This window comes from Oryza sativa, chromosome 1 (genome assembly GCF_034140825.1).
Source record: "Oryza sativa Japonica Group chromosome 1, ASM3414082v1".
In the NCBI taxonomy this organism is placed as follows: domain Eukaryota; kingdom Viridiplantae; phylum Streptophyta; class Magnoliopsida; order Poales; family Poaceae; genus Oryza; species Oryza sativa.
This window is the reverse complement of record NC_089035.1, coordinates 21,024,551-21,082,027: the sequence shown is the minus strand read 5'-3', so window position 1 is coordinate 21,082,027 and position 57,477 is coordinate 21,024,551. Positions and strand designations below refer to the sequence as shown.

Here is a 57,477-nt window from a genome sequence, read left to right as displayed (position 1 = left end):
AAGGCTCTTATACTTAAGTAGATCTAGTGCATCACTACTTCCTTACCAGCTTACCGCCACAAATCGAGATGGTGGGCCACTAAGCTTAAAAAAATATCTATAGCTACATATAAATATTAATCTTTTTTTTGGAAAACTGACTAGATCCATTCCAAGTTTGGATCTATAGCCATGTTTTGAGCCTTTAAATATTGCTTTGTTGATGTTGGACTGATGGTTTCATACCTCAATCCATTCCCCTTGTTGACATTCACTTAGGTTGTAATTAAATATGACTTACCTATTTTCATCTTGCAAGATTGCTCATAATAATGGGGATAAAGTCATGAATAATCTAGACAACTACTTAGGCACCATGTGGTCAAGGAAGAGACATATATACCTAGGGTTATGTTGTTGGGCTAGATGGGCTGGGTTGGGCTGGTTCATCTCTTAATTTATGCACACCATTTGTTTGTTTTTATTTACTTTCATGTTTTTTTTGCGGGGAAGATTTACTTTCATGTTTATGTTTTAATACTTTTACACAGTTGTCCTTTTGTAAAATTACCGCAGTTGCCTTTAGTGCTTTGTCATTTCATAGGGAAAAATAGAGGTTGTAGTGCAAATTTGACTATTATAGTATTTGTATATCTGGGTCATTGAATAACAACCAACAAACACTAGACATATTTCTCAACATGTTATTTTAGCTATCCATGACACATGTCCAACGACCTTATTTCTTAACCCTAATCACTGTATTTTTTGTGAGTGAATTTCTTGCAGATAAAGTCCATTTTACTCCCCTTTCTATTTAATTGGAACATTTAACACTCTAAAATAGTTTTTAGCTCTTTTTTTCCCCATTGAACTAATAAAATGACTCACTTTGGTCCCTAATAACTTTTTTTTATTTTCTTTTCATATAGGTCATGTTTTAAGTTGAAAACTTATTGTTGCGCCACATAAGATGACATAACCCATGGTACAAATATTTTAATTTTTTTACAAGTTTGCATGCAGTGCTAAACCTTGATATAAATTAGTCTTGCCACACTTTTGCTTGGTAGTAAAGTGAGACATTTCAATAATTTAGCGTTTGTGTGTTAAAATGAAAAAAGTTTAGAGGGTTGAATGCTCGAAATGGCATATACAATTTTTTCCATGCTTGCATGCTCATCTATATTTAAAGGAAGCGACAACGATGGGATATATTTTTACAATTTATTAGTGGTGAAAAATGAATAATATGCAACTGAGAAGTGGAGAGACAGGAACAATGGCATATAAGGGAAGAGAAAGAGGGTAGGGTACTAGGGTGTGAGGGATTTTGCACTTACTATTTTTTTTTAATTGATATTGCCAATTGTTTTTTTATTTTGTGCAACACCACATATGGACCGCTGCGTAAGAAGTAAACTTTTCAAACCACCACATTTTTTTTTGAAAGGAACATAGAAATTTACCACATATTATGGTCCAAGTTGTAAAAAAACATAGAAGTTTTTGCATGTAGTGTGTAACCCAATATATGTAGTCCTAGAATTTCGGGGAACCGCACAATTAACCAACCTTAGCCAGTACTATAGCAATTTTTTTAAAAAAAAACTAATTGAAATGGGCACGACCCTTATATGGTAAATTAAGGAGGTTTTTGGCAAGGCTCTACATCCTAAATCCTCATTGAGAGTAGCTAGAGTCCAACCAAATGCCATTATATATGAAAATATATGGAGCGGAGCAACCCTAGCCAAAATAGTTTATAAATATGTGATATTATCTTAAAACAAAGGTCACAATATACTTGGTTTTGTTAGGATCTAAAATCATAATATACTTGGTTTATGTGTCACTTGCTAACACCATAGTGTTTTTGTGCAATGTAAAATGTACTACTATTTAATGAATGTTCGGAAAGCTTAAAAGGGATGGGATTTTTGTCGTGTTCTTATCCATTGATGACACCTCTAATGAAAAGATTGTATAATTATGATTCACTTGACCTACCACCATCCATGCCACCGGATGAGGACATTTCCGTTGCGAAACCGGCGACCCAAGAAGGCCTTTCCAGGTTACTCAATAAATGGGCCCATCACTAAATATGGAAACCATCCATGGTTTTGGCTATAGATAGAGTGGTGAAGGAGAGGATGAAACGATGATTGAGAATATTGCCCTCCACTATCTTGTGTCCTCACTTTTCTAGAAATTATTCAATCCCTCTTGAACTATTGTGTAGTAGGAGGGGTTGCATAATAATTTCTACCATGGGCACAACTACGCCTATCTCAATTAGACCATTAGCTGAACTTGTGATACAAGGACCAATCGCTTGAGCTTTACACGCTAGCTTAATTATTTGGTGACTATGTTCTTAGATTGGCAAAAAGATGAATCTATAAAATCTAGTGTTGTTTAATGCTTGTGATGATTAATGAGGTAGTGACACTCAAGTGGAAAAGTGGGCCCACTATGACAAGTGGACCACCGCCTACAGGCGGGTCCACATCACGTGGACAAAGTGGTGCCCACATTGACTCGTGGATCAATATGCCCTCATTATGAGGTGGGCCCCAAGACACAAAGATGGACATAGTGGGGCCCACTAAGACATGTGCACCAACACGCCTATCACTAATAGGCAGGCCCCACAACACATGGACAATGTGGGTTCAGTTAGCTTGGGTCGTACATGTGTGCTAGTTGGACCCAAGGTGTTATGTGGATTCCTATTCCTTCCTGAGAGATGGGGCATGGGACATGTGGGTCACCCACGTGGACAAGGTGGGATGCCTGCTAACATGTGGATCAATGGACCAACACGAGTAGGTGGGATACATAACATTCATGATAGAAATTAATCATGTTTTATGACAAAATGAGTAAGTTTGTCACAAATCTTTAGGGCCTTGTTGGAATTTGATATGGTCACATATAAATCCGCAAGCGCACAATTATCGTTGTAGCACTTCACCTTAGAGTATTCCAAGTGTGTCGAATCACAAGGAACATGTGTATATATCTAGGAACATAATTCTATTCAAGGACACAACTAATGTATGGTTAACGCCAAAATTTGGTAAGACCCGAAGTCATCATCGGCTTAGAGTCACTATCGGCTTCAGTGTCTTGGAACCGGCCGATGGGCACTATCAGCCACCAGTAGTCGGATTCTTGATGGGTTCAGTTAAGGAAATTAATTAATTAAAGGAAGTTTATCCAGAAGAGACCGAGTTCAAGGAGGATGCAGCATAGCAGTTTATCTATTAATTAGGAAGAGTCTATTAGTTTCATTTTATCTTTAGGAAAGTGTATTTAGTGTCCGATAAGGACTTTATGTTTTCCTTTTATCTTTAGGAAAGTTCCTTTCCTATCCAAGAAGGACTAGTATCTACCCATGGGATAAATATGTACACCCGGGGTCATTGTAAACTATCTCTCGATCAATAAAACTACTCTCGGTACATCGCCGCCCTCTTTTTTGAGGTTTTTACTTATCACCGGCGGAACTTGGCACCTAACGCGGGGCTGCATCGGCTTTCTATCTCCAGCGAAGGGGTAAGTCCTATGTTCCGCCTGCCCTGGCAATTATATTGGCTACATTGGTGTTGTTTAAGGCTGCATCGCTTCGACCTCTTGGATCGCTCTGGTTCGGTTGATATATCTACCTACCTATCATATATCTTAGTTAATCTAGTTTGGTTGCTCGATTTACTTGTATCGGCTGGGATCTGCTTTAGGGTTTTTGCCAGTATCGACAAAATCACTTTGCCAGATTAGATTAGCTAAGGTATTCACCACTCTTAAAATCAATCAAAGGCTTGATTATTTAGACTTTATGTTTCTTTGCATACTTCGAGTTGCATCGACCTTAGTCGTGCACTCGTGCTTAGAACCATAAAAACTAACCTTCCTTTGATTGCCAATAAGTGTTTTATCGGGGTTTCAGCCGATGAGTTATATGGATGTTGTATCAGTTTATAAGGATTACATACAAGTTGGATTTAGCCGATGACAATAAAGGTTTCATTGTTTATCTAATCATTTGGATTTAATGACATCGGACCACCAGCAGATATATGCTTTAACCATCGAATCACTTATTCTATCATATCATTGTTAGCCGATTGGTTTCTACTGGATTATATTGTTGTTTTATTATCACCAGCTGATTGTCTCTATATCGTTATCTATATTGGACATATAACCGATTGCTCAAAACCTATTGACATTGGCTAGTATTGGCATCGGCTGGTATCGGCATTGGCTGGAAGTACTCCATCGGCTTGTTAGCCGATTTAGCTATTTGATCTGTGGTTTTCATGTCTTGTCAGTTACATGATCAAACAGACTAGTACGCCCGCATCTCATCAATTTTTGACCTGCACTAGAGCTAAGCAGATTTCTTAGGCCGTTACTGTTGTCGACTTAGTTCGCGCCAACACAATTTCAGCACTATCGGCTGAGCGCATATTTTTCATCAACAGTAGGCTAAGGCTAAAGAGGATTCTTATGGGTTAATTTACTAGACTTGAGTTAAAGGTAAAACCCTATCGATTTCTTTGGGCACCAGCTCTCCCCTAGTCTGCCAAGCTGAGTTCGGCCTACGGCTCTATGATATACTTGGATGTGGAGGGATACAAAGGACGGACAAGGCTGTTACCACCTGCCGCCTACCTCACTTTCCGTGGGGATCACATCAAACGAAGGTAACCGCTAACCTAAACACCATGCCTAATTTATTGATTACTACTCTAGCCTAACGCATGAACTTCCTTCTTTATCCAGAATCCTAGTACTAGAGCACTTAATAATTCAACTAAGCGACGAACCCGCAATGATGGGAATATGTCTCACTCAATCAAATAAATTAAATACCATTAGGAGATCTCGAATACTTACTTTATTAAAAAGAAGCATCCGCCGAGATACAAGTGAGAGAAGAAGGCCGACAACCCCAGCGCTTCTTGTTGGTATTTCTTAACAACATTACTAGAAATATAATTCCTAGCAATGACGCATAAATACTCCTGGTATATTATGGTTACAGAGTTCATCTGCAAGCGCATGGATATACTATTGTAGCATTTCACCCGAGAGTATTCCAAGGGTATTGTATTTATTTAATCCCGTGGGAAGATCATAGTAGAGATAACCGTACTAATAATTTATATGTTACTTGTAATAATCATAGTCTAAGCAGGGGCTAAGATAAATCAAAGGGTAGAGTGACGCATAAGCATGGAGCTACTCATTCTCATACTAAAATATCTAAGTTAAGTGGAAAGAAAATAGAAAGAGAATCTATTCCTATACTTCTAGTATACATAGTATACATACATTCTAGTTATATGATTAACTAACTAATACCCTCTATCCGATGCCCTCCTGGTACTTCGAGAAGCCACCCCTGACTGCCGAGTTCCTTACGACAGACCATCATGACCATACAACCGGGGCTAAATACGGAGGAGTACCCTCCCCAGGAAATTAACTTAGACTATATACACGCGCGGAGGAATACCCGTACTGAGCTGCCACCATCAGCGGCCCACCTCTCATCCGCAGCATATAACCCCAAATAATGATATCTCGTAATCTAGACACCACGCCTAAACTACCAAATACTACTCTAATATCATCGTCATGACATAGAGTAATTGCATAAGCAAACATTATACCCGTACCGATGCATCTCCCAGATAAGCTAGCAGTATAATCAGTATAACATGAACATAATATAAAGTTTGCATTCATATACTCGGAAAGTATTTCTATACCAGAAATGTATAAAGAAGAGTATTCTAAATAAAGTACAATGAAGTGCACTAGGGTTCCCGATCTTCCAAAAGGTTCTGATAAACTACGATTTGGGCGGAGTCGCGACACAAATCGATCCGGCTTCTTGAACGCGCACGCTCTTGAGCCCCGCAATCGCAGCACCACGTCTCCTCTGGTTATCACCCGTGTCGAAACGTGGATGACCTCGCCGAGAAGGCTAATCCCTGTTTGCCAATCGAAGAACACAAACAAGAACGAGATAGAATACAACCAAAATTGCAGATGAATGATTAAGCTCACAAGTTGGGGTCTTACAAACCGATCTAGCGGCAAAACTGTTCTCGACAGAATAATCTAAGCAAAACCCAAACCCTAAAGGTGACGGCGGCTACTGACATATAGAGTTTAGGGTCGTGCAACCCCCTCTTGACGCAACCCTAATGGGTTCCAACACGATACAGGGCCCAAAGGCCCAAATACGGTGACGCAGCACCGGGACAGATTCTGGATGTCAACTTGTTCGGTCGATTCCCATTGACTCGGAAAGAATTTGGACATGGGACTAAAACCATTGGAAAGGTATCTTATTAGCTTTCCATCCATATAAAGAATGCCTCAATCCGAGCATGTATGCGACCTATGCGCCCGTTTTAGTGCAGACTGGTCCTGGACTCCGAGTTGCACTCGAGGTCGACTTGGTTTGGGCCTCCACCTTGACTTGGACATCCTCGATGATCCTCCATGACTCTAAGTCCTTCTCCAAGTTTCTCCTTGTCCTCTACATTGTTCTTAATCACAATATAATCATTAGGTAGCAATCTATTCTCAAATTCGTACAAAGAAGAACATAGGAACAAGCTCACCTCTAAATTCAATTGTCGCGCGCGAGCTCTTGTTATCGGTCCTTGAATGACCGTTAGAGGATTTTTGTGTGTATCTGAAGGAGTGATGTCCGCATCATACAAAGCTTACAAAAGAGGAAAGGAGAGCTACTAGAGCCATACTCAAACTCTTTCGAAGGTTTCTGGACTCCGATTTCTATTCTATTCCTACTCCACTAGCTTAAGAGCACTAAACTAAACTTGAGAGAATATGAGAGAGCTTTGCTTGGAGTGTGTGTTGAAATGGAGAGAGTGAGGGGTTTATATAGCCTCCCAATGACGGTTGGAATGGTCGGAAATACCCTCGAACCGTCATTGGGGGCCAATCTATACCGTCCAGGAGAAACCCTGCATCCAACAGCGATGAGGGGGGTTCGGCCAAACCAGGTGCCGGCCCAACCAGCCCATAATTTGGATGGTGGCCTCCTGGACTTCTCCCCTCCGTAGGCTTTTGAACTTTGGCCCAATTAGTTGTGTCATTTATGAGTTCTTGGCCCGTTCATTGATAAGTTTGATTCTCGACATCGTTCGATTGATTGATCGTCTGATTTGATGTCGATTCTCCTCCATTTTGTGTTAATTCTCTGCAAGAGGTTAGTAAACCTAATACTAGTAGAATATTATTATTCTAACACAAATATGCACTGCAAGTATAACTAGTTCTCCTCTATTTTGGTAATATTGACGGTCAAAACTAATCGCTAACGACCGTCAACACTTCTCCGGAACTCCAGTGGAAGAATGTCGACAAACCCGATACTCTTCCCGAACTTCCCGGAGAAAACTCCGATATTTGAGATTCCGGAGCTTTCCCTCACTCTCTACCTAATTCCACTTAATGAAGTGATGCCTAAAATATGAAAGTGAGTTGTACTCCACTTGAGTTGTGTGTTTTTGGAAGTGAGTTGAGCTCCTCCTTTATAGCCTCCATACGACGGTTGCAATGATAGTTGTGGAGGTCGGTGCACCTACAACCGCCATCCCCAACCAATAGGGGTCGCCACGTGCAAGGAGGTGGCTGGGGGTGCCAGGCGTGGTTCAGTCGAACCAGGCACACCGCCTTTGGCTACTGACATTCTCCAGTGTATCATATGTGGGCCTCTATAGCGGTTGATAGTGGATTAGCTTAAATTCAGTTAGTTTTGACTGACATGTGGGTCCTTTGATCCTTGTGCTTGCGCATGATTGGTTGGAGGTACATTTAGTCGCATGGCGAGTATGTTTTCCTTCAGAAATCACCTGCATATCAATATGTACCAAGACTAGTGAAAATTGTTAGTAATAAACCCCTACCACTAAGTTTGATATTATATTTTGTATTCTTTTATGTAGGAGTTGACAGGGAAAGTTTGCACTTAACGACCGTTACCAGTCCTTGACTCGACAATCTTACATGTATGACGGTCCTATAATTTTGTCACCGTTGAACATCGACCATGACAATAAATAGTAATGTCAACATGAAAGCATCATGGATCAACAAATTTCTAGTAGTGTGATGTTGTTTTATTTAGGAATGAACATATTCACATAAGCAAAAGATAGAACCGGTTAATTAGCTGGGTTAGAGGAGTAGAAAAACCCAACTTGTGGACTTAAAGATTAAATGCCACCACTTATGTCAGCATACCATTGAGATCATCGCATATGTCATCATCAGTGATGATGTTAGCGCTTACATCAGCACTACAAAAGAACAAGTTGCTTTTAATTATACTTGTTGCTTGTCAACTACTTTATTTTTTCATAAAAATAAATAACTTTTAAGTACTACTACTCCGAGCCAACCACCCCTAATTTATCCCACCTAACCTTATCCCCAACTACCCTCCCACCTCTTATTTAATAAGGATAACCATAGTTTTTTTTTACTCTTTAGTATTCATGCTTAAAAATCTCAAAAGCCATGATATTTGAGATATAGATATATATATATATATATCCTATATAGTTGTTCGAGTATACCACATCATCCATCATTATGTAGTTATTACTCTTTATCGTTAGTTACTATACAACTAAGCATTCAACGATTCACTTAATGTAACATATTCTTTCTATACAATTGGTACCCACTAAGAGACATTAACTTAAGATATGCATAAAACCGCATCATTGTCATTTTTTTGTCATTATATCACATTAGTATAAAAATAGCGACTGTTAGATCAAGAAGTTACTTATTATCCATCTAATCCAATCATTAGTTATCTATCTTTTCACTTTTCCACTCCTAGCAACATAGCACATATTCGTGTGCCTAAATATGTATTACCTTTCCAGCATATATATAACCATTCTTCATATTAATTCTCAAGTACTAACTGTAATTTATCTTATATATTTTGCATAGCATCTCTAAGTTTATTAGCATGGAGTGACGATTGCCAATCCCTTTCTTTTCAATTGACCCGACTGAAACGAAACAAGCAACTAAAGATGCATCATTACATCTAAAATTGATCTTCTCAAATGACCAAAGTCCAAAACTACTTTTCACACCCACCAGCCTGGAAGCAAGTGTACGTGAAAAATGAAAATTTCTCAGGTGGCTGGCTGATCCACACATGAAAATATATTTTCATAGACCGCTTATGAAATTATTTTTTACAGGTGAAGAGACTTGCTTTGTGTGGATTAACACGATTGGATAGCATTGTGCAACCACGCAAAGAACTTTTGGCGAATATTGATTAGATTCACAAAATTAAGCCTCTAATCGAATCTAGTAGCCGCTAGTGAGATTCTCAATTACATAAACTCCAAATCCACAATCTCGAATTCCACAATACAATTAAAAATTCACAAGTTATAATTTCTATCACATTCAAATTCACAAATCGATAAAATGCAACAGTAGGAGAGAGGGATGTTCTCATAGGCGCTATCGGCAGGAGGCCTGGCGTCGATCTGCAGCCTCCCGAGGACCATGATCACCCGATCCACCGCTCCTTGAACCCACGGCCAACGGATCTACCTCTTCTACCCTCAGTGGGGGAGGGGGAGGGAGGGGAGCCGTCAACCTTCATCGCCACTGCAGATCTTCTCTTTTAACTCCGTCGAATTCACCTCCATAGCCGCCGCCGCTCCACCACCTTGTGCGGACATGAGAAAGAGAGGTGAGGAGAAGAAATAAAGAGTGAGGCCGGGGTGAAGGCCACGTGCGTATCGACATGCCTATTTATTCTGGCTTCGTCTTTTCCCATGCACAACGTTTACGTTTTTCTTTTGATGGTTTTAATATATGTTATTATTTTTATCCTATCTTCTCTTCAAAATTATTTTTATCCTATCGAAATTATACCATCTTGTAAAAAAGATCTGAGACACCCCGGATAGCATCGGCACCACCTTCGCAGAGCGCTGGAGCAGGAACAAATAGATCTCTTCTCTTCCTCTTTCCCAGAGCTGCAAGCCTGCACCACAACACAATTTTTTTTGCTCGGCCCCCATAATTTCTAGCGCGTGGGGGGCGAATTTTCGGTGTTTGGAGCGCCAACCGGAAAAAGGCTAAAAGGCCAAAAAAAGCTCGGCGCACGGCACAAATCAGCGTGCACACACGATGGATGACACGACGCACGCCGGCACGCGAATCGAACTTGCCAACGCACCCAAAACTTAACGCTTCCCAGTTCCGTTTCCCACACTAGACTTAGAGAGAGAGGTAGCCCTAACAAACACAAACACCCGCTTCCCCCTTCGCCGGCGATGCGGTCCACCGCCGCCGCCGCCGATGTGATCGATCTCTCCAGCGACGACGACGACGAGGTGCCCGTCCCCAGCACCAGCGCCGCCGCAGCCGCAGCCGCGCGCCGCGTCGCGCCCTCCACGTCCCCTCGCGACGTCACGCCGTACGCGCTCGTCGATGTGAAGCCCGCGCTGCTGTACCCGCTCCAGCCACCGGGCGTCGTCGTCGGTGGCAGCGGCGCGCTCGTGCCCGTGAAGGAGGAGCTCCCGGTGCTGACGCCGGTGCCCCTGCTGGCCGCGGGCTATTCCCCGTCCACCCCCTCCACCAAGGTCGCCCTCCCGGCGCCGCGCCTCTGCCGCCAGTTCTGGAAGTCGGGCGACTACGTCGTCGCCCAGCGCAACCCCGACGCCGATGCACCCGGTAAGCTAAGGCTAGCTAAGCACCTAGGGTTCTCCCATTTCGCTTCGCTTCTTAGCTTTCCGTTTGGATTTTGGTGGAGGCAAGTTTGACGGTTTGAAGAGGCTGACTGATATGGGGTTGCGATTCGGTGCTGGTGTATGTGCAGGTGGGCGGAACCGACTTCGGATTAATCCCAGGTTCCTGCACTCGAATGCTACTTCCCACAAGTGGGCTTTTGGTGGTATGAGAATTGACAAATCTTATTAGTGGAAACAACTCCATTTTAGGCAATGACTTGATTCTAATACCTTTAATTCGTTCATTCGTTCGCATAATTGCAACCAAGTTTCTACTAACGGTATTTCCTTTAGTAAGAAGTTGTGATGTGTAGTGTGTATTTAGTTGCATTGGATCATATTTCTTGTTTGCCGAACAGCACCAATCAATTTCTAGTTGTAAACATGTAATTTGGCTAAAGTAAATAAAACTTTTACTTCTTAAGGAAGTATTAACTTCAGTATAAACAAATTGAATATTGTACATGTTTTGATTATTTTTGAGGATTTAAAATCGTCTTTGCCATGTAAAACGCTGTGAAGCCCGTCTTTGCTGGCACGGCTCTACTTTTTGAGCTCAGGATCTGGTACCATAACAAACAAGTGGACTACTCTATATGCGGCCGTTATATACCTACTTATATTATTGTGTATCTATAAAAATGTGTTAGCGTTTTTATAACCTAACCCGTCATGCAGGTATTTGCGGTTCCATTATATTATTCTCTTAAAGTAATCAATCATATTAGGACATTGCATTGCATTATATGGCACTATTTTCCCACTGATTTATGTTCAGTATTATGCTTATCATTTTTTCAGCCATTGCCGAGCTTCTTGATAATGCAATTGACGAGGTAATTAACAAGCGCACCCAGTTCCAAACTTCCAATGGCTAAAATATATTGATATTATGTATGATTTATTATCCCACTATCTCTATCAGGTTAACACTGGGGCAACATTTGTTCGTGTTAATGAATTTACAAACCCACGAGATGGGAGTTCCTCATTGTTAATTCAAGGTTGGCAGATTCAGTAATATAAATATATGCAGATCCTCTAAGTTCATAGAAAATCTTAATTGGATAAGTGAGAAAGACCTGTGTTTTTTTCACATGTGCTAGATGATGGAGGGGGAATGGATCCAGAGGCACTGAGACGCTGCATGAGCTTTGGATTTTCAGATAAGCAGTCCGATGCTTTAATCGGGCAATGTATAGCCTTGTGTACTTTTTCTGCAGTTCTTTGGAAAATTGATATCTAGAACCCTTCTTTTGGATTTACTGCTGTTTGTTGTATCAGATGGAAATGGATTCAAAACTAGCACAATGAGGCTTGGAGCAGATGTGATTGTTTTTACACAAAACCAAAATAACTGGTATACCTCCTTTTCTAATTCTGGAAGTTTGGTTGTTCAATGTTACACCAGAAAAAGCATTCTGTGATGTCACCATGGTATTTTGTAATGTAATAAACTCTGAGGGACTACCTGGAAATCTAACAACACAGCTTAGGGATAGAAGAGAAGCAAAATCAAACAGCAGTTATGACTTATAAGTGCTTAAACATTATGTCAAAAGAAATAAGTGGCCATACAACCTTTTGCAACGTTTTCATTCTGTGGGTTCTAGAAGAAATTGTTTGCATACAGTTGCTTTAACTTTTCTTATTGTGTATCTGGAAACAACTGTAAGTGAAAACTAATAGGAGAATTATGCATTTTATATGTTACTTTCTGCATGCTGCTGGCCAGTCAAACATTTATCATCCGATCCCACTAAGCCTTTTTGCCCAGTCTGGTTTATTATGTAAAATTTCTGTCCACCCTGGTTCATATATCTATTTAATTATCTTTTTTGTGTCTGTAGGGTGCCAACAAGAAGTATCGGTCTTCTTTCATACACATTTTTGATGGAAACTGGCTGCGATGATGTTTTGGTTCCAACAGTAGGTTCACAAATGCTTTGACATTTTAAAAATGAGTGATCATTGGTCAATATGTGTAGTTTTATTTCACCCTTGTGACACCCTCTTTCTCATGCAGGTTGATTATCAGTATGATATATCAACAGCTTCGTATACTCAGATGCTGCGTCATGATCAGAAGCTCTTCTCTTCAAATTTAGCGATCCTCTTGAAATGGTCCCCTTTTGCTAGTGAAGCTGAGTTGCTCAAACAAGTATGTTACTAAAGTTTCATTACTTTGTTACATAATGTCATATACTGATATTTATATAAATAACGTGTTGAAGAAGTTATGGAAGGAGAGAATTCCTTGTATTCCCTTGAAATTACAGCCAATTCCTTCCATACCCCTGAGTTTTGGTCATTTCATTATATACCCCTGAATATTGGTTTTGATCCCTCCCATATCCATTCTGTCAATTGACCATTAGTTGTCCATTTAATGGCAGTGGAAAAGCCCGTTTTACGCTTGGACACAGAAAGAATGTAGAAATTTTGTGAAGTGTATTTTGGAAATATAGAAGTTTGTTGTGTGACTATAATATCATAACTTTGCTGTATGTTGCTGTGTTTCACAAATTTATTTCAATATATATATATATATATATATATATATATATAGTTTTTAAAAATATGTGTAGCATTTTTTTTTTAAAATGTACAAAACAGTGATACTGGTCTTGCATTTCTTGTACATAATGTCAATAATAGACGCTAAATCTATTATATATAGCATAAAAATTAGCTGTACATATACTCTTTTTAGAAAGACAAATATTAAATTTTCTTAGTCGTTATCTAAAAAGTAAACTTTGCTGTGAATAATAGTTCTCACAACAAACTTATAGTTTTGTACATCAAACTCCAACACTTCGAACAATATGCTCCACGAATTTATACATTTCTTCTTTCCTAAGGGCAAAATGGACTTCTTCATAGCTATTAATCGGTCAACTGATGTAATGGGTATGGAAGGGATCAAAATCAAAATTCAGAGGTATAGAAGAGAGTGAGAAAGGGCATGGAAGGAAAGGGCTGGAATTTCAGGGGCACGCAAAAAATTCTCTTATGGAAGATACATCGATACATCAGGCTGATACAAAAGAGGATGTATATTTTAGTGCATGCAGGAAACTCCATATGTTGAGTTTCCTGTATAGTAGTCTTTAGCCCCTAAATGACTTATAAAAAAGATTTTGCTAATTCTTTAAGTCATTGGAAGTTTTGGTAAATAAAATATTGAAATGGTTGAAGATCATTTTTTCAATGCAATATACATACACCAGAACTGAAACACGGTATGAATTTATGTTATGCTGAAAATTATGACTATTATTTGTGGCAAAAGATTTATTGATGCATTACGGGTCATTTCTTTAAAATTGAACCAAACACTTCTCTTTGTTCATATCAATTCCTTTTCCCCTTCTATAGCATATATTATATATATTTTGGTAGATTTCCATTGTTTAAAACAATCTTATCATCCTACTTGAGATTTTTTTTCTAGTTTGTTCAAGTGATTTTTACTTGATACAGTTTGATGATATCGGAGAGCATGGAACAAAAATAATTGTATTCAACCTCTGGTTCAATGATGATGGGGATATGGAGCTTGATTTCAACTCCGATAAGAAGGTAAGTAATGCTGGCATATTTTAGGGCTCTATTGGGCGCTGTCCAATGATATGTGTTTAGGAGCTTCTATGCTTCAGTATGTGGGAATTTGAAAAGTTGTAATGCACAAATAAATGGTGAGTTCCACTCATTGCGTGTTTCAAGTCGTGCAAAACTTATCGAAGGGGGTGAAGTATGGAAGCACTTCCCCAACCCCCACCCCACCCCCACCAAATCACATGGCACATTTGTGGGCACGTTTCAGATACACCATCCTCCTTCCAACTTTCTCATATAGTTATATGACTGGTTTATACATAAGCTGTATGTATTACGCTAAGTTGTAATTGATCAATTCGTATTTAATATTTTAGGATATCCTCATTACTGGGGCACACAGGAAGGTGAATACCAACAAGGCAGATAAGGTCGCAACACAGAACTACGTTTCAACTCGACTCCGTTATTCTCTTAGAGTTAAGTATTGATCCCCATTTACTAGTTTGCTAAAATCAGTTTTACTATTTCATTGTGCTGATATGTTTATTTTTGTTTCTATCTGAATTTGAACAGGCATACACATCTGTCTTGTACCTTCACATTCCTGATAATTTCAGAATAGTCTTGCGTGGACATGATGTGGAATCACATAATGTAATAAATGATTTGATGTATCCTGAATGCGTGTTGTATAAACCACAAATTGCTGGGCTTGCAGAGGTACGTGCAACTCACATTTGTGAAGCAATACTATGCATTTTCACCCATTTTGATCAATGGGATACCATCTTACAGGCTTGTTTTTCTGAACTTGTTTCATCTCATTAACTACTTTCTGGCTGGTCAATTGTTTTTTTGACTTAAGTATGGTCAACTGTTTAATTAGCTCTATGTTGTTGACTGGCTGCTCTTATGACTAAGCATCATGGTCTATTTTAGTTGGTGACTTGTACTATTGACTTCCTGTTGGCGTCCTTGTTTTACGATACTTGCATTTGACAACTGATAGCAAATTATTGCTTCAAAAAAGATAGCAAATTAAGGGTACTTGATCTTGATAGACTTGTGGTTTATCTAGTTCTTCGCTGATCAGTCATATCCAAAAAGTGTGAAATATAATATTCTTTTGAAGTGTGGGCTAGGCAGGCTGTGTCTTTTCTTTTTTTAGCTTTTGAATAGTGTTTACAGTTTATTTTTACACATCTCTAGGAAGTGGGAGGTATTTCTTGTAGCTACCTTGCTTGGGATTATAGTAGATTTAAGAATTGGACATGGTCATGCATCATAATTCATGAGGAAATCCCACCATAACTCTCGCTTTACGCCTACTCTAAAATGCTTGTCACACATTTCTAGTTTAGCCTGAATGCTTGTCCTAAAGGGCCTAGTTTAGCTCTATGTTTTGCAAGTTTTTTTAACACAATCTTTTTAGCTGCTAGGTAAAACAAGATTTTGATTATTTGATATATTTATACCTGACATGCTACCTTCTGGATAAGGCTATAGCATGGACCAACCAAATCCTTAAGCAGTTCTTGTGTTTTTACTCAACCAAAAGGAACCTTTTTTTTTTCCTCTTGATGTACTACACAATGCTCTACTTTGGCAATATCTTCAATGTACTGAATGTTTTTATTTTCCTTACCAGAAAATGTTTGAATTTGCCATGATTCTTCTGTGATTAACTTCCTCATATTGTTTGTATTAGCTATCTGCAATAACCACCATTGGATTTGTCAAAGGCGCCCCAGAAATTGATGTACAAGGCTTTAATGTGTACCACAAGAATCGTTTAATAGCGGTGAGGACTTTCTTCTTTGCATGACTCATGATAGATACTGTTTAATTTGCTTTTCTTTCTATTGCTCTCCCAGCATGTCACTAAGAGTTCATGTGCTATTTTTCCATTTGAAAGGATGAAATGAGTGAGTGCAACAAATTGTTTCCATTAAAAAAATGCTTCCATGGCTGAAATACGAAAATATTGCCTTGAATTCCATATAGTTCAACAAATGTCATGTTGATATGCAAAGGATTGCTAAGTATATTCTCTCTGTAATTTCTGGTATTATTGCCTTAATGATTGAGAAGCGCTTGCCTTAAGTCAAATATCAGCAGATGTCCATCCTAAGCAATATGTAATGGCATGTCTAATTGTCTGTCATGCAGCAAAGTGCTTTTTCTTTTTGCCTGAAAGCTTGTGCATTCATGGCGCACTTAACTGTTATGTTACACCAATATACATGAAGTGTAGTGGTAGATCCGTCACTACCTTGACAATTACCGCCATTTGGAACAGTGGTATTCATCAGTATATGGACTTTATCTTAATTCCTGATATAACTATTAGATGAAATTGCAGGGGATTCAACGAATTGAACCCTGCCAAAATTGATCCATTTAATATCGACGATTTCCCTTCAGTTGGTTGATAACTCTAGGCTATGTTCTACTGATTGCATTTTTAAATCAATGGATGCTCATTTTCCTCATTGCCTACATCTTTAGTGTTCTTAGTTCTTACCACCTGTGGTTCCACCCTATTTTCTTATGCTCTATTTTAAGTAAAATGTGATGTCCTGATTACCTTGTGTTTTTATTTCTTCTGACATTGCCTTCTCTCCAATTGTATAATAGTAGTACACTAGTGAAAACTCTTTCAATGCTGTTACCGGACTATTTCTAGATATTTGACAAAATCAAATTACCTGTTTGGCTCAACTTTGATACAAATTTCCGTAGGACGTCATTAACTAGATATGATTTTCACAATGGTATTTTCTTGGTATATTTATATTGTTTCCATTTACTGAGTAAAAATCACTTGCAATTTTTCGGCAGCCATTTTGGAAAGTTGCGAACAACTCATATGGCAAAGGGCGAGGAGTTGTGGGTAAGAGATGTTCTGCTATCCAAAACAGGGTGGTTAATGTAAGTTATAGAAGAATGGCAGTGGATACGTTTTAATTTTTGTTGGCATTTTCAGGCATTCTGGAGGCAAACTTCATCAAACCTACCCATGACAAGCAAGATTTTGAAAAGTCGGTCCTTTATCAAAGGCTGGAGAGCCGCTTGAAAGAAATGACATATGAATACTGGTAAAGTTTTTGTTCTTTTAACTATTTCAACAGAACTTTGTCATGTTTCTAATTGTTGCGTACTTCTTTGGGGTTTGATAAGCTGTCTTGAAAAGCCGCAAGAGATAGAATAATACATGAGCAGTGGTAGTGGTGTGCAGCAGTGCATGCAATGCCACAAAGATGCATGAGTGAATACTGTATATGCAGTTTGTGCCCTTTAGGAGTTCGATTATGTCAGGATTATTTAGAAAAAAGAAATAGTTTACTTATTGATTGAGTACATGCTCATCTCAGAGTCCATGTGAAATTCGAGTTAGCTTTTAACTTCTGTTAGGTATTTCTCTCAAATATATAGTTGATGCTTACATGGCAATATAGGTGATGCTTCCACAGCAATGCACTTCACATATTTTTTCACGACACAGGCAAGTGTGCACTGTACATGGCATGCTCGCAATACACATGTGCAGGTGCATGATTTCATGAATAAAAAACCTACCAGCGCACACATCTGCATTCTCACTCAATTCATACTGGGCATTTGTGACCCAAAAAGATTGAGGTCTTACCATTTCCTCGGTCAGAGGTATAATTCCTTTTTTGAGATGCAAGCTTACATTTGACTCTGCTAATTCAAGATTTTGAATCCTCAACCCACAGCTGCAAAATTGCTTTCTTGTCATACTTAACCCAGTGGGATTTCGACCATCATATGGTTGCTGAAAAAGTTGCATAGATGGTCGCCCTTGCCTTGTCCAGAGGCTGGCTAGTTACTCTTGTACTTAATTATACCAGTAGTATTTGTTGATGCATAGTAACATTTACGTGATAAAGTGGAAATAGCCACAACCAAAAAGTAGAGAAAATGTATGGTTGGCAGGGTTTCAGCATATTTGTCTGACAGTAAATAGGTAACTGGACTAATCTAGACTGGTAGGCACAGCAATATATTTTTCACCTAAGTATCACGTCAAAAATAATCAGCAGTCTATAATGTCTATTTTTAGCTCTCCAATATTGAACAAAGACAAATACTACTTCATTTGAGATGCAATAGCCACTATCTGTCAACATCGTCTTCTGGTATTTCTATACAACTTGTGCAACAAAAAAAAAAACTGCTATAACAATCTCTGAATTTTTATTAATCTATTGGTTTTTGCTGCGTCATTGTCATGTTGTAGTGCTTTATTTGGAATGATGACTTTGTGTCATTCATACTTTCATGCTAACTGATTATATTTGTAGGGACCTGCATTGCCATCGTATTGGTTATGACAACAAAAAATTACCTAAATCTTCCCGTGCACTTAATCGTGCTAATCAGATGAATGCTGGCAGTTCCCCGCCAATTGTTCCACGTCAGCTATTGGCTGCTGATATTCCGACAAGCAGCTGTGCTGTCCCTACATTTATGGCCCCTGCATTAAGGCAAAAACGTAATAATTTTTATATGATGTCAAAGAGCGAATACTTTTTTTTTTCAGGTCCAGTTTTCTAATTATCGATTGTGGTGTTAATATTTTTCTGACATTTAACAGAGATGGGATTGAAGAGAAATATTGATGCCCTTGGATCCAAGACAGACAGTGCTGACCAAGATGGATCTGTAAGTATCAGCAGACAGGCGGTGGAAACTAGTAGCTGATGGTTTATTGAAAATCTAAACCTTATTCTATTAACTATTGTTACATATGAAAACTTTTCCCTTATCTGAAAAAACTATGATGACATATGAGGGGTAACTCATGCTTGGGGTGTAATCATGCTTCTTGCTTGTATGAGTTGAAAAGTAACATCAAAGATTTTCAAAATACTTCTGAGTCCTATGTGTAAAATTTGAAGTTCAAATCCATTAACGTGAGAAAATTATGATAAATGGTTCTAATAGAAAAGTAAAATGGATGACGCTATTAACATATTTTGTTTTATTTAACACTTGAGTTTGAAGTTGAGACCACAACACTCCATGGACTATGCCTATGCTTACCATCTTTTCCACCATCACAGAAGCAAGTTTTGTTTTAAGATTAAATTTCACAAAACCCAATGTTTTGGTGCTTGTAATGCTAAACCACAGATTTTGAATCTCCCAAGTGCATAAAAAAAATCTGGTAGGCCAAAGAAGAGAAGAAGAATAGCAGGATATATGGGCCATCCCAGCCAAAGTGGGAGAAGCCCCAAACCTGTAGTATTGTGAAAATTTCTCTTTTAATCATACGTAGTGTGCGATAAGAAATGCCTATAAATTACTGAATATTGTTACATGACTATTTTTTCCTCTTTTGACAGCACTTGGACGTTTCTCAACGGAGACGGTTTAACGAATACAGGACTTTGACACTAGAGAATGATAAGTTGCGTGGCGAGTAAGTAAAATATCCCCAACTTGCACATTTCAGTGCTTTCTTTTTGTGTATTATAATCTTGTCACTCTCTAAGGAACAAGTACTGCATTAAAGCAATTTAGTTCAGGCCTTCTCCTGCATGTGATTGCCTGTTATAGATGATGTAGTTACTAGTTAGTGAGGAATATGGACCCATTTTACCGATAAGAGAATTATAAAATAAAAAAGAAAATGGAAAGCTATCAGAAGTGTTTGGAATAATCTTGTCACATTTGGTTAAGTCGGTGCATGATCCTCGGCAAAATTGGTTTTGGATCACTGAAAGTTCATGTTTTTTGGTTCACAGGAAATGACCGGTTCACTTTAATAGCACCCAAAGTTCCCTCTGTTTCCGTTTTTAGCACTATGCACACGGTCATATGCTAAATTTGTTCTTGTATGCATGATGTGCTTGAGTTACATGCAGATATAGGGATTGCTCTGAGTTATTTGAGTCTCTGTCTTGCATGCATGCGAGGACATGGCATACATAGGATAGAATCGAGTAAGGCAGTTTACCGGAGCACTTCATGTTGCATGTATAGCATTGATGGCATAGAATGACAATCAAAGTAGCAGCTCTCTGCATGCATTTGATATTATTTAAGTGATTAACTTTGCACTTGTTTAGTTGTTGGCCTGTATGCAAGGGAGTAACAGAGGAAATGATATATTTCTCTATACCTTGTGCTTCTTCCTTCTGTACCAGTGCATGCGTGCACCGTGCTCTAGAGTGTGAGGAAACAATGTGTGAATGTACTCTTCGAGAGATACTAATAGAGTGAAGAGTTGAGCATTGACTCCCAACAGGGAGAAAAAAAGCATTAGGCTTCTTCAAAGTTCAAACTATCTCCTAAAGAAAGGCTTCAAAGTAAAATCTGCTAATGTAGCCTTCTTTATGTGTAGGCACAGTCAGTTGATTACCTATTGATAATACCAGCTTAATTAGTGCCTTAACTGCATTGTGCCTTATTTGGCTAGCTGTAAAGTCCAGTTCTTTACCACTGTTCTTCTATGTAATAGAAGTTCAAATACTTACCATAATGACAAAGCTGCAAATTCTGCTTGCATATTTTGTTGTTTAACTTGCATTTTTTTTCTCAGATGCTTGCAATACGAGGAGTCAGCAAAACAACTTGCTCTGAAGGTATTTTATCTTTTGTTCAACTAGTATCTCTCACCATTGGTTCAACATATTATTTAGGATGCATAATTTCTCCCACAATGTTTTATCAGAGCTTCTGAATTATTATTGTTGGTGTGGGGAAGAGGGATTCACGGTAAAGTAGGCAGAATTTCTACCTTCCTTTTATTTCCTCTCGAAGGCACCGGAGAGCTGTGCATCATTATATTAAGGGCACGAGTCTAAGAAGACTCAAACAAGCTCATTAGGGCAAGGTCTAGTACAAAAGGGCTTGCCAAAGAAATCGAAAGGACTACGACCATCGACCCAAACAACATCTATGGGAAAAAGCTACTAAGGCCTTTGACCCCCGCCATAAAACATAATATGGCCTCATCCCTAGTGTCCTACTACCTCCGTTTCATATTATAATACTTTCTAGCACTGCACATATTCATATAGATGTCAATGAATCTAGACACATATACATGCCTAGATTCATTGACATATATATGAATGTGGACAATGCTAGAAAGTTTTATAATATGAAACGGAGTAATACATGATAACTCCCTCTCAAAGACAACCATTCCTATGCTTCCATAACCACTAAGCTACCAACACAACCAAGGAATTGAAACCTTTGTGGTGTTGCTTCTCACTTTCTGCGACGCTTTTCACCACCAATTACTGAAGTTGAGATCATCTGGACCTGATGTTTGCTGTTGCAACCCCACCAATGACAAGACTGAGAACCATACACTTCTTAAAAACACACATGTAGTAAGCAAATGTTGCATGTTTTCCTCCTGGTCACATAGTGGGCGTTGGTCAGGATGATTAAGCAACACCAGACCTCCTTGTAAAAAAAAAAGCCAAGAAAAGCAAAATTGCTGTTTGCTCTTCTGCAAATTAGTGACATAACTATGCGAGGTCACTATTTCCCAATCACAGAAATAAATATTCATTAGTATTTATTGAAAAAAGAAGCCACGAAACACAGCGTTTACAGCTTATAGAAACATAGAAACACCAAAACTTACAACATGCACAGTGCCTGAAACACATCTAAACAAACTCAGGCCCTAGACAAGCTCTCAAATTTCTAAACCTCAAAGCCATCTAAACACGATTCTGAAACATTGTCATTTATTATTTTGGACTCTGTTTGATGCCCCCTTTACATATTTCTTCAGTGTTCTTTTTGTAACTCATTGTTGTTGAGAAATGGCCCCTCATGTTCTTTAGGAACAAAAGCTCCGATCTCAAATTGCTTTGGAAAGAAAGAAATATGAGGAATTATTACAAGAGCTCAGGTCGTTGGATGTGAAGACAGAGAAATAGCAAACTGTTTCTGCTTTTGTCCGCCATGATGCTTCTCAGCTTGCTTCTTGCCTGACTGTTCATGTGAGGATTACAATTAACTTGCTGTTGGAGTTCTGCAGTCGTGATTATGGAAGAATTGGACCTTGGACAACTGAGGTCGTCAGCTTAACTTTCATTTGGTAGAGATGTACAATTTTGGTTTGGAGTTGAGCGTGTACAACTGTTGTAACATTATCTGTATGTACAGCAGTGATATCATGACATTGACCTGCTGATTCACATTTTTTTACAGTTAATACACATCTGTTACTTATGTCCAGTGTAAAACGAATGTTAGATTTTGATCTGCTAGTTGCATCTTAGTGTTTCGAGCAAACTATTACATTTATATTGTTATGCAGTAGATCAGTTGCCCGACCTTTGTAGTGCCAAAGTTTGTGGAGTGGCACGTCATTATTCTTTCCATAAATCAGAGGGTATCAATGTAGATGCACTGCATTGTAATTTCAGATATAGCCGAAAGTATCCATCCTTTTTATAGCCTTTGTATTCTGTAATTTTGTTGGTGCTGTGATTAATTGGTAATCTGCTTTTACAAGCTTCAATTGCAATCTCTGCTAATTTGAAGATGGAAGTGCTGCTCATTAGCTCATGTTGAGATACAGCCGAAAGTATCCATCCTTTTTATAGTCTTTGTATTCTGTAATTTTGTTGGTGCTGTGATTAATTGGTAATCTGCTTTTACAAGCTTGGATTGCAATCTCTGCTAATTTGAAGATGGAAGTGCTGCTCATTAGCTCATGTTGAGGAGCCTGTCTGGCCTCAATGGTGAGTTGTTTATTATCCTTCATTTCGAGTTGGGACCTTCATGCAATCATGCCCCTTGTTTTTCCGCATGGCTACAATAAGCAGTGGCTTGTCTATTGGCTATCAATGTGATTTGAAGTATGATAGTAAAGTCACAATTCATATAATGCTACATAGGACCATTATCAATGATTCCTTACAAATTCAGTGCCACATTGTGGCTGTCAAAGTTGGTTGTCATGGTAGCAACAAAACTGTGATTATTTCTTGCTGGAAACAGCTTTGGTCAGAGAAGCTTCCAAGCTTATACAAAGATTCAGCAGGTGTAGTTAAATGGCTTGGTTAAAGGCATCACGAATCCATTGCTCCTCTGCAGGCAGGCGATGCCCGTCGGCTCGATCATCCCCATCGCCTCGCCGTACGACTTCCAGCAGAGCGGCTGCCGCAGTCCGCCGGCGCCGGTGGCGCTCGCCGGCGACAGGCGGACGTCGGCCATGCTGACGCCGGTGCACGGCCGGGCGTCGCTGCACGCCAGGCGCACCGGCTGGTACGTGTACGTCCCCGCGACGCGCCGGTACGCCACGCCGGTGATCCCCACGGCGTCGCTCCTGTTCCCGCACCGCGCGCCGCCGCCGCCGGCGTCGCAGTAGAACTGGTCGATGGCGATCGGCGTCGCCACGTTCGCCACCCTCACGTTGGAGAAGGTGACGTTCCTCACCGTGCCTTTGCCTCCCTGCACGGTGAATGGCCATTTCATTTTGCTGAATCTTTTCTTCATGCTGAATTGAGGACAATATGTATCTGAATTTGTAGATCTTTTTTTACCTGCCATGTCTTGATCCTGACACCATACAAGGCGTTCTCCACGTTGATGTGCTCGGCGAACACATCAGAGACGCAAGCCAAGCTGTTATCCTTCCCTAATCCCCCTAAGCTGTAAAACATTCAGACAAAGAAAAGTTTCAAAACAAGATTTCATCGCATCAACAACACAACAGAAAACCACAGAGAACACCCCATTTACTTACCTGATTCCATGTCCGGGATTGCAGTTGATGTTCTTCATGTGAACATTGGAGCATCCCGTCTGTATCGATATGCAGTCATCACCTGCAGAACGACCGTACGTGCGGTTCAGACACTCAGATATCGCCAATGCTTGTCTGAATTTTGAGAATTTTTTTTTGTAAGTTCAGTCATGAAAGTTTAATTACCGCAGCCGATGCTGGAGCTCCTGATGTCAACATCCCTGGTGTTCTGGAGATGGATGCCGTCGGTGTTGAGGCTGTCACCTGGGGATGATATGGTGATGTTCTTCACCTTGATGCCACCGGAGCTGTCGAATTTCAGGTGGCACTGTGGGCTGTTGGTTATCCTGATATTGCGCACGCTGACATTGAAGCTACTGTAAAACCTTATGAGCTGAAAAGAACAAAAAAAAGAGAGCAGTAGATGTGTCATGCTGTGCTAGTCTATTTTGCTTCAGAAAATTGGTAAGAGAGAGAATTTGTAGCTTATTCTCTTGTCATACCGTAGGCTTCACTCCTGATACATACCAATGCTACAAAAGGTAAAAAAGAGAACTCATCAGGAGATATGCCAAAATATTCTCTTTTAGTATCTTAATGCTTATAGTTTTTTTTTCTTTTTGCCAGTATATATGTACTATTCGAGATGTTGAAAACATCCAAGTTTTTTACTCGCCATTAATCCAACCTGAGAAACATTAGCAGGTGAAACACTTCTCAGCAAAGTACTCTGTCCATCAACAGTGCCAGTGCCTTGGATGGTGAAGCCATCCAGCCACTTGAAGTTGAGCCACTGCAGAGGCCTCCTGGCCTTTGGCCAGTACCCCATCCCTGGAGGAGCCAACACATCACCATCTATCTGCAAAGGATTATTAAAAAAAAAAACACAACTTCCCAATTAGCATTTGACCACAAGATAACAGAATTTTCCAAGTGAAAAATGAAGAGTAAAAAGTGCATGATTTTAAGAGTAAAAATGCAGGATTTTGAGGTGTGTGTGTGAGAGAGAGAGGGGTAGCAACCTGGAGTGTGAGCCTTGTGTTGCAGGGGCCCTGGAGAGTGACCGGCGAGATCAGAAACCTGTGTCCTGATGGGAGCAACACGGTTGAACGAGGGATTCGGCAAGCGAATTTCCATGCTTTTACAAGCGCCTGCGTATGCAGGCAACCGAATTGCCAGAAAGAAAAAAAAAAGTATAAATATAGTGTAATTACATACGTGGTTTTAGAACTTACGTATGTGATTCAGAAACTTACATTATAAATACATTAAAACTACAAATTTAATTTAGGGATTTAAAATATATAAATATATGTTGACTATATTTCATTAAAAATATTGCGACAAATCAAAAAAATACGAGTCAAGAATTGATCAAGATCATGAATGCCAGTGTCCATGCAAAGAGCTTTGCCGGTTGCTCTGTTTACCTCTGAATCATCGGCGATCCCGTTCCCGGCGGCTCCGAACGACGACACGCTGAACGTCGTCCTGCCGGCCGACAACGCCGGCGCCGGCGCCGTCGACGCCACCAGGCACAGGATTGCGCCGGCGATCAACATGCCAGCCGGTGAGAAGCAACGACGACGCATCTGCACAGGCTACGTGGTACCACTGCTCTGAGCTGAAAAATTCCTGAACTTTCAGGCATCGCGTCATGACCGTATTCACATACATATATATACTACTACTACTAATGTAACAGCAGGCATGGCTTGATGCAAAAGTTCAGAGAAAAGAGATTAGAAAGCTAGTTATAAAGGATCGTACTTTTCAACCGTGTCAGCGTTCTCTCGATCTGGTCTTGAGCTGGGTTAGACAAATACTAGGCACCATACCGCGATCAGCTTTGGCAACTGCAACAGGAAATAGAATTTTAACCGCATAAGTGATTTGCTTGATTAGTTAATCGATGATGATTAGGCGTGACAGGGAGTCAGTGCAGTGTCCGCGTAGCAGTGATGGGCCTCATCATGCGTGAGATGAAATAGATTTTTGACATGATGGCCTGATGAATGAACAAAAGTGGATTAAACGGATTGAGATAGAAAAATATATGGCCGCGCTTTGTTTGCATCGGGAGTTGTAAAAGGGCGTGGAATAAAAAGAATATGTATATGCACCATTGATATTGCATCACAGAGGAATGAGGAATCTATCTTCGGAAAGCCGTACCGTGGCTGGTAATAACTAGTACTCCCGTTTTACACTTTGATTTTTTAAAATTAAATATTGTTAATAAAAATACAGTAATATTTTAAAATGGAAATATATTTAATATTAGGTTTAATTAAAGTGATTTGGTGCTACAAATGATGCTATATTTTTCTATAAACTTAATTAAATTTAAAAAGTTTAGTTTAGAAAAAAAAAATCAAAGTACCTTATAACATGAAACAGATGGAGTAATAATTATTAATGATAGGCATTAATATTTAGTGTTGTTTGCTAGTAGGTGTTAGAGCGTTTAATAGTATAGCTAACTAATAGCTCTAAATCATATATAGCCAATATAATAGCCAATCCTATCTTACTATAAAGTTATAGCCCACTAACTCCTAAAGCTTAACATGCAAATATGCCACATCATCATCCACTAACAAATTGACACATCATCATCCACTAACAATCAATATTAATATTATGCAAACATGCTATATTATCTATAATTTAAAATTTATTACATTTTAGAGCTTTTAAAATGAAAGCATGTTAAATCATCATTCCACATAATTCAAATAATATTTCAATATATATCCTCATTATTTTTTACAATATCTTATGTACCTATGTAAGTTCATCCTCACTTGGTTAATGTTATTTCTCTCTTATCTAATTAAGTCATATCATATTAATTGATTTTAGTGCTTATGTTAGTTTATATTGCTTATCTATCTTATACATTATTTTTAATTATTGTTATCATACTAAACTCCTGCAGCAACGCGCGGGGTTTCACTTTGTTCATACAATAGTTGCTTACTATACTATTAATACTTGGTCCTATATGTCATACACACAGTACGTCTTGGAGTCCGCGCTACAGCTGGCTATAGATTTATAGCCCACTGTTCTTCTCTCTCTTCCTTTATCTCTTTAAAATATGTTTATAGCTGGCTTATAGCTGCTCTTAGTAGGTATAAATTGGTTTATGTTCTTACTCCTCAGTGGCATATTCCAATTTCAGCCCAGTATTAACCACAATTTGCTCTGCAAATGTTTCAGAAATTGCTTGCCACACATCGTCATGTTGCGGGCGGCTTTGTGTTCTCTCTATAGCACCTAATAATGAAAACAAACTGGTTTGCCAAGACAAACTCTGAAGATAATGCTATTTGTTTTAGTTTCGGTTTTCAAATAGCTCAACATCTGTCCCTGGGCCATTATAAAATAGCATTGATCAGTATAATTGGAACAATTGTCCTTGCTTTTCTCTCTTGTTACAAACTCTTTTGTGGGCTTATGTATTTTGGCTGTGTGCATCCTAATTATACAGAGGCTGAGATTAATCGTCTGAGATTAATAAAAGCTTCCTTTATAAAAAAAAATAATTGGAACACGCAGTGAATCTAGGAAAACATTAACTGTACTAGTTTTTGTAATAGCATAACCAGTACATAATCTGATCTAATGGTTTCCAAATTCAGATTATGTACTTCTTCAGTGACATATATAACAAAAGATCTCAACTAGAGGTTTTTGAACCCGAATTCCTGCAGTAAAATTGTGTAAGTATGATAGAAGATCTGGAAGAACAACAAATCCATTTGCTGGAGTACAGGGTGCGCTAAACTGCATTCTAAAACGGTTGTTGGGCCAGACTGCTTCGCTAGAATAAGATATTACGATACAGCAGGCTAGGAATTAATATAATTGTATAGGCGTCAATTAAAATCCCAAGGTTGTTTTGCCCGGTTGAGTTCCCTTTTTCTTAAGCTACATAGGTTGAGTAAATGTTTGTAGGGATGGAGTCAAAGGAAAGTGGGTAACATCAAGGTGCATCTGACTATAGTAAGGGAATCCTTCACCGGAGTGAGATTGCAAGGGGCTTGCGGGCCCTCTCTAGTGGGGAGGACTTGCTGAGGATGAAGCTCAAGCTCCACTGTCTTTGGTCTGGCTTCTCTTGAGAGCACCATTGCTTGCTTACAGTCTCGAGTTGCCTATCTTCGTGATGGTGATGCCAATACTGCCTTTTCTACCAGTAGTCCCGTTATGGCAAGAAGAAGAATTTTATTGCTAATCTCAGGGCGAGGGAATGAGGGATCTGGTAGTTACTAGCCAGGATGAGTTGACAAGTTATCTATAGGATCTATATGGTGTTTGAATCTTCTAAAGATGAAGATAAAGATGAAGAGATGAAGATTAAGTGTTTCATGCAAAACGAGGTGGTAATAGCGTGTGATTAATTAAGTTTTAATTGTTACAAACTTGGAAAATATATTAATATGATATTTTAGAATAACTTTCATATAAAAAGTTCACACGAAACACACCATTTAGTAGTTTTAAATACTATTTCCTCCGTTTTAGGTTATAAGACGTTTTGACTTTAGTCAAAATCAAACTAACCAAGTTTATAGAAAAATGTAGTAACATTTTTAACCCAAGACAAATTTATTATGAAAATATATTCAATTATTGATTTGATGAAACTAATTTAGTATTATAAATGTTATCCCTCCATTTCTAAATATTTGACGCCGTTGACTTTTTAAAATATATTTGACCGTTCGTCTTATTCAAAAAAATTTAAATAATTATTAATTATTTTTCTATCATTTGATTCATTGTTAAATATACTTTTATGTATAGATATAGTTTTACATATTTCACAAAAGTTTTTGAATAAGACAAACGGTCAAACATATACTAAAAAGTCAATAGTGTTAAATATTTAGAAACAGAGGGAGTACTCTATTTGTAAACTTAGTCAAACTTCAAATAAGTTGACTTTGACCAAAGTCAAAACGTCTTATAATCTGAAACAGAGGATGCATATGTCAATTGATCAGCCTTCCTCAGCTGCCACGACGGCCTCACACTCCTCCTCAATCGACTGCGACTCAACCTTCTCCCTACTCAGTACAGACTGCCACCGTCAAGTAGCGGCGAGTGGAAGAAAGTGGGGAGGCCTTGGGAGCATGGCATCGCCTTTCCCTCGCCTCGCCTCGCCTAGCCACCACGAGTCGTCTTCCTTCATGTCCACCTTAGTGGCACGGTCGTTGAGGTCCGTGGGGGCGAACTCCAAGGGCTTGTTCGGTTGGGCCGGGAACGGCCGGGATCGGGGCCCAATCCCCGTGGATAATCCTGGTGTGGAAAGGATACTGGCCCATAGAAAAATATGTCAGTTCGGTTAAACCCAGTCTGGATTTTAACCCGGCCCATCCCGGCGTTTTCCCTGCGCCCCGGCCCAAAAAACCCTCCAGAGGAGGCGGCGGTGCAACGAAGACGCGACGGCGGGGGCGACCCGGAGGCGACAGCGACGGCTCTCTCCTCCGGCCGCCACCTTCTCTCCGGTGAGCACGCTGCCTTTCCTCCTCTCCGGTGAGCACGCTAATCTAGGGTTAGGGCTTTTCCTTCTCTTCTCCCTTTCCTGTCGTCGCCGCCATCCCGTCGGGCACCGCTCCTGGTCGCAGCACAGCGTCGGCGCATCCACTCTGCCGCTGCCGCCGCCGGGCCTTGTTGAGTTATTCTATTTCTATAGGCTACAAGAAGTTTTTGCATTGATCTATAAAAAAACGCTGGATATGAGAGGTCTATCTGTTTGAAGTAAAAATAGGTGACTGTTTGAATTTGACTAAGTTGGAGACAAATGAAAAAAAGTGACTGAAACAAAATACTAAGATCTCATGGAGTTAATCTCTGGGTTTTATGTAACTCTAGCTCTAGCTCTAGTTCTGGATTTATAATCTTGGATGCTGAATTTGAATTGTCAGTGATGTGTGTAAATTGTGCTTGTTTTGTAGATTGCACGTGCACCAATTAGAGTTGGAGAAGACCAACCTCCTCCTTCGTGGGACCCTGTACCCTCTCCAAGAGGTACTAGATCTATTTATTCCCTTTGCTTTAAGTTATTTATCTATATTTTGTGATGTAAATATAAAAAAAAAAGAAGTGGTGTAATGTAGTCCAAAATTTCTAGATCTTCTTTGTCACCATAGATGTTATCCTGTGAGGCTGTTTTTTCATACATTGTTTTGAAATATGTAGTGGTCTTACTGAAACATAGATGCATACGACTTGGTATTTCTTAGATGCTATTCATTTTCAATAATTTTGGTTACCTTGTCTTGTTCATGTGCTAGATAAATTCCCAGAGTTTGTGATTCTTTTGTGCTCATTTCTCTAGATCTTTTTGCCTTATTTCGGTGTGATTAAATTTTTGTTGTTATGCTAAGTGCAAAATTGTAAATAATTTGTGTGCTACCTATAGTACTTCTATGGATATGAGAGCAAGGGACCTCACTAGAAAGAGGAGGGAAGAGGATGACGATGATATGATGTTGTTTATTTTCCCTGCACTACATTTGTTGAGTTCTAGTGGAGCAAGAAACAAAGAAGAAAAAGAACCCAAGAAGCAAAAGAAGAGTGTTGGCGTAGAAGGACTTATGGAAAGGTACCTTGATATGAGAACCAAACAAGCTGAAGATGAGGCGGCACAATTGGCAAGAGAAAGGGAGGCTCATCTAGCAAAAGAAAAGGAAAACAATGATTTTTCAATCAAGAAGTGCATATCCATTCTCAACTCGATGGTGGTAGTGACAAAACAAGAGAAGGCCAATGCTTATACCGTCTTCAAGAATGCAGAGAATAGAGAGATTTTTGTGAGCACTTGTCAAGAAGATGCCGAATCTGCCTTGATTTGGTTAAGAAGTGAGATGGCTTGATAGGTAAACTTCCTTCTTCCTTCCCGTCTCTTCCTCTCTTCTGCCTTGATTTTAAGCATTCTAAGCATTCAAGCTTTGCGTGGCTTCAATGATCCTATTGTTGCTTAACTTGTACTGGTTTCTCTTTTGTTCTTAATAAAATTTGGCCGGCATTCCATTGTTGGCCTGGCCACCTATATTTGTTCATCATGATGTACTGGACCAGCAATTAGAGTGGAAGGGATCAGCTTTTTAATCAACTATTTTCCATCTTTTGATGTCCATACTAGAAACTAGCGGATTATAATCAGATAACTGTGAATGTGGTAGCGTTGCATTTTAGTTCTGGTTGATTTGTAGCCAATTTTAGTTTTGGTGACTATATTGCGGGTTGTCAATTTGTTTAATCAAGAACCTTTCTATTTATACTAAACATGGCCATCATCCTTTTGTGTTTCGAAATACACCTGATTTCAGGATTTTGTATGCTTAATTTGAATTGTTACTAATACTAGTATCTGTTCACCCTAGGATGTTACTTTCTGTCCTTCCACATGAGAGTACTGTTTCTTTGATACAGTAATTTTGTATGCTTAACTTGAACTGTTACTAATACTATAATATTTGTTCACCCTAGAGTGTTATTACTTTATTTCACATGATAATACTGACTTTACCATTCATATAATATGTGAACGAATTTTATGCATTGCATTTTTATTCTTTGGAATAATGCTCTCTACCATTGAACAGGTATCAGAAGACACTGGCTTATAGCTTATGATCATGCTTCGATAGAAATGGCTCAAAATGCTCACCCTCTGCAGCTCTCTGCTCATTGACTTTCTGGAGTTACTATTGTTGTAGCTTTTGTGCATGTCTTTTTATCTTGCGTAGTTGTGCAGGGTGACTAAAATCATCATTGATAGCTTCATCTCTGAATCCTAGAAGTCGGGTACATGGTACTTCATAAGTTGCAAACTTGCAATAGGATCATATGATTAATTTCTGAGAACTGTATACATGTTTATATTATCTATAGTTGGATGACAACTCGATGCTGGACGTATCCTCTGTATATCGTGGGCAAATCGATGCATCAATTGTCGTATCTCTAGCTATTTTGTTTGATGCATCAAATATTCAAAACTCAAGCTTGAATCCCTGCCAATACGCTGCTATATCCTGTCAAAACGAACACATGGTTTCTAAGAGAGGGATTGGGAGAGAGAAGGGATTTAATCCCCCCCATAGGGTTTAAGTGAGATGGGAGGGATTCACTCAATCCACTCAATCCCCTTTGGTTTGCTTCCCCTTGGGGATATAATCCCTAGGAACCGAACAAGGCCCAAACGGGCAAGAGGGATGTCGTCAACAGCCACTACTACCGCTTGTCCTCAATATCGATGGGAGAGAGGGGGATTGATGCGGGGCGCCACTCTGGCCTAAAGCTGAGATGCTGGCATGTGGGGCTCGCCTGTGTCTCACGCTAACTCACCTACCATGTCGGACAAAAACAAGGGTCAACCAGAGTCAATACTGTCTAAGAATCCATAGTGACGTGGTTTTGTAAGTTGACGGATGATATATATCTGGTTTTTTGGTTCACGGACGATTTTGTAATTTGGTATCTGGTTTTTCGGTTCACGGACGATTTTATAATTTGGTGACAAAGATGAGAGATCTCGGGTATACTTTTTCCACCTTTTCTCTGCCACAGTCAAAGTCGGCCCAAACTAAGATGAAACTGGGGCTTCTGTTCACTCTTTTTTCGGCCGAGGCACTGGTTCTTCTCGCCTGAGAATCACAGGTGCCCCATCTAGAGTGTCTTGTGAACCGACTGCGCAAGAAACCGGAGGCAAAGCAGAAGCGCACGTGCGAGTATGACCACGGTACGTGCTTTGACCTCGTGGGCGTCAGGTCGTGGCACAAAGCTATCGACATCCTCCACCGTTGGTAGGTGACCAGCACAATCGAGAACGACAACGAGCGTTCGACGTGGGTGGTACAGGGCGGTCCGTCGGCCCGGCCCGGGGGCGGCTGATGCGAAGAGACTCGATCACAGAGTCGTTGGACAGAAGAATACCGAAGTAGAAAAAACACAATGAATAAAATTAACACAAGATTAAATGTTGTACTAGGAAGATGTTACCGTGTGGCCCGTGAAAGGATTTTTTTTTTGTTTTGAAAAAAATACGAATTGCCACGCTAAACTATCACAGTTAACCGAATTAACCCCTTAACCCAAAAAAACCAGACATTGCTCACCCTCAACTTTCAATACCGGACGAATTACCTCCCTTGACCTAATCCAGAGCAGTTTTATCCTACGTGGTGTACACGTGGCAATCTAGTCAGCATTTTATTTATTAAAAAATATCGGACCCACCTGTCATACACCTCTTCCCCTCTTCCTCTCTCTACTTTGTCTCTCACAGGGCAGCACGCAGGGGCGGGGAGGTGGGTGGCAGCGTGGGGGCGGGCGGTCGGCAGCGAAGGCGAAGGTCGCTCGGGCGTTGGTGGTGGAGAAGGAGGTCGCTCGTGCAGCCGATAATGAAGGCGGAGGCAGCGAAGGCGAAGGTGGGCAGCTGCGCACGGGGGTGGGCCGACGATCGGCGCGCGTGGCTTGTGAGGAGGAATGTGGTTGCGATGGCGAGCAGCGCGAGGACTGCAGCGGTGGAGGTGACTCGGAGGGGTGGGCGGCGGCATGAGACGAGGAGGGGGAACATGTCAGCGGGGGTCGGTGGCGAGCAAGAATGGCCTCCTCCTCCGCCGCAGCCTCCTCCCTCTTCCGTCTCTTTTCCACCTCCTCCCGACGCCGCTTGTAGGGGCCAAGTCCAGCGGGAGGAAGACGGCGGCCGCAACAGCGGCCATGTCGGCCTAGCGTGTCCGAGCTCCGTGCGCGCCGCGACGGTGGGGAAGGAGGATCCTGACACCACTAAGTGTTCGCCGCTCCCGCCTCCACGTGCCACGCTGCCGTCCACCGCCTGCCCTCTTGCGCCTTCCGTCTCAGCGCCATGCCTGCAGCGCTCAACTCTCCCAGCCAGGCGCGCCCACCCCTGTGCGCCGCTGTCCATCCCTCCGCGCCGTTGTGCAGTCCTGCGCCCAGAGAGAGAGAGAGAGAGAGAGATTCCGCCTCCGCCGCTGGCACCAGCGCCTGAGCAACCTCCGCCTCTACTGGCGCCATCCTTGGTGCTGCCGAGGCCCGTGTTGGTGAGTCAGTGAGGGAGGGAGGAGAGAGAGAGATTGCGGATAGAGAGAGATAGAGAGGAGTGGGGAACTGATAGGTGGGGCCTACCGTTTTTTTATTAAAAGATTTGCTGACTAGACTACCATGTAGGACCAAAACCACCACGGATTGAGCCGAGGGGGGGGGGGTTAGTTGTCCGGTTTACATAGTTTTGGTGAAGAATGTCCAGTTTTGTGGTTCAAGGGGTAATTCGGTCAGCTGCGATAGTTAGGGGGAGGGGGGTAATTCGTACTTTCCTCCCTTTTTCATTTGGGCCTCTTAACTACCCACGTGTGAAAATAAACATATTTTTATAGGCAGGTTTCTTAAGAAATCTGCATATAAAAATGGATTTTTTATATAGGTCTTTATTGGGTACTTTCTATATCTCTTTATGTATGTGCCTTCTTTAGCTCTCCTGCGGAAAAAAAAAGTGTTTGTCCATAAAAATCTCCTGCGGAAAAAAGAGTGTTGTCCATAAAAATAGTGTATGTATGGTAACTACAGAAACTATTTGCTCAATGCATAGTTTTTACATGGAAACTAAAAAAATATATTTATATATCCCCCCCCCCCCAGCTTAATTTTTTCTCTAGTTTTATGCCATAGGCGCTACCTCAACCAGCCCCAAATGCTATGCATCTTACGTACCCCCTTTTATACTATTTATTTTCAACGTTTACGTCTTATTTGAAAATTTTTTATGATTAGTGCTTTATTGTTATTTGATGATAAAATATGAATAGTACTTTATGTGTGATTATTTTTTAAAAATTTTTTTATAAATTTTTTAAATAAGACGAACGGTTAAACGTTGGACAAGGATATCCACGGCTGCACTTATTTTGAGATAGAAGTAGTACAAGACATGGTTGCTCTTTCCCACCTCATTAATTCTCTTGTCCATTGGGTTTGATGATCTATGTGACAAGCTATTTATTGTCATGGATGACATGAAACTTAAGTGAGTGTTCTAACTACGTAGTGGTATTTTTGACAATTTCGAAAGAAAACTAGTGGTATTTGAGCAATTAAAAAATAATGGAGTGATAAATAGTATAGAGTACAGTAGTTATGCAATTGTTCCAACCAAAACTATACGGAGGGTAAAGTCCATTGTTGGCCAAAAAAGTTTGCTTGAAGTCCAATTTTCCCCTTAGCTATAAAACTGTTTATTTTTCACCCCCAAATTCTAAGATCAATAGTGAGTTGTGACATATACGTGCTTTACAACGAAATCTGTACAAATACTATGAATGGTTTTATATGGTTTAGTTTTTTCTATCGTTTTTTTTTATCAAATTTGGCGTGGGAACATTGTTTTTTTATGGGGTGGCTTTTTGTCAGGGTGTTCTTTTAATTACGTGGAGAAGTACGATGGTGCGAAGAAGGAGAAACCTGCTTTTTATTAGTAGAGTTATTTTATGATGGTTTCGATATGATATGATACTGATTTTTCGCTAGTACGAAGTACATTTATGTTTTATGGTTGTGGATGTAATAAGTGATATTTAAATTTAAAATATGGCATTTGGAGGATAAAATAGGAGAACCACCTCCATTTTAAACAAAACCACTAAAAACATGTCCCATGGTGTTTTATATTCCGGTTTACAAAGTTGTAGTTCAAAATTACTTGTTTTATCATAGGGTGAAAAATGGATTTCGAGCAAAATTGAAGGGTTCCACTCTAGTCATTAACGGTGATATGAGCAATTTTCTATTGGCAAAATGATAGGACGCTGATTTTGGACATATTATTTCCTTATTTGTTGAGGATAAGGACTATTAATGTCAAAATTTAGTAAAATTCTTTAGTGGATTCGGTTAAGGAAAGAGCACAATCATCTGATTGAAAGTTTATCCAGAATAAATCAAGTTCAAAGAGTAATCGTGAAGATCACGGCATGTCAATTTAATTCTATATATTAATTATCCTTTTATCTTTACGAAGTGTTTATCTAGTTTCCAATCAAGACTTGTAATTTTCCTTTTATCTTTTAGGAAAGTGTGTTTAGTGTCCGATTAGGATTCTTAACGGCCTATGGGTATAATATAAATATGTACACCTGGAGTCACTATCAGATATCTCTCAATCAATACAACTTCGTCGCATTGTCACTCTTTTTATTTTCGTCTTTCTCGACGAGTTCTTGTTTCGAGTTGGGATGCATTAGCTTCGATCTCCGACAAGGGGTAAGGCTTGTTATGGCTGTTTGTATTGGCGGGGCTAGAGCCTCGACACTCTAATATCTTTGATGTAAGCACCTATTTATTATATATCCTAGTTAATCTAAGTCGATGTCTCAGTTTACCTATACCGGCTAGATCTTTTCTAGGGTTTTGTTAGTATCAGTTAAATTGTTTCATCAATCTAGGTTAGTTAAGGTATCCACCACCTTAGTTTACCTATACCGACTTGATTTTTTAGACTTTATGCTTTTTTTTCATACTTAGTGCTGCATCAATTGGATTTGACCTAGTAAGTCGTGCTTAAAATCATAAAAAACTAACATGCCTTTGATTAATAGGGTTTCATTGGGGTTTCAACCGATGAGTTATCTGGACGTTGCATCGGCTGACGAGGATTACATACAAGTTGGTTTTAGCCGATTGTAACAAAAGCTTCACTGATTATTTAATCTTGTGGATTTAATGACATCATAAGACTAGCCGATGTATGCTTAATCTTCGGATCAAGCAATTATTCTATCATATCATTATTGACTGATTGGTTTCTAATGACCGATTGGTTTCTATTGGATATTATTGTTATATTATCATCAGTAGATTGTCTTTACATCATTATTTACTCAAGTGTTAGAATCTACATGATGAACCCTGAGTTCCTCTCGACACTCACGGCTGTTGTTGGCCCGATCTTTCAGTGAGTTGATGATAACTACGATTTGGGAGAAACGTTGACGACCCGACTACAACCATACAAGACGTTGCGTTGCGTCTTAGCGATCGATACACCTCTCCGTGGGTTGTTGATCTTGCCGGTGCAAATCAACCTTATTCCTGCAAGCAAATCGAAGAAACAAGCAAGCACAAGATAAAAGCAATCTGAATTGCTAGATAGACAAGACGCACAAAGATGAATTGATACACGATAAAGTGGGGTTCCGAACAAGCAGACGGACGGTCTAGCTGACACGCGCGCTGCAAGCGAAATAGCAATGGCTAAACTTACAATTAATCAAAACCCAATAAACCCTGAAGGGGTACCTAGCTATATATAGGGGTGGGAGGACGACCTAGGGGTGCCTAGGGTCGTGCTCCACCAGATTGGGGCGCACCCCACATGGGCCCTACTTGGGCCGGGGTCCCAGACGAAGTTACAAGCCCATAGGCCCATTATAGGTGATGCAGCACTTTCTTTTTGTGATTTCGGCCGACTGGGATGGAATTTGGCGATGAAATTGGATCCATTGGAAAGATGACTCCGAGAGCTTTCCATCAAGTACTCATGGACCCAAAATGGAGCTCGCATGCATATTTGGCGGCCGTTTGAAGTCGATACTGTAGTAGGTGGCTGAACTGGATTGCAGAACTTGGACGGCTTGATCTTGATGTGAACAACGGTTGTATCTATAGTAGCCATGGTCACATCATCCTCCCCTTCTTCACGGAAAACCATCCTCAGTTTTTCCATATGGTGCTCTTCGTGTAGTCCATTTAAAACTACCTGTTTCTTCCAATCACAACAAAACAAACTCGAGATAATTTTGTTAGCAATAACATTTCTCTCTAGCTTGCATGTTTTATCCACATGTACAGGAGGTTCTAAATCTGAACAGATGTAAACTCTATGCACCAAATATATTCCTCTATCATTATATTCACCAAAGAGATGAAAATTAGCGTTACTTGGACCTGGCAAATCAGACTTAGCAAATAATTTCTCCTTCAAATTATCGAGCTCATGAAAATCAGCGAACTGAACATAGCCCAAAGTATTTAAAGAAGATGTCAATTCACGTTCCTCTACTCTATTAGCAATGTGAACAACATGCTTAAAATCAGCGCAGTTAGTATTAACAACAGGAATAGCATGTTCATTCACTAGTTGTGGCATGGATATAAGTGAAGCATTATCGCACAACTCTTCTTTATCACAAGGAACAGCAAGTAAATCAACTTGTGACAAAGGCAACTTAGCAATTGATTCCACTAATAGTTGCTCTACTATAGCATGAAAAGTGGACAAGTGTAGCTCACCTTGAGAATACTCACCTTCATTTCTCTTAGCACCATTTAATTTACCTTGCGAACTTTCTTCAGACATCACAGGTGCTTCATCCTCTTTCTTCTCAAGTATACCATTCTCCTTTTCTTGGATGTGCTGATCTTCCTGCAAAACGTTAGTAACAGGGGAGACAAAAGATTGCTCCTCCAATGTTTGCACATCATCCTTACATAAGTATATTGGGGATTCAGAAATAGGAGATAAATCACATTGGTCATGCATCCTCGCCTTTGATATGATCTAACTCTAAATGCTACGAGCAAGCATGAATAGGTGCCCAATATGATTATATGTCACATTATCAAGCAAAACCTGAATTTCAGAATTAAGCCCATTGAAAAATCTACGCATTGTATTTTCATTGCACTCTTTGAGACCACTGTAGATGATACAGACCTTAAATTCATGAATGTACTCCCTAACAGTTCTATCACCTTGTTTCAGATGTTCTAATTTTTCCCGAAGAGTACATTTGTAATAAGATGTCACAAAGTGTTTTCTCATCATCGTTTTCAATTCATCCCAAGTTTCAGGTTTATTACTAACATAAGTCCACCAAAATAATGCAGAAGAGGTAAACTTATTACTAGCAGCCTTAATCATTTGAGCATCAGAAAAATCATATATATCAAATTCATTGTCTACTGCTAGCTCCCAATCAATGTATGCAACAGAATCATACTTCCCATCATAGAATGGTAACTTAGATGCAACTTGTTCAAAATTATAGTCATGTACCTCATATGCATCACGTGGAGAAGTCGTCATATCTCGTCGAAGGTGTAGAAGTCGATGTTCTCATATTCCCTTACGCAATCCTGCCATGGTTAGTAGCAAACAAGAAACACACAAAAATATGCACGCTTCTATCAACTACTAGGTAGTGGCAGCTCAAATATCACACACACTCAAGCTTTTAACGAAGCTCTTACAAATTCTTACCAAAGCAAGCGGAATGGTGATGTACACCGACGTAACCAAGCACCCCAATGGAGGTTGGATGTATCGATGCCTTGGCAAACACTTGCTGTACGGCTGCAATCAGATCTGTGGTGCTCTGGGTAGGCTTAAATATGTAGCAAAGGGATAGCAAATGCTCAAATCAGAGAATGCAAAGTTGAGTAATGGTTCAAAGTCAAGTACCGTGCTGGTCCTAGGCTAGAACGTACTAGAGACGCGAGCCTAGACACAAACGATACCACAAGATAGCACTAGGAACAACTCATGCACAACTCTGATATATGAAGGTCAGCTCAAACATAACAGTATTTTCTCTTTTCTTTCTTTCTTTCTTCTTTCTTCTTTTCTTTTTTTTCTTTCCTTTTCTTTTCTGTTTTTTTTGGTGTGGCTTTTTTTTCTTTTTTTATGCACCTTTCTGCCTTTTTTTTCTCACTTTTTTTCTTGATTTTTTTTAACAAAAACTGACTCAAGGACCTTAATGTAAGGTTACAGGGACTCAAACGTAAATATAAAAATTACAGGGACTCAACTGTAAAAGTGCAAATCCAAAAATTAAAATTATACAAAAATGGAATGCTGAATTTATACTGGTTCCGTTTTTCCAAACAGATCTCCAATCGGACACTCTGAAAATTTTCACCAAGCTATGCGGGAAGACACGGTATGGATTTAAACCGACATAAGAGAGGGAGGAGTTGGACTTGGAGGGAGGAAGGCCGCATGGAGAGGTGGAGCTGAATATTGCGGCCAGCACTATTGTTTGGATTCGGTGCACAAAATAAAAGGAAAACGGATTTCCACCTGATCTAATCTTCTTTTTCTTTCCTATTCTTTTCTTTTCTTTTTTTTTCTTTCCTTCCACCCAACCGAATCCAAGCAGATCTTCTATATTCCTTTCCCCTTCTTCTTCCTCACGGGCAAAACAGAACCACGGCACAAGCACTAAACCCGGGTAAACAACAAACCCTTCATGCAACACCAAAACCGACCGATAAAAACTTTTGAAAACTACAAAAATAGAACCATGGCAGCAAGCCGATTCCGTTTTCGTAGGACCCGACAACAACAGAGACACGGTGGTAGCGACGACTGTGGTACAAAACGTGACCAGAACTCGAAACTCTAAACGAACTAGACGCTAAGACCAGCAACACGACGTGACGATGCAACACAAAATTCAATAAAGCAAAAACTGAAAAGAACAATGCAATGGCACAATATGGCTAGGTAAATGATACGAACTTTTTTTGTATGGCTATTTTCTGGTTATAGGAAGATAAAAACTCACCGAGCAACGAAAGCTCTGATACCACCTGATGAACCCTGAGTTCCTCTCGACACTCACGGCTGTTGTTGGCCCGATCTTTCGGTGAGTTGATGATAAATACGATTTGGGAGAAACGTTGACGACCCGACTACAACCGTACAAGACGTTGCGTTGCGTCTTAGCGATCGATACACCTCTCCGTGGGTTGTTGATCTTGCCGGTGCAAATCAACCTTATTCCTACAAGCAAATCGAAGAAACAAGCAAGCACAAGATAAAAGCAATCTGAATTGCTAGATAGACAAGACGCACAAAGATGAATTGATACACGATAAAGTGGGGTTCCGAACAAGCAGATGGACGGTCTAGCCGACACGTGCGCTGCAAGCGAAGTAGCAATGGCTAAACTTACAATTAATCAAAACCCAATAAACCCTGAAGGGGTACCTAGCTATATATAGGGGTGGGAGGACGACCTAGGGGTGCCTAGGGTCGTGCTCCATCAGATTGGGGCGCACCCCACATGGGCCCCACTTGGGCCGGGGTCCCAGACGAAGTTACAAGCCCATAGGCCCATTATAGGTGACACATCACCTTCTTTTTGTGATTTCGGCCGACTGGGATGGAATTTGGTGATGAAGCTGGATCCATTGGAAAGATGACTCCGAGAGCTTTCCATCAAGTACTCATGGACCCAAAATGGAGCTCGCATGCATATTTGGCGGCTGTTTGAAGTCGATACTGTAGCAGGTGGCCGAACTGGATTGCAGAACTTGGACGGCTTGATCTTGATGTGAACAACGGTTGTATCTATAGTAGCCATGGTCACATCACTACATTGGACATATAGCCGATTGCTCAAAATCATATCGACATCGTTTGGTATCGGCATGGGCTAGCATTGCTATATCGGCTTATTGACCGATCAACTATTTGATCTTCAATTTATATATCTCGTCAGTTATAGGATCAAACTGATTGGCACGACTGTATCTCATCAATATTTTGGACCTGCATTGGAGCTAAGTACATCTCCCAGGGCATTGTGTTTGTCAATTTAATTCACACCAACATAGATCTGGCAACACTGGCCGAGCACGGATTTTTGGTCAAACCTTTGCAAAACCATGGCTATACACTTCCTTGCTAAACATGGATATAAGTTGTTTTCTATATGTTTTGGTTGGTGTTGTAAGTAATTTTCTTGTTCTTAGTCAAAGGTGGGATATTGTAAGCATCAATCTTCCATCAGCAATCCTTTTGTAATAATTGACTGTACATTCTTTAAAGTAATATAAAACTCCTTAGACCTTGTTCAATTTGAAGGGAATCGAAGGAGATTTGAGGAGTTTAATGAGAATAATTCTACACCATAATATATAGGGAATAAATTTCAATCCTTCCCTCTTGGTGATCAACCGAACATAGCCTTACGGATTAAAAAAAAGAGATATTTGGAGTGAGTAGTATTTTTAAGAAGAAAATGTGGGATACAAAACATTTTATTTTAAAGAAGAAAACGTGAGATAAAAAATGAGTTTTATTGGAAGAGACGTGCCTCCAAATATTTTATTTTAATGGAGAAAATATAATTAAACGGGACCTGGTGATTAAAACCACACGGCCCTACCACTGTCAGTGCATCTCAAATCACTTACGGATTAGCTAGTAGTACTGTAGTAGTAGTTGTTCAACGCAAGACGATGATAATTTTTGGTCCAATTGGTCGTTGATGACGGACCGGTGTCAGCATTCCACCACGCGCTGCAGCATCGCAGATACGCCGTACCTACGTACTCCGCCGTCGCCTCCCTCGCTCGCACGCACGCAGGCGGCTCTACATCTATCTTGCGTATATATAGCCACCCTATCCCTCACCCGTTACTATCGTCGCCGCCCGCTCATTTATTGGCCCCGCGCCGCCGCCGCCGCCGCCGCGCCACGCCCACGCGCGCACGCCACCGCCGTCTCCATCTTGCACTCTCTCCGAACTACTAGTCCGCAGAGACGTCTCCAGTGAGGTGACCAAACCCCAACTATATCATCCAACGTGCAACGCATCCCCGGACGAACACCTTCCACGCGTGCCCCGCTGCGAACCATGGCCGCGCTGCTTCTCCTCCTCCTCCTCGCGCTGCTGTGCCTGTGCGGCGGGGCGGCGGGGGACCCGAGGACGGCGGTGGCGAGGCAGGAGTGCGCGCCTGGCGGGGCGGTGTCGGGGCCCGCGCTGGCGGACAACTTCGTGCCCGCCATGGACGACCTCAATAGCAACGTCAGCGCCAACGGCTTCGGCACCTCCGCCGTCGGCACCACGGCGGGGCTCAACCCCAACGCCGTCTTCGGCCTCGGCCAGTGCTACCGCGACCTCTCCCCCGTCGACTGCAAGCTCTGCTTCGCCGAGGTCAGGTCCCTCCTCCCCAAGTGCTACCCGAGCGCCGGCGGCCGCCTCTACCTCGACGGCTGCTTCGGCCGCTACGCCAACTACTCCTTCTTCTCCGAAACCCTCGGCCCCGACGACGCCGTCACCTGCGGCGTCGTCGGCGGCGGCGGCGCGGGCGGAGGCAACTACACCGGCGCCAACCCGCGCGGGTTCGCCGACGCGGTGCGCGCCGCGCTCGCCAACGTCACGGGCGTCGCCGCCTCCGCCGCGGTGCCGGGGGGTGGCGACGGGTACGCGGTGGGGTCGGCGTCCGCCGGCGGCGCCACGGCGTTCGCGCTCGCGCAGTGCTGGGGGAGCCTCAACGCCACCGCCTGCGGCCAGTGCCTCCGCGCTGCCGCGGCCGCCGCGGCGCGGTGCGCGCCCGCCGCCGCGGAGGGCCGCGCGCTCTACACCGGCTGCTACCTCCGCTACTCCACGCGCCTCTTCTGGAATCTCAACTCCACTGCCGGATCAGGATCATCAAGTAAATGCAAATTCGATTCGATTTCTCTCTCTCAATTTCGGAAGGTCACTACTGTTTCAAGCGTTCTACTAGTAGTTAAAGTCTTCGAAAAAGCTGAGATTCAGACGGCATAATTGACTTTTCGGTTGCCACTTTGCAGCGTTCTTAAATTCAATTGTAATTCGATGCCACCCAATCTTGACATTTTCCAGCGGTTTATCATATGCATTCATGCTAAGGTCCCGTTTTTTTCTCCAACAAGAGTTGGATGAAGATTAAGATTATTGTGGCATGCTTTTCAAACTGCTAAACGGTGTGTTTCGTGTGAAAACTTTATATGCTCTAAAATATCATATTAATATATTTTTCAAGTTTATAATAATTAAAACTCAATCAATCATACATAAATACCACCTCGTTTTGTGTAAAAAACTTAATCTTCATCTTCATCTTCATCATCAGGAGAAAAAAACACCACCTAAAACAATAGTAAAAGGAAATGCTTGACTAAAGTGCAGGAGCAAAGTATCCACAAGCTTTACTTTTTTGACTGAATACTCTACTATGGGAGTGCCCAAATATGAATACAATTTTCTTTGCCCTGTAGAATTTATTAACGGAGGGTTGTCAGTTTTCAAAACCAGTTATATCAGTTATCAAAACCGGCAACAAACTAACCGGTTTTGGATCAGTTTTGACCTAAGCATTTTCTACATTTTCTGCATGGAACTGTCAAACTATTCGTATGCAGACTTACAGAGCTGAACAAAAGCTCACAAAGCTATATTAAAAGCACATAGGTATTACTAATATTCCTGTCCTCTGTGTGATTCTTCTTCTTTTTACATGTAAGTTTCCTGGGGTCGTTAGGAAAGGAAAAAGTACTCTCATTAACACCATTTTGTGTTGTTCTTTTACAATCTGTTACTGGGGACACCCATGAATTATTCCTGTTTGTGTTGTCACTTGTCAGGACTTATTTTTCCAAAAGTTCATTCGGTACCTTAATTTGACCAACACACGCCAAATCATTGTTGTCCAGTTACTCTGTACTGCTTGAGTCATTCTTTTTTCTTTTTGTACTAATAATTCTCTCTCATCAAATGTGCAGGGCATAATGACGTTGTTTGGATACTATTGGGTTCTTCCCTTGGTGCCTTTGTTATTGTTTTCATTGTTGTTTTTCTGGCATGGAAGAAGAAAATTTTTAGGAACAAGAAAAGGTCCAAATCATTCATAGGTCAGTATGTCAGCTTGAAACATGCTTAATTTCCACTTGACACTCTTCTTCAGACCTGCCATATTTATAATGAACTACAGATATTTACGGAGATGGAGTCCCTGTGAGAATTGCACAATCCAGTTTAAATTTCAAATACGAAGAGTTAAGGAAAGCAACAAACTATTTTGATCCAGCAAACAAACTTGGTCAAGGGAGCTATGGAGCTGTGTTCAAGGTACAGTCAAGTACTACTAAAAATTCGCTTAATTTTCCCCCTCAGAATTGGAGAGAAATTAAACTGAGTTTTGGTGTTCCATATACTGATACCAAGAATATAACCTGCTCTGTAGGCTATTCTTTTGGATGGAAAACAAGTTGCTGTGAAGAGGCTATTCCTAAATACAAGGGAGTGGGTTGATCAATTTTTCAACGAAGTTGAACTCATAAGTCAAGTTCGTCATAAGAATCTAGTTAAGCTGCTTGGTTGCAGCGTGAATGGTCCAGAGAGCCTGCTTGTTTATGAATACTACTTCAACAAGAGCCTCGATCTCTTCTTGTTTGGTAAGTCTCCTGCTCGATGCTGTTTCGTATATTCGGTGCTTCCCTTTTTATTTTTGTGAATGTAAAAAATACTTGCTTTTGTCCTTTATGATTGGTCTATTGAGATGTCTGGGTCTTCATTATTCAGTCATCTGTTTAACTATACCAACCTATCCATTTATTTTGACTATCTTGTGCAAATTCTGATACATAAGTTACTTGGTAAAAAAACTTCTTTCACTTAAAGTTCAAATTGATATTTTGTAAATTATAATAACTATTTATGTGTCCTCTCAGATGCAAGTCGTAGCAGAAATTTAACCTGGAATTTGAGGGTTGATATCATTCAAGGCATAGCGGAGGGACTTTCTTACCTCCATGAGGAGTCAGAAACAAGGATTATCCACAGAGATATCAAAGCCAGTAATATTTTATTGGATGATAAGTTTAAGCCCAAGATAACAGATTTTGGCCTTGCAAGAGCTTTTGGAGAGGATAGAACTCATCTCACCACGGGTGTTGCTGGAACACTGTAAGACTAACTTTTCATATTCTTGCAGTGTTCTTCCTCAATAATTATTAAGCTCACTCAAGAACGTTGTTGGCTTGTTTCAGAGGATACATGGCTCCTGAATATTTGGCACATGGCCATCTTACAGAGAAGGCTGATGTCTACAGCTATGGTATTCTGGTTCTTGAGCTTGTAACAGGACAAAGATGTAGCGGCTCAATTGGTTCACATGGAGGTCACTTCTTGTTAACAAAGGTACTGCTCTCTTTCTTACCTTACTGATCTCATTCTTAAACTTGTTTTGACTTCCTATTCTGCTTTGAGAAGCATGATTGTATCGATATTCAGCGTTACCCCTTTTGGGTTTAATATGGCTATCAAGGTCGAAGTGCTAATAACGGAATGAATCAATATAGAAATATACCTATCATTAAACGCAGTTTTTCAACTCCTGAATAAAATTTTGTGAAATGGAAAAGGCAGCTAAATCCATAACCATAATCATTTCTTAAAAAAAGAGGGGTCAACTGCACTAGAAGAACAAGACGGTTAAGAATTCTAGGTGCAATGTAGTGATATAATACTTCAGTTAACACTAGAACTCTAGAAGTACAGCAATCACTAATGCTGACCTGATATGGAGTTCTGCCCTATTACTTTAGCTTGGGGAAAATAATAGATGAAAATAGCAAATGGATAAGTTCCATTGAGCGTCATTCCTCCTTTTATATGGTTATGGTTATTCTACAGATATAAGTAAACAGTTACATCAATTTTTTTCTTCAAAAGTTGCTTATTTGACTTGTATAACAACATGATGATGGATGAGCAAAAGCATTGAATAAAGGCAAGTTACAAAGCATAGTGATGCTTGTTCAAAGTTCAAACCACCGTATTTACTTGACTTTATCCCAAAAAAAAAGGTGACACTGTTAAGTTCATTTTTATCTTTTTAATTTCAGTCGGTCCTAAGCAATTCCATCTTGCAATATGTTTAATGTGAATATCTTCTTTACATTCAAGGTATGGAACCACTACAAGAACAAAGCAGTAGAAATGATCGCTGACCGCAGCATCTACGAGGATACCATCAGGGATGAGGTCATGCATGTCGTGCAGATTGGGCTGTCATGCACCCAAGCAAACGCTGGCGACAGGCCTACAATGACGAAGGTTGTGGAGTTGCTGAGAAGCCACAGGCATGATGTGGAGATTATCTTGAGTGATCCTCCATTTTTGGATGTCGAGGCCTTTGAGGATATCAAACAAGGCGAACAGTCTCGGTTGCTGTCCGCACGTTCGGCTCATTCAGTATCAGGTTCATCTCGGTCCTATCTAAGTGGAAGATAAGCTAAGCTTCTTTTTTTTTTTTAAAAAAAATATCATAGGAATATATATCAAGACGGTCTACAGTTTTGTGTGATGTACATGTGAAAGTTGTCAATGTTGGTAGCAGAGATACATTCTTCAAAATGTATTTTTTTTGTCATACCTGTACATAGTTATAAATGAATTTCTATGTTTTCGTTTTTTTTTAACGAACCGCACGAGACAGTGTGAGATTTTATATTTGATATAGCAAAAAAAAAAAGAGAAACACAAACCTGGAAAACTGTGATCAGGAAAAAGAATAAAAAGATACCACCACAAACCGGCAGCTCCTAAGTCCTAACACACACCCACGAGGAAAGAGCAAGCACCAAACCTGCTATCGTCCGTCTCGATAGGAGACACATGGCCTATAACAACACCAACAGAATGCCACTAATAGACTCTTAGTCATCCTCGCGAAGAAGGGATTGTCGAGGGAGAGGTCAAGAGAGAAGAAGATCCACTCGTCCCTCGAGCTAACATAATAACATCATGACGACTTCCAAGAGTGCTTTCGAAGACCAAATGTTTAGAGGAGACAAGGCAGGAATGAGATCTCCTTAGAATGATGCTCCCAGGAAGGTCATGATGCTGTGAGCCGGCATCATCGGTCCAAACACCTAGCCTTGGTTTTCACCCAGGAGAGATTTCGCTAAGGAAGGAGGTGGCGGAGGTGTCTTTGACAATGCCCCCAACCCCAAGAGGAATAACGACGCCCAAAGACATTGCCATTCCCAGTCATAGGCTAGGCTTTCAACTATCGCATCCCTCCTCCCCTTGCTGTTGCAACACATTGCCCGCCACCAAAATGACCTCCGCTAGCCCGCATACTCCACACACTAGCGCTACCGCCGGCTAGCCTCTATCGTACCAACTCCCAAAACGTCACATGACCAAACTGCTCCTGCCACTACCAGGGATTGAAATTTCAGAACGAAATTTCGCCTCCACCGACAGGCACCTATCTCGCACAAATTTTTTGGTTTTCTGTATTTTTTTTGTGAATTTGGTCAAATTCATTCAAAAATTAATCAAATTTTCAAATAATTAATTTTGGTCAAAAATACTGAAATTGTGGAACCCCCGGCAGGAAACCCTATTTTGAAATTGAAAACACTGCCTACCGGCCATCGCCAGGTGCCACACCTGCCGTTTGCGTCGTAAACTAAGACGATCCTATTGATAGCTGTTTGTGCATGTCGTCGGTGCAAACTAAGATGATCCTATTGACTGAATTCATATTTTGTTTTGGAAGAGACTCGGTGCATATCTGGATGGAAAATATTAACTCATGTGACTTCTATTGATTGATGGAGGTGTGGGATCTCGACTAATCTCGGGCCAGGTCTGAGTCGTGCCTGGATTGAGCCGTGCCGGGTGGCCCATTTGGCTATCTATAGCACGTACATTGGATGGTTGTCACATGCAAGCAACTTTGCAATGTACTTGTACTTAAATGCAAAATAATCAACTGGACTGATAAAATAGTACTCCTATTAATTACTAATCCCTAATTCTCTTTTAATTTTTGCTCAGAAGAAAAGGGTCTGACAAGCAAAAGCCTTATGCATCATGCAATTTATCTCATACTATATATATATATATTGTTATTGTTGTCTACCACTCTTCAGAAAATTCAAGACCAAAGAGAGGTATGTAGTTGATCAAATTTAATTTAGCTGAACTACCTACTGCTAGCTCAAAAATACATTACACTTGTAGATATATAGAGATATCAACGTACGATTGATCGAGATGGACATTAGAGATGCAGATAAGCAGCGAGGTCAGCCACAAGGCACTTCCCATCTAGCTAGCTTGGTTAGGCTTTGGAGACACCGGGGATCGATGATGCGCGTGAATACACCATTGGGGATAGACTAGCCTACAACAATGTCGTCGCCGCAGTTCGAGCAGATGCACGGCCATCAATGATCACAAAATCTGTCTACCTAGTCTCGACGGGTCAGTAGGAAGTCACGGTGAACCGTACATGTGCTATTAATTCTTCCTTAGCCTCGGACCCTGGTAGGGTATGTGTCCGAGCACGAGGGAGGCGTACTGCGAATACTACCGTTTTGTTTTCATGCATCACGCGTATACATTGCAGACAGTCCGATGAGCGGCCTCAGCAAGTCTGTTAGTATCTATTTATCGTCCAATTAAACAGTGATGATCTTATTGGTTCGGATCATATATTTACGGTTGGAGAATGATCAACTGACAGTTTGGAAATGTTACTAGTATTTTCCTGAAGAAACAAACCTAACTAGTAAAAGAAGGTGCCACCCTAGGGGGCGAAACCCTAGCCGCCGCCGCCGCCCCTCCTCCTCCTCCTTCCTCCGTGCTTCGCCGCCGCCGGAGCTCGTCGCCGGCAAAGCCGGGCGACGCGTTGGGATGGCGGTGGCAGGGCCATCCTCCTCGGCTCCACCTCGCTCCGGCGCGGGCGTGGCGACGATGGCGGCGGGACGGCGAGGTCGTGGCGACGGGGACGACGCGGTGACGGCGCGGAGTTGGGCGCGGCGGTGGGACGCCACGGTGTCGGCTCTCCACGGCTCCAGCGACGGACGACGGGGAGACCAGATCCGTCCCCAGATCTGGTCTCCCCGCTTGGCCGGGGTGACCGGCGACGGGCTCGGTTGTCGCCGGCGCCGCTCCGCGGACCCGGCAGGGGGATGGTAGCGGCGACGATGGTGGTGGATGTGGCGGCGACGAAGTTGGCGACGACTGCGGTGCGTGCCGCGATGCCGGCCCTCGTCAAGAACCTCGCCGCCACGAGGGAGGCACGGCGCCCTCGTTAATGCTCCGGCTGTGAACGCCGTGCCCGTGATGCCTTCCTCCATGATGCCGGCGACCTGCGCTTCGCGCTGCACCTCCGATCCGCGCCACCTCGGCCGGATCTGGACGGCTGGCGTCTGGCGGCGCTGGCTAGCGACGGTGGCGGCTGGACGGTGGTGGCTGGACGGGGGTGTCCGTGGCGGTGGCGGTGGCTGACAGTGGCGGCTAGCGACGGTGGTGGCTGTGGCAGTGGCGGTGGAGGCTGTCGACGATGGTACCTATGGCGGCGATGGTTGAAGGCCATCATCTGGCTGACGGTGTGTCGTCGTCAGCGGCGGTATGTGGAGGCGGGGAAGGGGTCTGGCGGTGGGGAAGGAGGAGTCCGGGTGCGGGCGCGCCGTCGACGGCGGGAACAACTGTGGGCGGTGGCCTTGGCCGAATCGCTGAAGGGACAATGTTGTTGACCGACGATGATCCTTTTTGTGCGGATTGGTGGTGTGGGTTTGGACAGGGAATCGCAGGCGCAAGCCTTGCCGAGCCATTTGGCTGGCTGACAACGGCGACGCCGTTTGGCGGCGTTCCCCTCCTTGGAGGCGTTGTTTCAGCATACCCCTTTCCTTTCCCTACCATATTCTCCGGGTGAAAACCTTGCTTCGGTTCCGAACGAGCGGTGGCGGCGATCCACGTCGCATCCTCCTTGGGGGCACTGCTTTGGAGAAACCTCTTCGTGCAAGGATATTGTCATTGGTCTATACATTGGCTTCGAACTTCAGTCCTAGGCCTTGACGAGGCCTTCTAGCTCCACATTTTGTTTTGCTTTTCTCAGTTTGGGTCCTCTCTTCTCTTGTTTGGTGTGTTCAACTTGTCTTGAACTACACTCTCTTCTGGAGTGGATCTTTGTAATAATTGGCTGTAGTTCTTTTTGAGCAAAGGCCGGGATATTATATTCCATTATCTAAAACTAGTATTTTCCTGACAAAATACTTGATCATCGATCATTATGATAGTGTTCATCAGTGTCCAGTAACTGGTGAGCCTTGGGGCTGGCTGTGCGGCGCCAGCCAACACCTGCGGATCATGACAGTGTTTGAGCAGCTGTCCATTCCCCATTTCCCCGTATTTTGAACCACCGGTATTCTGCCGGCTGGCAGTGGCGACTTCGCCGTCGGCCGGTGTGGTGTAACCAACCGAACCGGAGACAGAGGCCGTGGTGGGCTTGGCTAGGCAGTGCAGCCCGAAATTCTCGGGCAAAGCAGATAAACAACACACAGAAGATAAGACAGTGCGATGTTTCGTATTGATAGAGCATGTAAAAATTATAAGTCTACAGCACTGAAAGACTATAGTCAGGAAAAGAGAAAAAAAAATAGCCACACCACATATCTACGCTCAAACCTCCACTGAAGAACAAGCAGACTACAACATTCCAAGGGAAAGGAACTTCTAAACGATGCCTCCAAGAAGTATGCGACACCGAGTACTGCCGCCGCTCACCCGGAGAAGCCCCAGGATGTGGTTTTCACCTGAAGAATTCTATCGGAGAGGGTAAGAAAATTCATGCAAACAACACCCCAAGGGTAATGCGACGCCAGTAGGCATCGTCGTTGCTGGCTCGAAGGGCTCACTACTACAATACCGATTTTTGTGTGCGGCTAAAATGATTTTTGCGTGCGGGTGGGCGGTCCGCACGCACCCAGGGTCTGGGAAAATCGCGATTTTCGTGTGCGGGTGGCGCACCCACACGCGAAAATCCGATTTCCGCGTAAGGGCGCTTATGTCGCCCGCACGGGAAAACTAAAAACCGAAAAAAAAATAAAATACCTAGAATCGGCGGCGGCACCGCCTCCTCCTCCTTGTTGTCGTTGTCGGCGGCCTCCGTGCCACCCGCCTCCCGCCGGACTCCGCGTCGCCGCCTGCCGGATCCGCGCTCCCCTCCGGCCGCACCGCAACCGACGCCCCTCCCCTCCGCCGGATGTGGGGAGGGATGGAAGGAGAGGGGAGGAGAGCGGATCCTGTGTGGGGGAGGCCGGCCGGCCGCCGGATCTGTGCGGGGACAGCCGCTGCCCGCCGGATCCCGCGCCTCCACTGCTGCCATGTGGAGCTGAGGCCACCGTGCGTCGATGCCGACCGCTGCCGCGCCGCCGCTGTCGCCGCGCGCCGCCGTCGCCTGCCGAAAGGAGAGGAGAGGAGAGGCGTGAGAGAGAGAGAGAGGAAAATATATAAGAGGGGAGGGGTGAGGGAAAATTTTGAAGTGGGTGAAAGGGAAAAGAGAGAAATAGGTCCGCACGGAAAAATTGGCTCATTTTCGGTGCGGTCAGTTTAGGAGGACCGCACGAGAAAATCGATTTTCCCGTGTGGGCGACAGCCCGGCGCTGGTCCCCCTATTTTCCCGTGCGGTTCCACTTACGAACCGCATGGAAACAAAATGGGATGACGTCTAGAAAAATCTATCATATGTAGTAGTGGCTGGGGCTTTTGCCTATAATCTTTGTACCCTCTCGTGTCGAGGTTGCCTGCCAAACAGTCAGGGGATAGAGGCGGCGGCGCCTGGCGCACGAAGTTGGAGGAGACGGAGCTCGGAGGCTGGATCCACATCCCCCGACCTTGTTGAGGATGGATACGAGGTTGGGGGATGGAGGCAGCGGCACCCAGTGGTTGGAGTCATATCCCCCAACCTCCTAGAGGTCCTATAATTATTGTGAGTGTGTTATGTGTTCATGTGTGTAACTGCAAGCATTGATTAATCACAATAAGGAAATAGAAAATGCCATGACGGTGGAGAGATTGGTATGATAAAAGTGATCCATTAGCGAACAACACATGAGGCTGAATAATGCTCATGACTCATGAGGACGCCTGTAGGTGTTATACGAGCTCTGCTATTGATATTTATGCATGTAGTCCTACTTGTTACGTACAAAATAATAAAGTTGACTGGTAAAATTTGATAATCTCATCTCTCTTTCAATTTCTGTCCAAAAGAGAAGGATCGGACAAGCCTCATACATGAATTTACTAGATTTTAGTACATACATTTTCTTCACTCTTTTGAAAATTTATTACCGACATAGCTAAGAGACTCGCCGTCAATTAAATTGAACTCCTCCCAGCCAGCTCAACTACTTTGCTAGCTCACAAGCATATCAATCACTAGTGCACATGTAGGCATGCAGAGAGAAATACATCAAAACATAAATCACGATGGATGTTGGATATATTTGTGACGGTGCAAAAACAAACAGTGAGGCCTTGCCATCAAGGTAATAAATAGTGTTAGTAGCGCCCGCAATAGCGACCTCTACCGCTACCGCTACAAGGTAGCAGACTGCATATAGCATATTGGAACTTAGCAGCCGCTATAGCGCTCCACGACCGCTATAGCAGCCTGATATAGCGCTTCACGACCGCTATAACAACCCACTGTTGACTTTGTTAGATCGCTATAATGCTTAAACGGTGCGTTTTCACGTATGGATAGAATAATTTAGCATTGTTTGTCTTCTTTATCTTATATATTTATATGTTATTTTATAATTTTTATGTTATGAAATGTAGAAGTAATTAAACATGCAGTCTAATTTTAAATTTTAAGTGAAACTTGATGCTAAGATTGATATGCAATCTAAATTTATGGTTATTTTTCTTAATTCCACTATTAAAACTTAGCATCTGCAATAGCGCCCGCTATACGTAATCTGCTATCCAGACACTAATCCGCTACAAACCCGCCAGTGGTGGAGCCAGAATAAAATTATAGCGGGGCTAAACCAAAGTGGCCAATAAAAATTGAAACATGTCTCATATAAATTGGCTATATTTCTAATACAAAGTATAAATATATGGATTAGAATTTTAGGGGGGTATTATAGGGACTTTAATGGTACATTAGGAGCTAGGTAGGGGGGTCGACCCCCAGCCCCCACGTTGTCTCCGGCACTGAAACCTGCTATACGCTATTTATTTTGCTTGTCATGCACTGTGCATTATGCATGGCTAGCTTGGCACTTCCATGAAAACTAAAGACAATGTCCATCAAGCTAGTTAGGCTTCGGAGGCATCAGGAACCGATGAAACATTCAGATACGCCGTGTAGGACAGTGCCTGCGCTTGGCATCCGCTGGCTGTTTTCATGGATACGCCACACCTGATCAAGGCTGCAGCACTACATCTCCTGGATGAACCGGCAAAACAATCACGGTGTACTGTGTGGTATCCCTTACCCATGAGCACCGGCGGTTAATTTGCACGCGAGCATGTGGAGCGTGCAATATGTTTCCCATTGAATGGCACAACATACACCTAACGGCCTCGCCCCTCAAGGGTGGGTGCCAAACGAAAGCTCAGTCTCGGCTCTCTTTGAGACCTTAAAGAACAGTGGCGGCGGTGTTCTGTCGCTTCTCTCCTTTTGGAGACGTTGTCTAGGCATCTCCTTGCCGAAACCTCCCGAGCAATTGGTGCAAGCACACTCTAAATTCTCATCTTCTCGTGGCGGCGTCCTAGTTTCTATAAGTTGGTCACATCGGAGGGCCTAGGGGGAGAGGTGTTACATCTTCTCTCTCACCCTCTCTCTCTAAATCCTGAAGACTTGGATAGAATTGGGCTTTGTGTTGGTTGTATGGGTAGGGTTTTTGGGCGATCTCGGCTGTGTTCTGTTGTTGGCCTAGCAGCGGTCGGTCACGTTTAGCGGTGGTCGGTCACGTTTAGCAGCGGCCGGTCCGGTGCTATCTTTCTCTTGGATCTGTGTGTTGGTGCTGTCGGTGTATCGGTGGTGGTATAATTTTCGTTTTTCCTGGTTACGATTTTTATAGGGTTGTAATTTTGTTATTTTTCCTGCTCTATCAATAGAACTTCGCACCGTCGTTAAAAAAAAGAGTAAATTGCATCTTGGGCTACTTTTTCTTACCTGTGTTGCAACTTGGACCAGTGAAAAATTAAACTTTTCACTTTGGACCAGGTATGTTTTAACAAGGTTTCAATTTGGACTCTCTTCTTCTTCCTCCAACTCCCTTTCTTCCTCTCTTTTCTCTGTACAGCTCAAGGTCTCTTTCTCGATTAGGCGTACTGCATGAGAAGGCAAGAAGCAAAACCCTTCACAGGGTAGCCGCTCGCCGAAGTTGATTTCGAGCTCAAATGCAGGCGGCACTGCGAAGGCGGAGCTTGAGCGCTGCAAAACTTGTTGAAGCTCGAGCGACACATGTGGAAATTTAGCGCAGGCGTGCAGCACAACATGTAGCACTAGCGGAGGTCGAGCATGAGCTTGAGCGTGGCTATCTGCTACTTGGCTTAGTTCTTATCATCAGTTCAGAAAGTAGCAGCAAGCCAACAACTGTCTGTCATTGCCGGCCAGCTTTTTCGTATGCTAGTTGCTACCAGTAGGAATATTTGTTGTGCACCCTCTGATGTCCTTGAAATTAAGCCACAAGCGAGTCGATAATTAAAAATGCAAACTACCCTTTGAATTCTTTGGAAGACTTTACAGATTGAAGGAGAGAGAGAGGGGAAGAGAGTTGGAGGAAGAAGAAGGGAGTCCAAATTGAAACATCATGTAAAGATACCTGGCCTAAAGTGAAAAGTTTGGCTTTAGCCTAGTCCAAATTGTAACAATGGTAATCAAAGGTGGCTCAAGGTGCAATTCACTAAAAAAAAAACATACACCTGACGGCTGTATTCTCTGATGATCCATGGCCTGGAGCTATCTGTTGTATCGTCCTAGCAGAGACGACCAGCCATATCGACCATTTCAGTATTCATATTAAGAAAAAGAAAGCATCAATTGATGGATATGCTGAAGAACGGGTGCCATTTGTTTTCATGTAAGCTATATTTTTCAATTTCTCATATTGGGATGATGATTGTTGGATGCCTGTTGCCTGTTCTAACAATCTGGCCATCATATAAGCCAAGCAGGTGGATTAGAATTCCTATAGTATAGATCATGACAGTGTGTGAAGGTCTTAGTCTGGTCAGGTGTCCTCTTCGTCTTGTGCCCAAACGGGTCAGGTCGATTGACGGCCAGTTCTAGCCCAAATACTGAGCAGTCTAGTGCCTATCGTTATATTGTTTGAATGTTCTTCAGTAAATTATCTGAAGTAGTGAAATAAACTAATCTTACCGGTGTTAAGCAACTCTCTTGTACTCTGCTCGTCCTAGCCAACGCAACTACTGCTGCTAGTTGATAAACACATTGCACATACTATACAGACATGCAGGTACAGAGAGATCAACGATCAATTGGGATCAAATTAACAGTATGATCAGCCACACACTGGCACACCGTGCATGCATATGGATTATTGCTAATATACAAAACAAAGACACCATTCATCTAGCTAGGTAGTGTTTGAATAAACGAGTTTATCCAACAGCTAAGTATCTTGAAGTGCAAGAGTTTAACCAGGAGTAAAATCTGTATTGGATTCGAAGGAGCAAGGTTTGGTTTTTACGGCGGATGTATTAGATAAAGCTAGCTAATTCGCATCATAGCGGTTACTTGAACTCTTCAAGTTTCTGTCATGGCTCACCGGAAAGTGAAATCGCATAGATCATCGTGATTTCGTGACCATCCAATGAAAATGGTGTGTCGATCTACTAAAACCATAGGCGGCAATTCAGGGTAGGCACTACCCTCCACGGCATCTTTTCATGCCTAACCGGTCCCGATGCCTCGGAGGCCTAACCGGTCCCGATGTCTCGGAGGCCTAACTATAGCTAGATGAACAAGAACATCGTCTTGCTTTTCAAGTCAGTGCCAACTCATGCATGCGCAGTTCGTGTCCATTATTGTTCAGCTTTACTATTTATTTGAACCACACCTAGCATCCACCGTTGATTCTATATACAGAGAACTTTTACGGTGCAATGTATTCCCTATGTGTAATGTGTTTATGAGCTAGCAGCAGGGTAGTTTCTCTGGATGGGACCAGACATGGGCACATGGCAGAGCTAGTGCAGTAGTGCTTGAGACATGTACACATTATTCCGCTTATGTACTCTTCAGTTATTTATTACAGAGAATAGCTTAATTCATTGAGATTTGAGAATATATATTTTGAAAAGGAAAACTATTTTACTGCCATAAACTATTTCATTACATTAGACCACGTAACCCCTAAACTATTTTTTCTCACTTTACCCCTTGGACTATTAAAAATGCTTCATTTTACTAATTAATTGTATGGAGGGTTGTGGTTTATATATGTAATACTCCGTGATGAATACACTATCGCGTTGAGCCTATCTCTCTAATAATATCCCCCGACCTCTTAGAGGCCCTATAATTATTTTGTGTGTGTGTTATGTGTTCATGTGTGTAACTGTAGTCTGCAACACTAGTCAATCACAATATGGAAATAGAAAAGGCCATGACGGTGGAGAGATTGGTGTATATATGATAAAAGTGATCCATTAGCGAATATCACATGAGACTGAATAATACTCATGAGGACGCATGTACATACATAGGTGTTATACGAGC

General features: G+C 41.7%; 3 protein-coding genes and 2 long non-coding RNA genes across 5 annotated transcripts; 4 read left to right on the top strand and 1 right to left on the bottom strand.

The window, feature by feature from the left end:
* The first annotated feature begins 10,295 nt into the window (after positions 1 to 10,295).
* LOC9270056 (protein MICRORCHIDIA 6) lies at positions 10,296 to 22,604 on the top strand. Its single transcript, XM_015765960.3, has 19 exons — positions 10,296 to 10,755; positions 10,901 to 10,975; positions 11,613 to 11,647; positions 11,737 to 11,815; positions 11,918 to 12,007; positions 12,096 to 12,171; positions 12,662 to 12,740; positions 12,838 to 12,972; positions 14,298 to 14,396; positions 14,750 to 14,851; positions 14,949 to 15,095; positions 16,084 to 16,176; positions 17,217 to 17,268; positions 17,362 to 17,473; positions 18,704 to 18,894; positions 18,997 to 19,064; positions 19,748 to 19,824; positions 20,947 to 20,989; positions 22,214 to 22,604. Exons 1-19 carry the CDS (start codon positions 10,356 to 10,358, stop codon positions 22,307 to 22,309), a joined length of 2,049 nt encoding a protein of 682 aa, XP_015621446.1. The 5' UTR covers positions 10,296 to 10,355; the 3' UTR covers positions 22,310 to 22,604.
* A 626-nt stretch (positions 22,605 to 23,230) lies between these two features.
* LOC107276777 (polygalacturonase At1g48100) lies at positions 23,231 to 25,769 on the bottom strand. The gene is made up of 8 exons (XM_015788440.3): positions 25,557 to 25,769; positions 25,149 to 25,277; positions 24,815 to 24,985; positions 24,630 to 24,659; positions 24,313 to 24,520; positions 24,127 to 24,208; positions 23,924 to 24,032; positions 23,231 to 23,831 (listed from the first exon to the last, which is right to left on the bottom strand). Exons 1-8 carry the CDS (start codon positions 25,716 to 25,718, stop codon positions 23,415 to 23,417), a joined length of 1,308 nt encoding a protein of 435 aa, XP_015643926.1. The 5' UTR covers positions 25,719 to 25,769; the 3' UTR covers positions 23,231 to 23,414.
* Positions 23,475 to 24,804, top strand: LOC136356218 (uncharacterized). Its single transcript, XR_010740899.1, has 3 exons — positions 23,475 to 23,802; positions 23,912 to 24,221; positions 24,318 to 24,804. It is a non-coding gene; the product is annotated as an uncharacterized lncRNA (long non-coding RNA).
* A 3,736-nt stretch (positions 25,770 to 29,505) lies between the features above and the next one.
* Positions 29,506 to 32,045, top strand: LOC136354061 (uncharacterized). The gene is made up of 4 exons (XR_010737784.1): positions 29,506 to 29,642; positions 30,093 to 30,165; positions 30,560 to 31,016; positions 31,746 to 32,045. It is a non-coding gene; the product is annotated as an uncharacterized lncRNA (long non-coding RNA).
* A 10,723-nt stretch (positions 32,046 to 42,768) lies between these two features.
* Positions 42,769 to 47,392, top strand: LOC4326185 (cysteine-rich receptor-like protein kinase 2). Its single transcript, XM_015757008.3, has 7 exons — positions 42,769 to 43,602; positions 44,693 to 44,821; positions 44,902 to 45,038; positions 45,154 to 45,364; positions 45,641 to 45,875; positions 45,959 to 46,109; positions 46,878 to 47,392. Exons 1-7 carry the CDS (start codon positions 42,801 to 42,803, stop codon positions 47,202 to 47,204), a joined length of 1,992 nt encoding a protein of 663 aa, XP_015612494.1. The 5' UTR covers positions 42,769 to 42,800; the 3' UTR covers positions 47,205 to 47,392.
* Positions 47,393 to 57,477: the final 10,085 nt, after the last annotated feature.

What these genes read in the sequence shown, in the direction of transcription:
- LOC4326185 (XM_015757008.3), top strand. Translation starts at nt 42,801, where the DNA reads ATGGCCGCGCTGCTTCTCCTCCTCCTCCTCGCGCTGCTGTGCCTGTGC. An exon ending in AAGGTCCAAATCATTCATAG is followed by an intron (nt 44,822 to 44,901) that starts GTCAGTATGTCA and finishes AATGAACTACAG; the next exon opens with ATATTTACGGAGATGGAGTC. An exon ending in ACGGGTGTTGCTGGAACACT is followed by an intron (nt 45,876 to 45,958) that starts GTAAGACTAACT and finishes GGCTTGTTTCAG; the next exon opens with AGGATACATGGCTCCTGAAT.
- LOC107276777 (XM_015788440.3), bottom strand. Translation starts at nt 25,718, where the DNA reads ATGCGTCGTCGTTGCTTCTCACCGGCTGGCATGTTGATCGCCGGCGCA. An exon ending in CACCTGCTAATGTTTCTCAG is followed by an intron (nt 24,660 to 24,814) that starts GTTGGATTAATG and finishes TACCTTTTGTAG; the next exon opens with CATTGGTATGTATCAGGAGT. An exon ending in AATCCCGGACATGGAATCAG is followed by an intron (nt 24,033 to 24,126) that starts GTAAGTAAATGG and finishes AATGTTTTACAG; the next exon opens with CTTAGGGGGATTAGGGAAGG.
- LOC9270056 (XM_015765960.3), top strand. Translation starts at nt 10,356, where the DNA reads ATGCGGTCCACCGCCGCCGCCGCCGATGTGATCGATCTCTCCAGCGAC. An exon ending in CGATGCTTTAATCGGGCAAT is followed by an intron (nt 12,008 to 12,095) that starts GTATAGCCTTGT and finishes TTGTTGTATCAG; the next exon opens with ATGGAAATGGATTCAAAACT. An exon ending in AAGCTGAGTTGCTCAAACAA is followed by an intron (nt 12,973 to 14,297) that starts GTATGTTACTAA and finishes TACTTGATACAG; the next exon opens with TTTGATGATATCGGAGAGCA.